Source organism: Dreissena polymorpha, chromosome 12 (genome assembly GCF_020536995.1).
Source record: "Dreissena polymorpha isolate Duluth1 chromosome 12, UMN_Dpol_1.0, whole genome shotgun sequence".
In the NCBI taxonomy this organism is placed as follows: Eukaryota; Metazoa; Mollusca; class Bivalvia; order Myida; family Dreissenidae; genus Dreissena; species Dreissena polymorpha.
In genome coordinates this window covers 16,370,137-16,442,225 of record NC_068366.1, presented here as the reverse complement: position 1 = coordinate 16,442,225, position 72,089 = coordinate 16,370,137, and the positions used below count along the sequence as shown (strand labels likewise).

Below are 72,089 nucleotides of genomic sequence, written 5' to 3'. Positions count from 1 at the left end.
TTACTCGTTTTTCGGGGCCAGGGAACAGAGAAAAGCCTGAACAGCCAGGACGAAAAAAACGGGAAGATGAAGTTCTAGAAGCGTTTATGAAGACAAAGTTTGGAAATGGCCTTGAAAAACAGCAGTGATGAATTTAGAGCGAAAGAATACGCATTTATAAATGTCTGCAAACAGCGATACCACAGAAGGGAAAGTGAACTTGGCAGTATCGCAGTCTTGGTGGTAAAAAAGCTGACATTTGCAACCTACAACAAAGGGTTGATGTGATGGTGAATACCTGCCCTGGCAGTCTCGACCTCACCATGTTGGCGACATCCAAGACTCTGCTAGCTCGAGGTTGTTTATGTGAGTATTATATTTAATGTCGTTGCTAGTGATTGCTGTAGTTGTAGACGAACCTCACGGAAAGCTAATCGTGAAAATCCTACAGAAAAGAAGTCGATGTTTATCAATAATGAAGTCAGATCGAATCACGAATCAAAGACGAACTTATGTGAACCATGTTTGTATAACACAAGGGAAAGGCCCATAACCGGCTCTCCACACTCAAATTTAACAAATTAACTGCGCAAGCAATGTGAGACATTTGTCGATGTGCACATTGAATCACAATTTAACAAATTAACAAAGGTCTTTAAGATACAGTTAGATACTTTGAGGAGGAATACATTGAGCAGGAGCCTCCATGTAGCTTCGGCACAATTCCAACACCGGAGAGGAACTCCAGTTGGGGCGAGTGTCTGGATTTCGTTGGTTATACAACTTGAAAAAGGAAACATTAGAAATAATTAATTGTTCTTAAATCGGTTATCCACACAATCCACGAAAATTAATGTCACACGAGTAATAATGATTTTGCAGCAAGAGCTTAGCTAGCTCATTAATGCGCCCGTTGCACTGAAGGAAAAGCCCATTTCTTTTGCTGGAAAAAAGCTGCAGTTTGTAGTTTTTTGCTCAGATGGCAGAAGGTTAGTGGAGGTCCTACACAAGGAAGAACAGAGGCTGTTCTGCGTTCTCTTCGTCCGACCATTGATTCAGTTTGGAATACCGCTCAAACTCAAGGCGCGGAAATAGCTCAGTCGGTTAAATAGCAGGGTTTGGAGACAGAGACTGTTTTTGTGCTCTGAACGTCAACCTTCGAAACAGGAAGATGTCAGTCTCCGTGGAATAAAGCCATATCATCTGTAATAAATATAAACAAAGAAGCTGTTTCGTTCTGAAACTAGAGGGCGAACTCTATGTCAACAACTTCTCCCGAAAAGGAAAAACCAAAGGCTGTAGTCCTTCTGAAACTAGAGGAAGAGTCCTATGTATTATATAATAACCTAACCTTTATTATCTAAATAGTTAATGATGAATACTTAATATATAATAGTTTTATTTATTATTTTTATTTTAACTGGGGTCACTAACATGTTTTGGCATACAGAATTACATTATTGTTTACATTATTTTTACATTACATTATTCTCAGCAATGACACTTTAACAGAGGCAGAGTTCTACAGTGAGGGTTGTTTTGTGACCAGTGTGTAAATCTGCACAGTCTGCTGTTTACAAAGCACATCACCTATAACAAAAAGGGATACGTTCAAGTGGCCGGTGTCGTAGGCAACGGAAGAATTTCTATTTATTTGTGATAGTCAACACTGCCGGGACAGGAGGGATACTTATGGCCGGAGGGTTATTAGTGGCTAAGGGGTTATTTGTGGCCTGACAAGACACAACAGGGGAATTGCTTGGAACCACGGGGTCCGGCTGCAACAACAGACACCCGGGGAACAAAGGCCCGGCAAACTGGGGAAGTAAATCGTTAATTTGGAGATAGCCTCAACAACTCCAACCTGGGAGGGACGATAGCCGGTCCCCAATGTGAGGAACATAAAGGAAAGATAATTAATCCATGTATTATTGACAGGAGGCGCATTATTACTTTTCCTGCCCAGAAAAATGACTAAATAACTTAGGTAAATAACAGGTATACATACATTATTAAATGATTATTTATTTATGGACTTTTGTTTTCCTCCATTTACTTTTTGATATACTATTAATATGTCGTGTTATATGTATAATTTTAAATTGTATGAGTCTCTATCTTTGTGTGAGTCTTTATATTTGTATGAATCTTAACATTTGTATGATTTGGCAGAAATGGGTATTTCCCAGAGGAATTAGATATATGTATATACTGTACGACAATATGAATGTTTACAATTGGTAAAATTGCGCAAATTCTGCAATAACAATACTCCCACCCTCACTGCCAAATATTTAGGCGGTACAGATTCTGGAAGTTAGACAATGTCTGTTAGCACATGTTTTGTGCATAATTTTTAATTGTATGAGTCTTTATATTACATTATTAAGAAAATGATCAAAATAACAGCGAATCCGATGCTTTAAGTGTGTTTTGTAACCCACAAACAAAGTGATTTATAGCCATTTCCAGAATGGCCGCCAAATGAAATGTGGAGTTGGGCTTTGTCGAAGAAAAAGAGATATTCCTTCTGAAAAGTAGATTCTGTCATTGAATCTACTTCCAAGCGCAAAGGAGCTGACATGTCGTGTTTGTTCGAAACCAACCGTGTTTCTTCTACAGTACAGGTCTACGCACCAGATTCTTCAAAAAGTTTCGCTTTCCATTGGTCAGTTTTCATATGTATTTGCTGCAATCATAACTGTTGCAAATTGAATTACGCAGACAATTTGATTGTGTTCAGGTCTCAGCTGCCAAAAGTAAACGATTTTTTTAGTTGCCAGCCTCCTGCAGAGTTTCCCATCGAAAATGAGATAGATGCCTCTAAATATGCCAAGCTGTACAGGGTAGATGCATCTGTTACGATGCAACTAAATTTTCACGACTAACAAGTGGACAGACTGTTGTAATTAGAGAATTTATCTGGAAAAAGGAAGATCAACCTTGCATAGTTGCTACAAGAAACACTAAAATATTCACTACATCTAGTTAGTTCTTTTTGAATGCTCTGAGCTGTTCTTGATTAGACCAAATTCAATGTCAAAATAATAAGTCTCAAGTTTGTCTATTAATTCGAATTCAATCAACCTAAAACAGCGTAACAAACACAATACCTGTTACCATCTATATAAATTTGCGTGTTGTTTGTTGATAAATGCTAAAAAGATTTTTTTTATAAAAACCGTTGTTAAACCGAAAGTCCAAGTTTTGAATTGACCATTATCTATCTTACGGAGGTTCCGTAGAAAGTCAGTGTATTACAATTGGTTGGTTAGACACAAGATCTGTCTAGCAGAGGATTCCGGTGATAATCAATAGCGTATTTTTGAATTCAGAATTTTCGGAGTACTCGGCTTTTTCAATTTCAAAAACGTAAACATTTTGATAAACTGTTGACATGTTTTAAACATTAGAGATTAATATAATTATTATTCGAACACACCACATCACGTAACAAGGCCCTCGTTTGGCCGTTTTTGGGGCCGAAATTTGGCCCCATTCCCCCCTTAAAATAGTATACTTTTTTCCCCTATTTCAACTAAAAATTCCCCCTCCAAAAAAAAAAAATTATTTTATTTTTTTTACTTTTATACCTATGTTGCCAGCTGGTATTGTGCTATGAACCTTTGATAACATGTATATTTATGTAAATTACATTAAAATATAGCAATTTTAAGTGTTGAATGGTTGGTGATAAGATCTTCTAAAAGTCCCCTTTTCGCCCAAAACGACGCAAAATTCCCCCCTTTAAGGGCCCGGCCCCAATCCCCCAATGTGTAGAAAGGGCCCTGCGTAAGTTGTTTTAATTTGTGCGTTTGTAATATATATATGATCTGTTTGTGTTTATTTATGCCAGAAAATAGATCATGTTGCTAATATTACAGAATAAAGTAGCGCCCAGATTTCGGGGAGGAGACTTGACATGGAATATTCAAACAACCAGTTGCAACTCCCAGCGACCCGGAGTTTAGTGTTTTCATTGATAAGTCAATTTTATAATAAAGTGAACGTGCATGCAACTGAAGCAGGCCAAAAACATCACTAATTCTTATGTGTTGACAAGCAACTTTGCTTTTCCATTGTTTGAGGGATTGTTTAATTTTAATATTTTTAAATTTTTGACTTGTAGAGTTTCCCTTAAGGTTGACCGCTATGGGGCTTTGGGACTTGATGGCTATGCCATACCTTCCAATGAACCAATACAATACTAACCTCCCATGCATGTTGACATTTTTTATTCCACATCACAATGTGTAAGTTATCAACAGCTTGTTTTATAAATGACCATGCTGTGCATGGTTATAAACCTTTATTGGAAGAAAAAATTACAAAAATACTGACTTCTTTAGAAATAGTTGCAGTTTTGGTAGTTTGAATGTATATACCAGTATGTAGATATGGTACATACATTTATTGAGCTGTGTTGTAGTAAATCACCTGATGAAATCAGTTTTCTGGCTTATAGCTGTTTAATTTAAATCAAATTCATTTAAAGAAAACTGCAGCAACAGCCCATAGATATTTAAATATGAACATATCTGCTTGTTGTTTAAGATCAAATAGTTGTTTCAGATTGTTAAGTCAAGCTGTTATCTTTCAGAAAATGATATGCCACAAGCGATTGAGCAGCCATCAATGGACAGTAGTGCTGAGCTGTCGACAGAAACTGTCAGTCATCATTTGCAGCCTCTTGACAGGCCTTTGGCTCAAAGAGACTCTGATATGGCATCAGACAATGGTATGTTTGTGTGTGTGTGTGTGTGTTAATTTAGCACACCAAATGTGCTACATATTAAGCAATCTTTTAGTTAATCACCTGATGGAATCCGTTTTCCGGCTTATAGTTGTTTAAGTTTAAATTGATGTAAAGAAGGCTGCAGCAACAGCCCATTGACATCTGCTTGTTGTGAAAGATCAAATAGATCTTTCAGATTGTAAAGTCGAGCTGTTATCTTTCAGAAAATGATTTGCCTCAAGCGATTGAGCAGCCATCAATGGACAGTAGTGCCAAGCTGTTGACAGAAACTGTCGGTCATCATTTTCAGCCTCCAGACAGGCCTTCAGGTCAAAGAGACTATGACATGAAATCAGCCAATGGTATGTTTGTGTGTGTGTGTGTTTATGTAGCACACCAAACATGCTACATATTAAGCTATCTTTTAGTTATTCATCTGATGGAATCAGTTTTCTGGCTGATAGCTGTTTAATTTTAAATTCATGTAAAGAATGCTGTAGCAAAAGCCCATTGATAATTATGTTGAACACATCTGCTTGTTGTAAAAGATCAAATAGATGTTTCAGATGGTAAAATCGAGCTGTTATCTTTCAGAAAATGATTTGCCTCCAGGGATAGATCAGCAATCAATGGACTAGTGCTGAGCTGTCGACAGAAACCATCAGTCATCATTTGCAGACTCCTGACCGGCTTTCGGCTAAAAGAGACTCTGATATGGAATCAGAAAATGGTATGTTTGTGTGTGTGTGTGTGTGTGTGTTTATGTAGCACACCAAAAGTGCTACATGTTAAGTAATCTTGAAGTTAATCACCTGATGGAATCAGTTTTCCGGCTTATAGCTGTTTAAGTTTAATCATACATGCCATAATTTTTTAGGTCCAAAGCGGGACATTCCATAAAAAATTGTCGGGACATTTGACCAAAAAGCAGGACACCTAAAACGATCTATCATTCCACGTTTACTATAGTCAGTATAGTACTAACAAAAACTCTTGATACTTTTATTCAAGACATAAAACATCTGATATGAAGCATGAAATCTTAAACATAACAATAACAGTTTTATTAAATTAGACAATAGCAAACAACGAAGATAATATTCATCTGTTTAAGAGTACAAAATCTAGAACATTACGACAACAATACTCATTATATTAATTTCAATGGCAAACATTAACGCAGGGGAGGCTATCCAGTTGACTGAAAGTACGGGTTACAGTACACTATCTACCGAACAGTTACATCAGTTACACACGGAATGCGCGGCCGTACACATTTCCGTATTTTGTTTTCTTCCTATATACACAGATTAAACTGAATTGTGAATTGTCAGGCGCTGTATTGGGGTAGTGTCAAACTGTCATGAATAACAACACGTTGTTTTTATTACAATAACACAAGACAAGATGGGTAACTCTTTTACTGTTTGTTGCGATGTTTTTTTAAGCATGTGTCCATGCGCAGTTTGTTACTTGTCAATTTCCGCGGCTTAATTGGAGTAGGGTCAAACTGTCATGCATAGCACCTCGTTGTTTTTAGCTTAATTGGAGTAGGGTCAAACTGTCATGCATACCACCTCGTTGTTTTTATTACAATTACACTAGACAGGATGGGTATCACTTATTGGACTGTTTGTTGCGATTTTGGTATATTGCACATTCGGAATATCCCGCTATATTGGAACTAAACATTGAATGTAAAAGACTCTATTATGACGTAGCGTTAATTTTACAAAACAATTGTTTTGTAAACCGTTTCAAACAAATACAAAATAAACACATTTTCAACATTTATTTCATTATAATAAAACTATCGATAGCAATAAGCGACCACTATCTTGAAGACCACCATGGTGTGAATGCCTGATGAAATCAATAATTAGCCGATAAATCGCTGATAAGGTGTCATAAACAACACTGGTACACACGATAAGTAGAATCGGATTGTTAATTGGAGGGCAATAAAGGGATTAGCGGTGTTAAGTGTTAGCGAAACAGAGCTTGAATAGCGAATTTTATTGGGAACCTATACACCTTACATCGTTTTTTACGAATGTCGGGACAAATCGTCTCATGGCGGGACGGCGGGACAAAGGGCCCAAAAGCGGGACTGTCCCGCCGAGATCGGGACGTATGGCATGTATGGTTTAATCAAATTCATTTGAAGAATGCTGCAGCAACAGCCCATTGATATTTATATTGAACATCTGCTTGTTGTGAAAGATCAAATAGATCTTTCAGATTGTAAAGTCGAGCTATTATCTTTCAGAAAATGATTTGCCTCAAGCGATTGAGCAGCCATCAATGGACAGTAGTGCCGAGCTGTTGACAGAAACTGTATGTCATCATTTTCAGCCTCCAGACAGGCCTTCAGGTCGAAGAGACTCTGACATGAAATCAGCCAATGGTATGTTTGTGTGTGTGTGTGTTTATGTAGCACACCAAACATGCTACATATTAAGCTATCTTGTAGTTAATCATCTGATGGAATCAGTTTTCTGGCTAATAGCTGTTTAATTTTAAATTCATGTAAAGAATGCTGTAGCAAAAGCCCATTGATGATTATGTTGAACACATCTGCTTGTTGTGAAAGATCAAATAGATGTTTCAGATGGTAAAAGTGAGCTGTTATCTTTCAGAAAATGATTTAACTCCAGGGATAGATCAGCAATCAATGGACTAGTGCTGAGCTGTCGACAGTAACCATCAGTCATCATTTGCAGACTCCTGACCGGCCTTCGGCTAAAAGAGACTCTGATATGGAATCAGAAAATGGTATTTTTGTGTGTGTGTGTGTGTGTGTTTATGTAGCACACCAAAAGTGCTACATATTAAGTAATCTTGAAGTTAATTAAGTTTAATCAAATTCATTTGAAGAATGCTGCAGCAACAGCCCATTGATATTTATATTGAACACATCTGCTTGTTGTGAATGATCCAATAGATGTTTCAGATGGTAAAGTCAAACTGTTATCTTTCAGAAAATGATTTGCCTCCAGCGATAGATCAGCCATTAATGGACAGTAGTGCCGAATGTCGACAGAAACCATCAGTCATCATTTGCAGCCTCCTGAAAGGTCTTCAGCTCAAAGAGACTCTGATATGGAATCAGGCAATGGTATGTTTGTGTGTGTGTGTGTGTGTGTGCTTTTGTAGCACACCAAATGTGCTACATATTAAAGTGATGTTATGTGCATTTTTCACTGTTGAATTGAGCTGAAAATAATTAACACGTCAAAAGAGTTAGTTAAAATGTGGTTACTGACCAATTATCTGCAACTCATCTTTCTACCAGTTGTTTATAAAAAGTATATATTTTGTTCGATATTTTACATGACTCACCCAGTCCTCTAAGCCGAAATAATTCGTAAAACAAAGTAGTGTCTTTGTGTCGTATGAATGAATCTGCACTAACACTAGATTGAGATTCACATCGTAAATCGAATCTTGTGTGTCATCAGTTGTCAAAACGAAAGTACTGTTGATGTTTAAATGCATTATTTTTCTCTTTCTGGGATATTGTTTTAGTATGTTGATGCTGCATTAACAAATATAAGTGTATATGAAGTGAAAACACCAAAAATAAACAACGGTTGCGATAGACACCTATAAACTGTATTATGCCTATAATATCACTAAGCAATGTTGTAGTTAATCACCTAATGGAATCCGTTTTGTGGCTTATAGTTGTTTTAGTTTAAATAAATGTAAAGAATGCTGCAGCAACAGCCCATTGATATTTATATTGAACACGTCACTAGTTGTGAAAGATCAAATAGTTGTTTCCGATTGTCAAGTCGAGCTGTTATCTTTCAGAAAATGATTTGCCTCCAGCGATTAAGAAGCCATCAATGGACAGTACTGCTGAGCTGTTGATAGAAACTGTCAGTCATCATTTGAAGCCTCCTGACAGGCCTTCGGCTCAAAAGGACTCTGACATGGAATCAGACAATGGTATGTTTGTGTGTGTGTGTGTTTATGTAGCACACCAAACGTGCTACATATTAAACAATCTTGTAGTTAATCACCTGATGGAATCAGATTTCTGGCTTATAGCTGTTTAAGTTTAAATTCATGTAAAGAATGCTGCAGCAACAGCCCATTGATATTTATATTGAACACATCTGCTAGTTGTGAAAGATCAAATACAGTCGAAACACGATGGCTCGAACTCTTTTGGCTCGAATTTCCGGTAGGCTCTAACTCTCATTAAAGCACTGAATTTTTGTTACTGTATATCCATATAAAATTTTGTCGAATGGCTCGAATTCGCAAGGCTCGAATTATCGGATGGCTCAAACTGTTGTAACAGTCCCGATCAGAATTTTCACACGTTCTTTTGTTCGTATGGCTCAAACTCGTTTCGGGTCGCATAAACTTTTAATGGAATAGGACTGCTTGATTAAAGGAACACAATATTTAGTATAACACCGGTTTCAAACATGCCATCGACTCAATCGTTGATTGATTTGAGTAAAAGATGACATTGAATAAAATAAAATATTGGTACATACAAGTTTTAAATATATATTTGTTTTTTATGCTCCCTAAAAATTTTCGGGGATCATATAGTTGCCAGTTTGAAGTTCCTTCCTTACTTCCGTACTTCCTTCCGTCACACTTTTGTTACCATTTCTCATAGCACTTTCAATACTTTACCGATCTCTTTCATAGTTGGCATGTAGGTACCTTGCATTGACCTCTACCTTTTGATGAGGTTTGAGGTCACTCGGTCATAGTCAAGGTCACAGAGGCTAATAATAAAATACTTTTTCTGTCACACTTTTGCTACCGTTTCTCATAGCACCTTCAATACTTTACTGATCTCTTTCATATTTGGCATGTAGGTACCTTGCATGGACCTCTACCTTTTGATGAGGTTTTAGGTCACTGGGGTCAAGGTCAAGGTCACCGAGGCTAATAATATACTTTTTCCATCACACTTTGTTTACAGTTTCTCATAGCACCTTCAATACTTTACCGATATCTTTCATATTTGGCATGTAGGTACCTTGAATGGAACTCTACCTTTTGATGAGGTTTGAGATCACTGGGTCAAGGTCACCGAGGCTAATAATAATATACTTTTTCCATCACACTTTTGTTACAGTTTATCATGTCACCTTCAATACTTTACTGATCTCTTTCATATGTCGCATGTAGGTACCTTGCATGGACCTTTACCTTTTGATGAGGTTTGAGGTCACTGGGGTCAAGGTCACTGAGGCTATTAATATACTTTTTCTGTCACACTTTTTTTTACAGTTTCTCATAGCACCTTCAATACTTTACCGATCTCTGTCATATTTGGCATGTAGGTACCTTGCATGGACCTCTACCTTTTGATGAGGTTTGAAGTCACTGGGGTCAAGGTCACCGAGGCTAATAATAGAATTTTCTGTCACACTTTTTTTTAATACAGTTTTTCATAGTACACGTACCTTCAATACTTTACCGATCTCTTTTATATTTGGCATGTATGTACCTTGCATGGACCTCTACCTTTTGATGAGGTTTGATGTCACTGGGGTCAAGGTCACAGAGGCTAATAATAGATTTTCCCGTCACACTTTTGTTACAGTTTCTCATATCACCTTCAATACTTTACCAATCTCTTCCATATTTGGCATGTAGGTACCTTGCATGGACCTCTACCTTTTGATGAGGTTTGAGGTCACTGGGGTCAAGGTCAAGGTCACAGAGGCTAATAGTAGATTTTTTTAGGTGGTTATTAACACATAGATTGACAAAGCGCATCATCTGGGAGCATCCATCAGTTTCACTGATATTCTTGTTATTAATTCAAAAGCAGAAAGTAGAACGAAGTGGTACAGAGTTTAAGCACTATGCTTACTCGTCAACTGAAGGTAAAAATGTTCGTAAACAACACTTTATTAGAAATTGGATGGGTCGAATTCTGGATGGCTCGAGTTTTTGTTGCTGGTCCTGACAAATTCGAGCCATTGAGTTTCGACTGCAGATATGTCAGATGGTAAAGTCCAGCTGTTATCTTTCAGCAAATGATATGCCTTCAGCGATTGAGCAGTCATCAATGGACAGCTATCGACAGAAACTGTCAGTCATCATTTGCAGCCTCCTGACAGGCCTTCGGCTCAAAAGGACTCTGACATGAAATCAGACAATGGTATGTTTGTGTGTGTGTGTGTGTTTATGTAGCACACCAAAAGTGCTACATATTAAGCAATCATGTAGTTAATCACCTGATGTTATCAGTTTTCTGGCCTATAGCTGTTTAAGTTTAAATTCATGTAAAGAACACTGCCGCAACAGCCCATTGATATTTATATTGAACACATCTGCCAGTTGTGAAAGATAAAATAGATGTTTCAGATTGTAAAATCCAGCTGTTATCTTTCAGAAAATGATTTGCCTCCAGCGATTGAGCAGCCATCAATGGACAGTAGTGCTGTGCTATCGACAGAAACTGTCAGTTATCATTTGCAGCCTCTTGACAGGCCTTCGGCTCAAAAGGACTCTGATATGGAATCAGACAATGGTATGTTTGTATGTGTGTGTTTATGTAGCACACCAATCTTGCTACATTTTAAACCGTTTTATAATAAAACACCTTATGAAATCAGTTTTCTTGCTTATAGCTGTTTAAGTTTAAATAAATTCAATTTAATAACACTGCAGCAACAGCCAATTGATATTTATATTGAACACATCTGCTAGTTGTGAAAGATAAAATAGATGTTTCAGCTGGTAAAGTCGAGCTGTTATCTTTCGAAAAATGATTTGCCTCCAGCTATTGATCAGCCATCAATGGACAGTAGTGCTGAGCTGTCGACAGAATCTGTCAGTCATCATTTGCAGCCTCCTGAAAGGTCTTCAGCTCAAAGAGACTCTGACATGAAATCAGACAATGGTATGTTTGTGTGTGTGTGTGTGTTTATGTAGCACATAAAACGTGCTACATTTTAAGCCGTCTTTTAATAAATCACCATATGAAATCAATTTTCCAGCTTATAGCTGTTTAAGTTTAATTAAATTCATTTGAAGAATACTGCAGCAACAGCCCATTGATATTTATATGGAACACAACTGCTTGTTGTGAAAGATCAAATAGATGTTTCAGATGGTAAAGTCAAACTGTTATCTTTCAAAAAATGATTTGCCTCCAGCGATTGATCAGCCATCAATGGACAGTAGTGCCGAGCTGTCGACAGAAACCATCAGTCATCATTTGCAGCCTCCTGAAAGGTCTTCAGCTCAAAGAGACTCTGATATGGAATCAGGCAATGGTATGTTTGTGTGTGTGTGTGTGTGCTTTTGTAGCACACCAAATGTGCTACATATTAAAGTGATATTATATGCATTTTTCACTGTTGAATTGAGCTGAAAATAATGAACAGGTCAAAAGAGTTAGTTAAAATGTGGTTACTGACCAATTATCTGCCATTCATCTTTCTACCAGTTGTTTATAAAAAGTTTATATTTTATTCGATATTTTACATGACTCACCCAGTCCTCTAAGCGGAAATAATCCGTAAAACAAAATAGTGTCTTTGTGTCGAATGAATGAATCTGCACTAACACTAGATTAAGATTCACATCGTAAATCGAATCTTGTGTGTCATCAGTTGTCAAAACGAAAGTACTGTTGATGTTTAAATGCATTATTTTTCTCTTTCTGGGATATTGTTTTAGTATGTTGATGCTGCATTAACAAATATAAGTGTATATGAAGTGAAAACACCAAAAATAAACAACGGTTGCGATAGCCACCTATAAACTGTAATATGCCTATAATACAGCTCCAGATAATTTTTTCAGCCAAGGGGTATTTCACTCATGAAATTTTTAATTGATGAGTAAAAATCAAAATCTGATAATTTTAAGAAGTAACTTTGTTCAAAGGATCAGAATTAATAATACACTGTACATGTTATGTTAACTCGCTATAACAAGCAGTTTGTACACAATAAAGCAATCACTTTTGTTTTATTTAACAGTTTTTCTGGTTTTTTTTTGCCCTTGGCTTATAAGCAGCCATTAATCCCTTTTTTCCGTCTTGATTTGGCAAGCCACTGTTTAGCACACACTGTACAGCCACGATCAAAATCTAAGCTTGGCCCACAAAACTTGTTCATTATATGTGTATTTTGGCGCCATTTAAAAAGGTGCTTGAAGGTAAAAGTTTTTTTCATAGTGCCACACAAGAGATCAACTGATAGCAAAAATTATATGCTTGAAGTTGGGCGATTCGGGTTTTATGGAATGTAATGTCAAATGTTTTCACCATGAGCGTATATCGATGCTCAACATTGCAGCGGGGAGCCCGTTGTATCAACATCGGCCTCTATCGTGGGCCAACATGAAATGATAATGTTCTGACTGAGGAGTAAATGAGGTCGGGAACCACATTCTATACATAGATGGTGATATCACTACATTTTTACTGGTGAGGACACAGTATCGGAAACCAATCATGTTTACATAAATTTAACTGCATGTATAAACGGTTAATACGCATTGAAATTGCACACGATGCGTAATCCGAATTTAGTCAGGAGTTTTTTTACTCAACAAAATTTTAAGTCGTGCGTATTTTCTTTTTTGTCATGCATACTTTACGCAAATACGCATCTTATCTGGCCCTCTGGCCTATAATATCACTTTAAGCAATCTTGTAGTTAATCACCTAATGAAATCCATTTCCTGGATTACAGTAGTTTAAGTTTAAATTAATGTAAAGAATGCTGCAGCAACAGCCCATTGATATTTATATTAAACACATCTGCTAGTTGTGAAAGATCAAAAAGATGTTTTCGATTGTAAAGTTGAGCTGTTTTCTTTTAGAAAAAGATTTGCCTCCAACGATTAAGAAGCCATCAATGGACAGTCGTGCAGAGCTGTCGACAGAAACTGTCAGTCATCATTTGCAGCCTCTTGACAGGCCTTCGGCTCAAAAGGACTCTGATATGGAATTAGACAATGGTATGATTGTGTGTGGGTGTTAATGTAGCACACCAAACGTGCTACATATTAAGACTTCATGTTTTTTGTTAGCTCTATTTTATAGCCGAATCACAAAAAGTATACTTTTTCCCAAAATTGGCTTTAAAAATTCCCCATTGGGAAAAAAGCGCTAATGACATAGTCTATTTAGATTTTTAGCAAAGCGTAGCCTGATCCAGTCTCGCACAGTTTTTAGCTCGACTATTATATATAAAATATACATAGTGGAGCTATCCTACTCACCCTGGCGTCGGTGTGAGTGTTAGCATGAGCGTAAGCGTGAGCGTGCAAATGTTAAAGTTTGCGTACCACCCCAAATATTTCCTATGTCCCTTGACACATTGCTTTAATATTTTGCAAATTTCTTTACCAACTTGACCCCAATTTATAAACAAGAGAAGACAACTGTATCAAGCATTTTTTAAGAATTATGGCCCTTTTTCCATTTAGATTATGCATATTATTGATAAATCTAAGTTAAATTTTGCGTACCACCTGCAATATTTTCAATGTCCCTTGACATTTTGCTTTCATATTTTGCAAACTTCTTAAACAACATGACCCCAATATATAAACAAGAGCAGACAAATGTATCAAGCATTTTGTAAGAATTATGGCCCTTTTTATGCCCCCTTTCAAAGAAAAGGGTTCATGTAGTGATCGGACTGTCCATCTGTCTGTCAGTCCTTCCGTCACACTTTGCGGTTAGGTTTTGAAAAATGCTAATAACTTTTATGTCCCTTGAGATATAACCTTCAAATTTGGTATGCATGTGTATATAGACAAGGCCTTTCCATATGCAAATGTTTTTTTACCCCTGGGACCTTGACCTGGAACTTAGGGTCCGCGTTTAGGTTTCGAAATCTGCGTTTAGGTTTAAAAAATTGCTCATAACTTCTATGTCCCTTCAGATATAACACCTGCAATATTTTCAATGTCCCTGGACATTTTGCTTTCATATTATGCAAACTTCTTAGCCAACATGACCCCAATATATAAACAAGAGCAGACAAATGTATCAAGCATTTTGTAAGAATTATGGCCCTTTTTATGCCCCCTTTCAAAGAAAAGGGTTCATGTAGTGATCGGACTGTCCATCCGTCTGTCAGTCCTTCCGTCACACTTTGCGGTTAGGTTTTGAAAAATGCTAATAACTTTTATGTCCCTTGAGATATAACCTTCAAATTTGGTATGCATGTGTATATAGACAAGGCCTTTCCATATGCAAATTTTTTTTTACCCCTGGGACCTTGACCTGGAACTTAGGGTCCGCGTTTAGGTTTCGAAATCTGCGTTTAGGTTTAAAAAATGGCTCATAACTTCTATGTCCCTTCAGATATAACACCTGCAATATTTTCAATGTCCCTGGACATTTTGCTTTCATATTATGCAAACTTCTTAACCAACATGACCCCAATATATAAACAAGAGCAGACAAATGTATCAAGCATTTTGTAAGAATTATGGCCCTTTTTATGCCCCCTTTCAAAGAAAAGGGTTCATGTAGTGATCGGACTGTCCATCCGTCTGTCAGTCCTTCCGTCACACTTTGCGGTTAGGTTTTGAAAAATGCTAATAACTTTTATGTCCCTTGAGATATAACCTTCAAATTTGGTATGCATGTGTATATAGACAAGGCCTTTCCATACGCAAACTTTTTTTTACCCCTGTTACCTTGACCTGGAACCTAGAGTCCGCGTTTAGGTTTCGAAATCTGCGTTTAGGTTTAAAAAAATTGCTCATAACTTCTATGTCCCTTCAGATATAACCTTCATATTTGGTATGCATGTGTATATGGACAAGGCCTTTCCATACGAACACACATTTTTAGCCCTGTGACCTTGACCTTTAACTTAGGGTCCACGTTTAGGTTTCAAAATCTGCGTTTCTGTTTCGAAAAATGCTCATAACTTCATCAAAGCGTTTATAAGGGGCATATGTCATCCTATGGTGACAGCTTTTGTTGTCTTTGTAACTGAATATTTTGTAAAATTTTGTGTTTAGATCCACTTAACTTCTAAAGTATCAAAGCTATTGCTTTCAAACTTCAAATATTTTCTTACTATCATTAGGGTACTGTATCTGGCAAGTTCAATTGGACCTTGACCTTTGAATGACCTATACTCTCAAGGTCAAAAGAATAAATTTTAGTTAAATTTCCATTTCTTCTTCATTTATGATCACCCCAAATAAAATTATTTTGAAAGATTGTCTAATAAATGACCACACTCCACATTATACCCCCTCACACCCCCCCTACCCTACCCAAAAAGATTTTTTTTCTATGAAACATGGTTAAAGAAAAATAATATTTATTTACTTTATTTTTGAACGACTGTCCAAACTTCCCACCCAAGCTATTGCTATCAAACTTAAAATTAAATCTTATTAGTTTGTTTTATGTCTTTACAAATGTTCAATAGATTGTGGAAAATATACCTGATCTATTATCTTGACCCTATTGAATAATTTGAACAATTTCCCTATGATGGCTTACGTTATGCTGTCAAGCACTGGAATAGTTGACCGCGCTGTCCTCTGACAGTAAGATTTTACCATGATTTGCATAACGTCTGCATTATTCCTGTGCCCGATATTATCTGTGTTGTTCAGGCTCTTATTATATTTCTGATAAAATTTAAGTGTTTTGTGATTCGGCTGAGTGGAAAACAAGTATGTTACACAATTTGAAATGTTACGTGAAAAAGATTCCAAAGCAAAAAAGTGGCCAAACAAAAACTGTTGATTTTTTTAAGCAAGCATCATTAAATAAAGTAACATTCCAACAATGCAAAGTGCTGACTGATATTCAACATGTTGAAACTAGGGAAATTAGTTTGTGACTGAAGACTTTGTGTGAGCTCTCTATGTGGAAAACTTTAGCATGATGGTGTTTGTGGTGTTTGGGATTAAAGATGTTGAAATCTTTCATGTAATTTTAAATCCCAATTTATTTTCCCAATTTCTTGAAACGCTAATAAAATTCCCAATTTCAAAGCCATGGGCTATCTTCCCAAAATGCTTAATAAAACCCTGGCCTTCTTGTAACAAATCACCTGGTGAAATCAGTTTTCTGGCCCATAGCTCACCAAACGTTCTATATTTTAAGTTGTCTTGTAGTTAATAACCTGATGAAATCAGTTTTCTGGCTTATAAGCTTTGCTGTTAAAGTTTAATGAAATTCATTTCAAGAATACTGCAGCCCATTGATAAAATATCAAAACAACTGCTTGGTGTTAAAGATCAAATAAATAGATTTATTAGATAGATAAGTTGATTTTAACATGAAATGCATAGATTTGCATGGCAGCATGTTATATACATGCAATAAATAATAAAAACAATCTGCATGTATAAACAAAGCCATGTCAATCAACAGCATATGTTAAGGATTGCACAAAAAGGGGTTAGCCATTAAACCCTTATTTACATAGATGTTCCAAATGGTATAGTAAAGCTGTTATTTTTCAGAAAATGATGTGTGTGTGTGTGTGTTTATGTAGCACATCAAACGTTCTACATTTGAAGCTGTCTTATAGTTAATCACCTGATGAAATCAGTGTCTGGTTTATAGCTGTTTAAGTTTAACTAAATTCATTTAAAGAATGCTGCAGCAACAGCCCATTGATATCTAATAGGGATGGCAAAACTATTTGAATATTCGAAAATTCAATTGAATCGTCTGTATTGGAATTGCAGAGTTGGCATTTGAATATTCGCAACCTATTATTTCAATCGATTTTGTGCTTTTTAATTAATTACCCACAAGCTGCTAATTAATGACCCACAAGTTGCTTACTGAATACATCAACAATAACAACTAATTGCGAACCAAAATTAAAAGGGATTAACATGTTTGATAAGACACTCTTCCTGTCAAACTGACAACATGCTGTTATCAGAAGAAGGGGTATATTGTTTTGCTGGATGTTGGTCGGTCTGTCTGTCGTTGGTTGGTCTGTCAGTCTGTCTGTTTGTTGGTAGACCATTGTGGAACACGTGTGTTTGTTTATGTAGCACACCAAACGTGCTACATATTGAGCCTCCTTGTAATCAATTGCCTGATGACATCTGTTTTCTGGCTTATAGATGTTAATTTGAATTAATTTTAAGAGTACTGCAGCTACAGCCCATTGATATCAAATATGACCCCATCTGTATGGGAAATGGCATTAGACTGTTGTATGTTTTAGCTCACATGGTTAGCTTTTGTTATACCAAGATGTCCATAGACTTAAAAACTTCAGGCTGAATTTAATTTTAATCTTCATATTCATACAAAGCCCATGTAATATTATCTCATTTCTGTATGTACCTCCATTAAAGTCTACATTGTAGGTATATTAGTTTGAATACTCTATAGTCGAGCATTATCTATTAAATGGACAGCTCTTCTATAACATTTGAATTAATTGTCTTCATGTGATAAAATCGTGAGTCATTCCATGCATAAAAAGCTGAGGAAATCAGTTGCCTAACCAAAAGCAGAAGATTGAGAGAACATTTATGAAGAATACTGAAAGGGCTTTTTTTTGTTAATTGATTTTGGCATTCTCTAGTGTCCTCTACTGTAGCAGATAACTTTATCTGCAAGTGACAGTAGGGTTGTGCCTCAGATAAATGTCCTATGGCCTTCTTGTTAAATAAGTGTGTGTCTGTATCTGTCTGTGGTTATGTAGCACATAAAAAGTGCTACGTGTTAAGCATCCTGTTATGAATTTATTTTTTTGGCTTAAAGCAGATAAAGTTTGTATATAGAATGTTCCTGTAGAATACTGAAGCTTCAGACAACAAATATTTGATACATGCAATACATCTGTTTGTTTGAAAGATAAAGACATTGCTTTCTCTTGATCAAGCTCATTCCATTATACATAACATCTGTTTTAGGCAATGAAGTTGTTGATGATTCAGAGTCTGATGTGGGATCAGAAATTTGGCCATTTCCATTTCTAAGGTAAGTCAGCTCTCCTATCATTTATTGGGAACATTGTGTGCTGATGGCTTAGTCTGTTGTAATTACTAAAATCTGAAAGGCTCTGTTTGAGCTATAGTGTGTTTTTTATGTCATCCAATTTGTCATTGATTGCTCTAAATGAAAACTCCTCTGCAACCGCTTTGCCAACTTTATAGTAACGACATGAATAATCCTTGTGTGGTCTGTCACCCAAATAGCACGGACCATTCCCCTCTATTGCAAAAAATGCATATAAGCTGCCAGATCTGAAAAAAAGAAACATTCACAACATTTCCTGAATTGCTTGGGCCAAATTAAAGCAAGAACTATCACAAGCAACGAATTGTGTTTATTAAATTGCCAATCCAGCATTGTAAAGTCTGGAAACTAAGCACATATTTGAATATAAGCATATCTGGAAAATAAGTACTGTGGTTACTGTACCAATGTTTAGTTTGCACTTGTTTGGTTAACAGGTCCAGGAATATCCAAATTCATGAACCAGATGAAAAGGATGAATTCGAAGATTGTAATGACAATGTTCTGGATCCTGATTATCACCCTGAAGAAGACTCGCAGGAAAGTGATAGTGACTGTGGCAACCTGAGAGATAACTTTGGTAAGTTCTCCTTGTAGTGTGAAGTGAAAAGTGGGCAAGGAATAAGATTTAATTTAAATGTTTTCTACAGTATGTGCAAATGAGGTGTAAGGTCAGTGTCACATTATTAAAGGTCATGTTCAGTTTAATTATGTATCTAGTGTACCTTTAACGGTTTTAAGATTCATATTCTTCTCAAAGATTTTTATGGGTCAAGAATTTCTAGTTGACCTTCTTGAAGCACCTTCATAGATAGACACTTGGACTGCTGCATGTGACTTGGAATGAAAACTTAACTTGGGATTCTATCAAAAAGGGCCATTATTTGGCTTAAATGCTTGTTCCAGTATGCCGCCAGAGCTTAAAACATTTATTGATTGAATTTTAAAATTGTTCATGTCAAGTGAAAACATGGCCACGGAAAGGGTGGTTTGTCATTTTCCATGTATATATGTAGTAAATAAAGCCAGTGAACACTCTAGAAAAACTGTTCTTATGGGTATTAAAAATATGGCCACCACAGTGGGTACGGTAATTTTCTAAATAAGCCTAGTGTAAATACTTTAAAACACCATCTTTTAAAGTCAGTCTTACCAATGTTTTGAAATATTTGCTGAAGAGTTTTAATCATTGCTTCTTTCCATCTCAGTCTCTCAGTTGAGCGACCCAGGGCCTATTGGCCCTTTTGTTAACTATATGTGTATTTGACATTTTTAGCTCCACTATTATATATGAAATATATATAGTGGAGCTATCCTACTCACGTCGGCGTTTCTGTTCCCGTTAGCGTTAGCGTGCAAATGTAAAAGTTTGCGTACCACCCCAAATATTAGCTATGTCCTTTGACATATTGCCTTGATATTTTGCATACTTCTTTACCAACATTACCCCCAATCTATAAACAAGAGCAGACAACTGTATCAAGCATTCTGACAGAATTATGGCCCCTTCTATACTTAGATAATTGAACATTTTGCTAAAATTGCCATAACTTCTTTATTTATAATCACATTTGATTCATACTTTGACACCCACATTATACCCCCCCCCCCACCCCCCCCCCCCCCCCCCCTCCATGATGGCTTACGTTATACTGTCAAGCACTCGAATAGTCGAGCACACTGTCCTCTGACAGCTCTTGTTTTTTTATGCATCACACCAAATGTGCTACATATAACTAATCCATCTACTTGTTCCCCACAGAACAGTGAAAGTAAGCAATAGGTTTGCAGTGTAATATTTTCAGCCATCATTTTAATAGATGGTCCTGGGCCATGGTTAAATTTTTCTGTACAATTAGCAAATGGTTACATGTACATCCAGTTATTAATTTGTTTTCTGCATTTAAAAAATTGGTATGTAGATATAAAACAAGATGATTCTTTGCATTTTGCAGTTCATCCTGTATATTTATCAAGTGGTTATGTGCAGATTACAAGACATGAAGTCGTTCTGTACACTTGTCAGGTTGTTATGTAGATGCATGAGATTGTTCTTTGCATTTGGCACTTAATGCTGTACATATGCTAAAAACTTTTTTGGTTGAAACTTTTGACATGCATTGATTAAAATAGACATTTTAAACTGCGGCCCTATATAATATGGCTCTGTATATATTACCTAGAAATGTCTTTTTATATGAAATCGAGAAAATAACAAATAATAAAATAAATGATGAGCTTTGGCACCCATTGGCGGCGCTCTTGCCTCTACTTTTTATGCCCCCAGTAGGGTGGCATATAGCAGTTGAACTGTCAGTCTGTCTGTCAGTCCTAAACTTTAACATTGGCCATAACTTTTGCAATATTAAAGATAGCAGCTTGATATTTGTCATGCATGTGTATCTCATAGAGCTTCACATTTTGAGTGCTGAAAGGTCAAGATTATTTTCACAAGGCAAGGAAAGTTATACAATCAAAAAATAAAAAAATTAATTCAAAGTGGCGCAGTAGGGGGCATTGTGTTTCTGACTTGTTATCTATTGTTATCCATGTTTTCATATCTATTTCTAAAACAGGGAAAACAGGGAAAAAGAAACAGGTGCATAGACCATGTTATTGTCAAGAGAATGCTGCATTGCTTGATGCATTTTCCTCCTACCTAGTCCCGAACTGCAGGCATCTACCTAGGGAAAACGGGAGATAATGAAAGTTCAGGACAACTACAAAGCACTTGGAAACAGAACATGGATGAACATCAAGTATCAGCTGAAATAATGCAGTGTAAAATTTGAGTGTGATTGACACTTGATAAAACTTAGGAGGGGCATTTCTGAAATTCTGAGAATGTGTGCATATATTGTTAACTTCTACAGCCTTCTCCCTCTTTAGACTTAGAAAATCAGAAAAATAGATAAGAAGTCTGCACCAGGAAGGTGATACTCTTGTTTTTGTGATTGGATGAATAACACATTTGGGAAAAAATTATGTTAAAGGAATATTCAATGGGACATCATCACATGGGTTTTGGGTCCTGATTCTATTATTGTTTCCTGTCTCATATTATTTGATTGAAATATTTACTGATTGTAAAGTATTGTGTAAGGCAAATTCAAGAGTTTATATGTACATGATGTATGTAAAAATATGTGTATGAGGGTCATTTAAAAAGTCTGCAGCATTGCCATATTTTTGTAATAACTTATTTAAAGGTATATATGTACGTTTGTCTGTCAGGTCAATCTTTTGAGTGCAACTACTACAGTTTTGCATGGATGGCTTTCAAATTTGGTAGAGCAACTAGACATGATGTAATTAATTATGTTTGATCAATAGTGTCGTATTTTAAGAACTGTTGCAGTCTTTTCCAATACCTCTTGTATAAGTGTATATATATGTTGTTTTTTTACATTAAAGTTGGAACACCCATTCATTTAATATAGGCTGATAAAGAAAGAAATTCAGCAATTTATCCATAACCCTAAGACTTAGGGCTTTGATACTTTGTGTGTGTTTTTCTAAGTTGGCTCACCGATTATTGTCTTCTACCGGTTTCACCGGAGGGGACTTGTGGTTTGTGCTCTGTGTGTCTGTCTGTCTGTCGGTCCATCACACTTTTCTGGATCCTGTGATATACTTTAAAAGTTCTTCATATTTTTCACGAAACTTGAAACATAGATAGATGGCAATATAGATATTATTCAAATCATTTCTTTTTGTTCCTACGTCAAAAATTCTGGTTGCTATGGCAACAAATAAAAAAATCAATAAAAATTCTGACAATTGTGGAGCTGGTATGGGACATATATTGCTTGGCAGTAGTCTTGTTTAACATAAAATGATAAAGAAAGAAATTCAGCAATTTATCCATAACCCTAAGACTTAGGGCTTTGATATTTTTTGTGATTTTTATGTCCCCCACCACTATATTGTTTTTGCCCTGTCGGTTGGTTGGTTTGTTGGTTGGTTTGTTTGTTTGCCCCAACTTTAACATTTGCAATAACTTTTGCAATATTGAAGATAGCAACTTGATATTTTGCATGCATGTGTATCTCATGGAGCTGCTTATTTTGAGTGGTGAAAGGTTAAGGTCATCTTTCAAGGTCAAAGGTCAAATATATAGCTTCAAAGCGGCGCAAAAGGGGACATAGTGTTTCTGACAAACACATATCTTGTTTTGTTTAAGTTGGCTCACCCATTTATTTAACAAAGTCTGATGTAGAAAGAATTACAGCAATTTACCCATAACCCTAAGACTTAGACACATGTTATCATACCTCACAGAAATATGCCAATGCACATTTCACTTAGGCCTATAATGCAGAACTCTGTATTATTTATATTATGGGGCTAAGTGACTGTTTGTAATAAAAATATGCCATGAAACTTCTGAAAAAGAACAAATGTTCAACCATTAAACAATGTTTTTCTAGTATATATCAATTTTTCAATAGTTACACTATATACATGCTGCTTGAAATTTGCTGTACTGATGATACATATAAACTGTACTTTAATTATTGTTCAAATGTTGTTCCCATTGTCCAGTCTTTTACAATGTAAGGTATTTTTGTATTGGTAAGAAACATTAAGAATTATTATGGACATGTGTTGCTAGTTTCAGTATAATGATAATTTTGAATTTTTTTTGACCAATGTAATAGGAACCTCATATGACGAATTTTATGTTATAAAAGAACAAAATGAAGATAAACCGCATGCTCAAATGTGAAAACCGCTATATCTTTCCTGACACCAAAATAATATGCTCTTGAAAAACCTTGAAGCAGAACTTTGTATAGATTTAAAGTAACGAGAATTGTGATGTTATTAACATTGTGTTCATATTCATATTCTGATGTTATTTTGAAAGGTCAAACATACTTAAAATGATATATTTGTATAGCTGATAGTTGAAAGTCCTTTAGTGTGTCAAAATATAAAAGAATTAACTCATGTTATTGTCATGGTTTAAAATGCTACGAATGATATTATTCTTTTATAAAGCGTACTGCCCAAAAATATACACTATGTCAATAGTCACTCTGAAGATTGACTCCATGTATATCTTTATATGTAACACGTTTTATATTGAACATTTGGTTAAATGTTTTAAGACATTTTTTTTATTAATCTTTCTAAAGGCAGTGAAAAGGTATTATATCTTAGCATTGGGCAGTGTAAAGCTTGAGCATTGGCTATAAATCAGTTACTGAAAGACAACAATCCTTTAAAATTAATCCCTTATGCTGGCTGTTACGATAGACTGCACAAATTTTCGACTTTGGCAATTTTGATATTGTTGGATAAGCATTTACCACAATTAAGGACGTGCTCCTGTTGTTTTTTTCAAAGTTGTAAGTCTAACATAGGTTTTAGTTTAACATAAGTTTATATTTTGTTATTATAATGCAAAGGCTTTTTATGCCCCCGAAGGAGGGCATTTAGTGATTAGACTGTCCATCTGTCTGTCCGTCCGTCTGTCTGTCCATCACACTTTTGCGTTAAGGTTTTAAAAAATGCTCATAACTTCTATGTCGCTTCAGATGTAACCTTCATATATGGTATGCATGTGTCTATGGACAAGATCTTTCCATACGCACAATAATTTTGACGCCTTTGACCTTGAACTTAGGGTCTGCGTTTAGGTTTCAAAATCTGTGTTTAGGTCTCAAAAAAACGTTTTTCGGGGGCATATGTCTTCCAATGGATACTGCTCTTGTTATTTATTGAACCTTCTTTTGTTTGTGTTAAAATGATAAGAAAATTCAAGCCTTAGTTTCTTTCTGTTTCTTTATGTATGGTATTATAAATTGCATTTAAGTATTTAATAGCTCGGCGTTTTCGGAGAAAACCTGAGGTATTGTCATAGCCAGCTCGTCGTATCGTCCGCCGTCCGCCATCCGCGTCGTGCAAAAACTTTAAACTTGGCTCTAAAATCAAAGTGCTTCCACGTACAACTTTGAAACTTCACATGTTGATGCACCTTCATGAGTTCTACATGCCACACCCATTTTGGGGTCACTAGCTTAAAGGTCAAGGTAACTGTGACCTCTAATATAAAACTTTAGCATAGGCTCTAAAATCAAATTGCTTCCACTTACAACTTTGAAACTTAATATGTAGATGCATCTTGATGAGTTCTACACGCCACACCAATTGTGGGGTAACTAGGTCAAAGGTCAATGTCATTGTGACCTCTAATATAAAACTTTAACATAGGCTCTAAAATCAAATTGTTTCCACCTACAACTTTGAAACTTTATATGAAGATGCACCTTGAGGAGTTCTACACGCTTCACCCATTTTGGGGTCACTAGGTCAAAGATCAAGGTCATTGTGACCTCTAAAAAAAAATCTGACAAGCACTCGTAGCCGAGCGTTGCACCCGTTATGCGGTGCTCTTGTTTATTTTTTCAAAGGACCATGACTGGAATAAAAGCTGATCTCTCATCTCGTCTTGTGATTATTTCATTTAGGCTCACAGAGAAAATAAATTATTCTTAAACAGTTCAGTTATCAAAGAATAACAATATCCCGCCTTGTGTACTTACTTAAACCAGAGCAATCGTATTGTGATCTTCACTGAATCTTCAAAATTGGCTCGCTGTCTTGAAGATAAAAATCTGCCTTTTTAGGCTTGGACTAGCTTTGTACTTTATATAACTAGAAATACTTATCAGAACCCAAAGTAAGTTAATACGCATGTAAGAAGAGATGACTCTATTAACATGAGGTGATACTAATAATTAGTTAGGGGTGATCAATTTCCCTTATATTGCCAGAGGCTACTATTAGAAGGGTGGTCTTGTAACATGACAGAAATATAATAGTGCGAAACCCCATCCCCTTATTTTGGACCAGTGTACTGCGTACTGCATTCTTTTGACTTAGAGTACTGCAAACCATTAAATTGAGAAAACAAGGGGTATAAAATGCATTCATAGAACAAATACTCTTCGGGAACGCTTGTTTATGGTTGTGTTGATTGAAGCTGTTTCAAAATAGAACTTGGGCAGACAATTGCGCTCTTGATCTCTGCGTTTGCAAAGACGAAATAGTTGCGTTCCGACCCATTGGGTACGGCGTATACCAACCTTGAATATTTCGTACCACTAAGGTACGTTTCACTCTCAAATACGTGTTTAAACTTACCTGAGGTGGGCAGTGGTCCATCTTGTAAGGTTGTTCGAATGCTAGATAGTGAAGAAATTATTTCAATTATTATTTAAACCCAGACAATAAAAGTTCCGAGCCGGATAATTTCATATTGTGTGTTGATTTCGGGTGTTGCGAATGCAAACAAGTCTTTTTTCTGAGTAGCTGTTTTACCCGGCTTTCACCTTATATCACCTTTTACATAACGCCAGCAGACCCGAATGAATACAATTAATATATGCCATTGACTGATTTGAGCATCATTTTGCCGAGACATTCCATTGGCTGATTTGAGCATAATCCACTAGAACATTGGCAACATCACCGCGTTTTTTAGTTTAGGATGTAAACTGTTCAGTGTAGGTAGATGCGTACTACTCTCTACATCACCCCACATTCACTTACTATATGCCTCTACAAAGCAAAGAAATTGCAAAAAAAATGGCTGGAAATAAGGTTTTTTGTCACCAAAAAGAATTATAAAGTCACTGCTCATATAAGATTTCCTGGTCTTCTCCAGATGGTATTCATGTTTTCCTAACATGGTCATTAAAAACGCAAATTTCTCCACAAGAAATAGTTTACTGGAGAAACCCTGCTAAGAGGTTATTGCAGACATGTGTAAGTTTGTATAAATCCTTAAATTATTGTAGTGGCTTGCAAATTAAAGCAGTTTTTCTCCCCTAAATGCCTGCATATGGCCCATTTTGCCCGATCTTCTACTTCAGGGAGCCACATTTCTCTCATTTTTAAGAAAATTTGTCAGGATTTTTTCTACATGTAAGCCAATACCTTTGTTATCAATGTTAATACACAGTTGTTTCAAATTGGACTTGGAAAATTTTAATTTTTCCAATTTACTTACCCTATGTAAGTTCATGGTGAAATACCGAACACTGCTCCAATGAATTTACACTGCTCACAAGGTTTCGGGTTTCCTAGGGTATACATGTTCATACAAAACATACACTCACATTTTGGCCCAGTTACAATTACGCATTGCCGGTCAATTCCTTCCCCAAGACTTTCAGGATCAGTGTTGGGTCAGTAAATCGTCAGGGTAAGACGGAATGTACTATCAATAAATGCCTTATGTTGATAACACAGTCTTGCTTTTAAGATATAAAACTACACGAATTTTAGGGAAAGAAATGAATGAAAACCTATCGGTAAATGCCATTTGTCTTGTGAAACAAAACTACCGAAATATTAGTGTCTGTGATATAAGGGAAATCTGCAAGCCAGAATATGCTACCGACATTTGCCAGTTTGCTATACATAACACAGTTTGACTTAATAAACCACGTGAGGACATATATGATGTGATCTCACTTAGTAAAATTTGTATCTACGAACACTACTATGTGGTTTAATATACGTGCACATCATAACAAACATTTCATGCGGTGGATATGCGACTATTAAGTGAAAAAAGAAAACAACAATACTTAAATCTTTGTTTTTAATTAAATAACTTAGGAACGTAAATTTTCTACATTTATTTCAAAACCAGCATATACGCCAAATATATATCGAACCGCGTTTGTAGCTTGTTTTAAACGGACACACACATTCAAATGTAGCTCTTTGTGTATCACAATAACAATAATACAAGTAAATGCCAAAACGATTATCATTTTTCCTATCTGTGTAAGTTTCCAGTACATCAATCAAACGAATAGCAACACAGTCAGTTATCTTACACTTTAAGAATCGCTACATAACACGCCATATACGTGTTTGTATGTGTTGAGACACACACGTTTTGTAGCACAGTAACACAATCATGAAGCTTCGATATTAAGTTCTATGTAGCACCTGCACACTGGTGCTACTTGCTGCAGTAAAATTCGAGGTTTTGTGTATTGGAAGGAAATGCTTTCAGCCTTCACATCTTGTCCTTTTTGTGTTTCATATATTTACATTGAACTTTTTCCACAAGTCTTACCGCGGTAGTACGTAGGGAAACCAGTGTGCTACTTAAGCCGGTCTGTTGAGTAGGTGCTACTATGCACAGTATACACGTATGTGTGTGTGTGTGTGTGTGTGTGTGTGTGTGTGTGTGTGTGTGTGTGTGTGTGTGTGTGTGTGTGTGTGTGTGTGTGTGTGTGTGTGTGTGTGTGTGTGTGTGTGTGTGTGTGTGTGTGTGTGTGTGTGTGTGTGTGTGTGTGTGTGTGAGGGTGCGTGCGTGCGTGCGTGTGTGCGTGCGTGCGTGCGTGCGTGCGTGTGTGCGTGCGTGCGTGCGTGTGTGTGTGCGTGTGTGTGTTGTCAAAGGCCGGTAATATATTAAGAAGACAAACTATAGTTTATTTTGCGTATTTGGTGTTCCGTTTGACTAAGCAAAGGCCGGTTATATACTAAGAAGACAAACTATAGTTTACTTTGCGTATTTGGTGTTCCGTTTGGCTAAGCAACGGCCGGTAATATATTAAGTATTTATATTATGTGTGTATTTGCAAATCGTAGTCAACATAACGCACAATATGAAACAATAAACATATCATCCAAAATGTACAGCAAGGGATCTCGTTCAATTTTCAGAAGATCGCTTTAGACCAATGCTGCTGCATTCTACTACAGGAGCAACTACGTCAACGCAGTCTATATCAATGTAAGTTGTCCCAGTTAATAACATAAACATTACAAATAACCATGTTTGATTTGTAAACACAAGTTTACATTGCCTTTGTAATTTTGGAATGATTGTGCGTGCCTTTATTATGTGAATACATTTGTCAAAATGTTGTACGTATTGCTATTGGCTATAACAGACTTTCCGAGAACGGATCAAACTGATCTAAACTCCTGGAGCAACAGATGGAAGCACAGACGTTGATTTCATGTGGTAACTGCACGACTATAAACTTAAAACAGTTGTGGTACTTAATGAAAAGGTTAAGTATGTTTTCATATCATTTTACACAATGTACATTTTTCCTGCAAATAAACACATCCGGACTGAATATATTTGGTAAATATATTATTTCAGATGGAATCCTATATTCCCGATCAAGGCAAAAATACTGTAGCAGGACCATTCAGTGGGAAACTGGTTTCAAAAAGCACACAAAGTCATTATACAGAGCTAGTTGTAAAATACCAATAGAACGCAGAGGTAGTAGGCCATTTACATAACTATCTCATTTTGTCTTGAACATAAACAACGTTATTTATATTTATTCATAAGTATACCTAAACAATTTACCACAAAATGCCTAAAACTATGCTGCAATATAAATATAAAGCATTGCTTACTACTATTACGTTGTAATTGACGTATGCAATCATGCGTGTTATCGTTTTCAGCACGAAAGTTTTGATGCCCGATTTATCCTCTTCTCGTCATGGCAAAAGAAGACAAAAGTGTGCAAGATATCAGATATCATGCATTTGTTGATTGGTGCCCAAGACCTTGCGACTGATTGTCCAATGGTTGTCCAGTGTCTGTAAGTGGTGTTTTACGCATTTTCATGTTGTTATTTTCGTCAAATTTGACGTCTTAGTGGTACACTTATTACGACCGTTTAAACGAGTTCAGTTCAGTTTTGAATACAAATCCTTTTTCAGTGACGGATACACCCGCAGTGGTCTGTTCACGGTTTTGTGGTGTATTGTGGAGAGGATAAAACGAGACGGGGAAGTTGCCGTGGCGGAAAGCGTTAGGATGGTCAAGCGTCGATGTCAACGAATTATTCCTAATCAGGTACATGTCTGCTTCACTTTAAATAAAACAAGTGTATGTTGAGATAGGCAATGTTTACTTATTTTTGAAGTTGACGGGATGCTTTGTGGATTCGTGTTCATGCAAAATGTTGTACACACTCTGTTATGTTTTCTAATTCCAGGAGCAATATCGGTTTTGCTACGAGCTTGCAAAGCAATATGCGGATGGCTGCAATACATACGAAAATACAGAGGACGGAATAAGAGGGGAAAAAATAAATAACAACCTGCCATTAATACACAAAATCTGTCTAGACATACATTTGTAAAGCCCCGAGCGGGCGATATAATCTATATAAATCATGAAAAAATGCAAATAGTGTATGTATACGAACTATCAAGATTGATTTACAACGAACACTGTTCGTACTAAAATGAAGTTGTTTCGAAACTGAGAGTTTATTCCATTGTGAAGAAGAGAATACAAGAATAAAGGGTGGAATAACACTCGGCAAAAGTTTGGCACCTTAATATAAATTATCAACAAAACATAACAGGCATACCTTTGAAAAGGATGAGAACTTACATATTAATACATGTTTGTAATATTAATGTGTATTAGAATAGTATACATGTTATAAGTAAATTAAAGGATTAATGCAACGACTGTTAATGCAAATCTTATGGAATAGTATTTCGTGTTCGCAAATATAGTATTTCGTGTTCGCAAATATATTACTACAAATTCATAAATTGTATTCCGTTTTATTCGATTTTATGGAAGTGATAGTTATTGTCAGCTTCGAATCTGTTGTCTCACTTAATCATTATTTGAACAAATCTGCATTATACCGGTGTTTTTCATACTTTGTGTTTTAATATAAAATTGTTGTTGTTTTTCAATGTGATCCTTCGCATTTTTGTAAAGGTTTTTTTTAATAGTCTATGCCATACTGTTTATTTACAATCAATGATTTGATATATATGTGTATACACATTCTCTTATTAAATGATTCCTAATAAAAAGTAGCATAGTATGAAAATCATTCAAATATGCATTTATATTGTTTATATTAATATTTATTTTTGTTTAATAAGTAAAGCATCGCTGACTTATACTTGATATGGAATCTGTAAATCAATCAATTTCAAATCTTTGTTTGTCCAATCAATTGCAAAACTAATCTTAAGACATACGCATGATTAAGCATATTGGGAGCATTCAGTTGTGCTCAATCGGCAGACACATTTGTTCAAAGCTTCCTGTTTGAAACCTTACTAATAGTAGAGTTGATAACCATATTGATTGTTGCGTTATGACACAAATTTGAAACATGGTCTGTACAGGTGGTTTTAAAATAGATATTTCCATATATCATGTTAATTACCCTCTCATATATTATGTGACTGAAGTTAAATGTGATAATGGTATGCAGCTGGTGAATAATATTAACCTTCATATCAGGAAGAAAAAGTTTCGTTGTTACATGTATGGCTGATCTAATGATCAACTTGGCAATCTACTTTTTGTAGAGTGATAGCCTAATTGTTTATAGTACTCATTTGCCAACGCTTAACATAACCCTTTGCATGTTTGTATATCCAGACTTAAGAGTATCGTCATTTTTGAAGGACACTGTCCATCTTATATATACGTATGCAATTCATGCATAATGCATAATTGATTCAATACTTAATGAACATAAATTGTAGTTGAACGAAGTAATTGTAAATCCATGCAAAAATGAATTTTCATTAAACGTGCAAATATTGTGTTTGTATAAAAGACTAACTTGGCATTATTTTTTAAAACCCAAATGAAGGCATGTCGAAGTCGTTTCGTTCGCTAGTGGGTGGGTTGAGGTTAAAATGGGTGCTCAATAGTCTGGCATTGTTTGCGATGTCTTCAATAATGTACTATTTACTCCTGTCGTGGATCTTAACTATAATTCCTATGACAATTCCATGTGTTCAGTACAAGTCACAAGTCACGCAACAATTAATTGTCAAGGGTCGTGGATGTCTGGTATTCACGTCTATGATTGGATTTTGATACAAACGTAGTTAATTGCCATTTCACATCGATCAGTCAGTTTATCGAGTACAACTGTAATGCCCACGCCAATGTTAATTATAAGAGGTGTTTTATCGTTAATGTGTTTAATTGCATTGTTAATGAATTGCGATATAACTACAGATATAACTACAGGTTATTATTCCACACGAACGTACCTGGGTGCCGTTTCATCAATAATTACGTATTTTTATACGATCGTAAATTATGTATCGAAATTAATGTAGTCGTTTACGATTTTACATAAACTCCGTTTCATCAACGAAATCGTAAATGCAACATACATAAAATACGACTACTAAAATATACGTATTTTGTAACCGAAAAAAATAGTGTCACAGTCTGAAAAATTGCATGACGTAATTTTCGCGCGTTCTGTCAGCTAAGGCAAACATCGCACAAAAAAACATATCCTACCGCAACCCAAATTCGACGACACCTAAATTCGACGATGTTCTATTTGTATTGATTAAATGGATGATTATTGTCTTGGAATCATTTCAAAGTAATACAGCCGAGTTTAAAATATTATTTTGTGCTATTAAACATTTCATTATTTCTTTCATTATTTGCTATATATTGCTTCATGTAACTGTTACATCGTCGAATTTGGGTCACACCGGGATACTCCTATAAATATGAGGTCGAATTACGTCTAATTATTTGGACTAACAAAAACAATGCTAGTTGTGAATCGAAACAAAAACAAACACTGGAAAACGACGTGTAGACCGGTGTGGAAGGCTACCGATTGCTGTTTGGCCGACACTCTCCTTCCGTTACTAAACGCAAAAAGAAGTTATTTTGGATGGAGACGGTTGAAATGTGAGTTGAGAACTTGTTGGTTATGAATGAAGACAGCTGAAATAATTCGCGTTCAGGATAAATCTGAACACGAATTATTTCAGCCAAGTGTCTGCCAAAGCAAAAATCATCAAAAGACTCTAAGGCGGCAATTGATATTGACAAGAATGAAGATTTTTTGCTTATTTTCTTTATCCATGAATAAAAATGTATTGGTAAGATTAATTGTTTTGTTATTTCTATGCAGAAATGTGACTGTGGTGTAGATCAATTAACAGTTTAATAATATAATTTAATAGAGACCAATCGGAATTCAGGCTGACAATAACAAGACATCATGGATTGAAAGTTTGTCATGTCAGCATTTTTGTGTTCAATTATCAAATATTTTATTTCAATAAGGTATTAGATTCACATGACACAACATGTTTAGTAATCACAAATGTCATATCATTGAGAATGCTATTTGTTTGTCTATTATATAGGGAATATTTGTTGGATTCGGTGGATCATCGTTTTTAATTCACAAGTGATCATAGACAATGATATTTTCACAAGTGGCGCAGCCACGAACGAAAATATATATTTTCTATGATCACGAGTGAATTAAAATCAATATTTCACCGAATCCAACAAATTTTCTTTTTATTTTATGCTTTTTTCGCAGTTTATATACATTGTTAAAGAGTTTTACTTAAGAGTGCCGTTGGGATTATGTCGTCATTTTGTCAAATAAATGACGTCATTTCACATTAAGCAATGAAAATTATCGATAATTCTCACTGATAATTTTCATTGTTTGAAATAGTGAAATTATCCGTTTTAATCCACCGATATTTCTCTATAAACCACCAGAAAGCATTAAATAAATATCATTTTCCACAATAATTTATTATAGTGTTGATTCACAAGATGTAAATAATCATCATTGATTTATATTGCTTTCTCTGCAAAACTGTGTTACATGTAAAGATCACAAATGCAGTTTTCATTTCTTTGTTTTTCCAGAAAAGAAAATGTTATTACTGGCTGAAGGACCAAAATTGAATGGACAGAGAACACGGTTGACAAAACTCAAACAGAAGTTGTGTCACTCAGCTACATTAAAACATAAAACTGAAGGCAGAAGCAACAACTAGTAATTATTTATTTTTTCTATAGATTATAGTAAAGCTGACTGCTAATTATTTCCTACAATGAAAATGTAACAATTTATGTTTTCAATTTAAAGCTGGGCTGTTTTCGGAGAAAAACCAAGGTATTGTCATAGCCAGCGTGTCGTGTCGTCCGTGTCATGCTCAGTCCTTAACATTTTGTCAATGTATTGAACTTTGGCCATAAAATCAAAGTGCTTCCACCTATAACTTTGAAACTTCATATGCAGCTCCACCTTGACGAGTTCTACACGCCTCACCCATATTTGGGTCACTAGGTCAAAGGTGAAGGACCTTAAAATAATTCTGACAAGCTTTTATTCGTTAAAAAATGCACCCGTAGCCGAGCGTTCACACCTGTTATGCGGTGCTCTTGTTTTTCATTGTACTCTGTTTTATGGGGATAAAGTATTGCTGCATTTTTCATTTAACTTTATTACCGGTAACCTATTTACCAGGGTATAAACTTGTGTGTCAAGGTATTTTTTATTTAATTCTTTCGACATCCATGTACTTAAAAAAGAAATTGGAATGTAGAGCATTAGTGTCACACACAAATGTTGAGTTTAAGTTCAGAAAGCTAGGTTAATTTTGCAATACAAAAACCAACTTTCAGAAACAAAACCAGGTCATGTAGGCATGCTTACTTATTATGAACATAGTGTCATATGTTGTGTATTTAATATTTAGTTCTGTTAAATGTATAAACTAGTTTTTATTATAATTATTTATCACTCATAATGGGCTTCTCCGCTTGTTTTCATGATTATTGTGTTGTCCATGCACGTTTTATGTATGTTTAGTTCACTTGTGAGTGTGGGCATGTGTGTATGGGAGTGGGTGTATTCGTGTGCGCGTGTGTGAGTGTGGGTGTATGCGTATGGGCGTGCGTGTGTATTATTATCTTTATTATTTATTTATTTTTGCATTTTGCTTTGCCTACGTTGTTGTTAATTTTATTGTGAATTTATGTTGTCCTCATGTGCCTACTATGGCGTATTGGATAGAAATAAACACCTATACCTATCTGCTTGCAGCAACATGTGAAGAATGAAGCAACAGCGTAATAAAACTCGGGAGGAGATGTTGATGGCGTCAAGGGGAAGATATGCCATTCAGAGGGACATAAGCAATAATCATGAGGAACTGGTTTCTCTTTAAAAATCTTCTAAATTGCTCAATTGTTTCTGGAACTTTTAATTGATTTTACATGTGATGGTGTTCAGTGAGTCCATGAAACTTATTATTACACATACTATCATGTAAGATATAAATTGTCATATGAATTATAATACCATGCCCAGTAAATATATTTTACTTCCCGATAAATAATAAATATTTGTGAATGTTCTTTGTGTTTTATTCATTGAAAACTAGTGTAATAGCAACTGTTATCAAATACTATAAACATTATTATCATAAACATTTCAATAAAAATACAAAAAAAATGCACAGGTAAACAACATTTTAACGGTAGATGACTAAATAATTGAACAGAGACTCATGAAGGGGTAAAGTTTAGTAAATACATTCGGAAACAATCTAATATATTGGAAAACTTCTATTTTTTTATGACAATAATATCCATATTTATAGACAGCACACTTATTATTATAAAGTACCGTTACATTAACAAGCCCACTTTTTATGCCCCCCTTCAAAGAAGAGGGGGTATATTGTTTTGCTTGGTCGGTCTGTCCACCAGATGGTTTCCGGATGATAGATAACTCAAGAAATCTTAGGACATAGGATCATGAAACTTCATAGGTAGATTAATCATGACTGGCAGATGATCCCTATTGATTGTCAGGTCACTAAGTCAAAGGTCAAGGTCACAGTGAGTTGAAACAGTAAAATGATTTCCAGATGATGAATTAAGAATGCTTACGCCTAGGATCATGAAACTTCATAAGTACATTGATCATGACTTGCAGATGACCCCTATTGATTTTCAGGTCACTAGGTCAAATGTCGAGGTCACGGTGACTCAAAATAGTAAAATGGTTTCCGGATGGTAACTCAAGAATGCCAACAGCTTGGATTATGAAACTTCGTAGGTACATTGATCATGTCTGGCAGATGACTCCTATTGATTCTCAAGTCACTAAGTCAAAGGTCAAGTTCACAGTGACAAAAAACGTATTCACACAATGACTGCCACTACAACTGACAGCCCAAATGGGGGGCATGCATGTTTTACTAACAGCCCTTGTTTTAATGTGGCTTTGAGAATGTTCATTACAGAGAACACCTTTTAGAGCGAAAGTCAGTGGGTAAAATATCACTTGAATAATTGTTAATGGGGAAAAGTACCTTGAGTATATGATCTTTTCTGGAGCTCAGATAACTGTTCAATATTCAAGGGACCTTTTCCAGTTTTGGTAAATTTACTAAATTAAAAAAAATAAGTTTAAGATTCGCAAACATTTGTTGTAGTTATGATATTTGTGAGGAAACAGTAATACTGAACATTTACCATGCTCTAAAATATCCATTATATGCAACTTTTGACGATTTAAAAATTTGAAAATTTTAAAGCGTTGCAACTATCTGCTGCAACACTCGACGATTGAATAATTTGTAGAGTTCACTTGTTGTCGTAATATTTTGTGACGAGATGAGGATTGCTTATATAAAGTGTAAAATACATCACTCATTGTATCAACATGGACGGACAAGTGGTCTTAGTGTGAGGCTTTTACTTCAGGGGTCAGTGGTTTGAGCCCTGTAGGAGTTACTTTTTATCTTTCTTTAATTGTATTCTTTTTTTACTGGAGCTTTTTAGATCCAGTGTTTACATGTATCAATATAAAAGCGTTTAATGAAAAACTTGAATATCTGCCAAAATTTAGGAAAAGTTCCCTTTAAAATAAATATTAAATCAAGCACTTGGTAATACCTAACACATAACTTTTGTTATTGGTCCTCAGAACATTGACATTTTTTTCTTTCACAAACCTATAACCTTGAAGTAAATATTAGACAAATTATGCATACACAATTATAAAACATGCAAACATCAGCTGTTGTAACTATTGTGTCTAGACGACCAGGAATACCAATCCTTCCAAATCAGCTATGACACAACTTTACGCCATTTGGCTGAGTAGTGTAGCTCTGCCTATTCAGAGAAGACTCGAGCCATCTATCACTTTATAACATTTATAACTATAAATTTTTAACACATTTTATGAAACAGTTTGATCAGCTGCTGCCTCTTATCACATGCTGCTCGATGTACTGGTGTGTTGTTCATAACTTCCGGTTCCATCTCATTTCCAACCAATTCCTCTATCAGTGGAACGTTTGAATCCAGACACAGGTTATGCAGGGGCATGTACACAGTTGATATTTCACAGCACTTATTGGACTTGAAAGGCCAACATCCACCAGTGGCATGCAGATATCTAAACAAATATCAAATGTATTTCTTTAACATAGACATTTGTCTAAGTGACTAAATTGTCCTGATACCATTGACATTAATTTAATTTCAATATAAATTATATATAATATATAGCCTACAAAACACTTTATTTGTGCCTGTATTCACTATTAATGCATAATATCATTTAAATGCACTAGTAAACAATATTTCATACATAGAGTCTGATGATAAGCAAAATGAATTTTTAAGATTTAAAATAAAATGAATAAATCATCAGTTTATTTAAACGGACATTTTTTTATGAAACATCATATTTACACATGCAAACAACCCTCAGTTATTATAAAAGTTACTTTACATATAAATTCTAAAATTTGATTATTAAAGTTGTACGTTATCAAGCTTTAGACGTTACGTTTGATTTAAGACACTGTGAGAAAGAGATTGGCACTAATACTTCATTTAAATACTGTGTGGTAAGTTGATCTCGCACTAATAAGACTTATATTTCACAACCTATATAATATGTTACCAATCTCGTGATTTCAACACTCCAAATGCCCTTTCTACTACCCACCCTCTACATAGATGGTCATTGTAGGCCTGTTCCGCAGCATGGGAGGGATGAGGTTAAGGGGTCATCAGGTTAGTCCTTATTATGATTATTATGATCATTATTAATGATTATTAGATGTCAAAGATGATAAGCATTACGCTTATTTCAACCTTTTATGGTATTTATCTGCTTTAATACCAAATTTAATGATAAGGTAATGAATCATAACACTGTATTTACATTTACCTCATGCTGGCATCAGCAACAGCCTGCATATTAATGGCATGGAATCCTCAGTAAACATCTCCCTTGGCAATATGCAATATGCCAAAATCTATAAAAAAAATAAAAGTTATTCATTAACATGAAAGTGCTCATCATTTCATGTTCACATTACCAACACAAAAGGGAGGAATGCAGAAAAGGAGTAAATAAATAAAAAAGCCCCATCAATATGCACGAAATAAATTTTTGGGATGGGGGGTGCATATTTATAGCACTGCAGAATTGAATTTGACAACTAAATAAATTGTAATCAAATGGAAACAATATAGAAATAAATAAGGTAATTGTTCTGCAATTATTAAAGACATAAGGTACAATCTACTTTACTCACGCTCGATTGGTTATTCACAGCTTGGGTACTACTTACATGTACCCCTGGTATCATTAAGCATACTTGCATGTACCTCGGGTAAGGTTAATATACTTAAACGTACCCGGTCCTTATTAGACTGTACCCGAGTTGTATTATTGCCCAAAATTCGATGTGGTACAGTGCACTACAGATAAATGTAAAGCCATATTGTTTATCTAAATTAAACTTACCTTTTGAAAAAACTGCATCAATATGCTTTTTGAGTATAAATTTCGATGTTATAAAGACTATTTGAGAAAAAAAATGACATTAATGTGAACATAATTAAAAAAATTAAGCCTACAACAACCCATTTAGCATTAAATTGCCGGCTATATTAAAGAAAATTAAGTTAATAATTAACTGTAACAGGGTTAGCTCTACATGTAAGTATACTTAAAGAGTACCCGGGGTACAGGTAAGTAGTATCCGAGCTGACAATGACCGATCGAACAACATTGTAATCAAATGAGAACAATATAGAAACAATTAAGCTGATTTTTCTACAATTATTAAATACATAAGGTACCATTACTCAGCATCTACATAACTAACCAATACAATAACTTGTTTAAAAATAGCAAACACAAACAACATCATGATGTCATATTCATTTTCATGATCACGATGTTATAATCAACAATTTCGAGGTAAAGTATTGTTCAATCATAACAATTGGAAGTAGAACAACTACAAGTTCAACATTAGCGGGTGGGGTAAATCAGTCTGCACTTAAAGTCATCGATAAGTACACGTCGACACAAAATAGAATGAGTTTAACATAAAGTCATTTGTAAAGAAACACAACAATAAATGCTTAAACTAATAACGGTAATCATCGAATGCTTTTATTAAGAAAAGATACAACAATAACTTATTTTTCAACCATTTTGCAAAATCCGAGTTGTCAAATGCTAAGTAAACAAAGGGCAACTACTCTCAAGTTTTTGGGTTAAATGCTACTTATTTGCTATTTGAAAATAAATACAATTTTATCATTATACTTGTTTAAATCAATGATTTCTTCGCCTTATTTACATACCTAAGCGACGGAATGAAAGGGATGAGCTCGCCGGCAAGTTGGTGCTATGTCTTCCCCGATCAAAACCAACAATCGCTCTATTCCGCCCTTACTTAGACGATATATCGAAGCAATGTTCTCATCTCTAAGGTTTTCGAGAACAATCTCTCCCTTAAAAGCCTTGGCATTGGTAATTGTTCGTCTCCTGCCATCTTGGATGACAAAAACGACCGCCATTACGTTAATTTACGGGTGCCCTTACCCAGTCGTATATTTATGTATGAAATTTATGTAATTTTAATTTACGATTTGCTTGATGAAACGCGATTTCATTGAAACATCGTAATTTATGTAAATCGTAATTTACAACTAGTCGTAAATCGTTGATGAAACGTATCCCTGAGTCGCAAATATGGCCGATTTATCGAAAGTAAAGATCCATGTCAACACGAGTGGTCGTGAACGTTTATGAAATCTAGTTTCTTGTTAAGATCTTATAAAGGATTGATTATTTTAGACTATAATGTCCAATTACAACGTAATGAATTGTGTATAAATCACAAGGCCGTCGGTCAAATGTCAAGGCCATAGTTAAATGTCAAATGACTTTTATTTATGATTTTTAATAATATTTTTGGGGAATGATCATTTTTATGAGTCAATGTACCACAGATAAGAAATGTGTATATGCCTCGTTTTCATACTTTCGTGTCTTCTAATTGGATTCGTGCTCAATTTAATACGTCGTTTTCGCTCTCGCCAAATACTTCGCGTGTCAGGATTCTATTCAAGTAAATCGAGCGTTTACAACTGCTGACTATTTTGCCGAGAAAATGAGTTTTAAACAAGAAATGTTCCACACAAACATAGATATTGCTTAAATGGTGGTAAACAATACCATTGCAGAGTATTACTGCATTATAAATCGCCAGCACTTAAAACAAAGAAGTTTAGAAATTCTGTGCAAGTGGCAAAAGCATTTCTAAGGAATGCCACGCTCTATTTAATTCGGAGCACTGAGAGGTACCCGACAGGGTATTGTAACTCAATATGCAAGACGCGTGAGACAATTATATTTCAATAAACACGTTTGCATTGTTTTGTTGAAAGTAACCATGGTTAAAAATATTTACATCCCTGCTCTTATTTGGAATTTTATATTCGAAAATAAATCGATTTCATCATTAAATACACATTCAATTGTGTCTTAGAAAAAGGACATTGCAATCCGTTACGTAAAAAATAACTTCCCCACCGGAGCCCCATTTAGAACGCGGTCAAGCGAGGAGCACGAATCCAATGAGAATAATCTTCTGGATGATGCAGATCATTGGCCTTCACCTTCACGAGTTGAAAAAATAGTAAATATGTTAACAAAGACGATTTTCAGATGGTTTAAAACTGATATAGTATTTTATTGAGGATATAAAAGTTATACAATGCTAAAAATACTTGTCATTGTATGCGCATGCGCGAAATACATAGTTAAGGGGCACGAATATACGAGAACATAACATACTGCTGAAATGTGATAATTTGTATTAATGGCATATATTTTAGTTGTGTTATTTTATTTCTATGCTTCTCTCAAACATGATATGCTTTGTGGGAAAAAGTCACAAACTGTAGAAAGACTTTTTTACTTTATATAAATTATCGTTTATTTTTAACATAATTTGCATTCAATGTGGTTACATACCTTTATACTTATTTTTTTGTTGTTGCTTCAAACGCTTACATTTGTTTATTATATACCGGTAGTTGTATTAAATGAAGTATCTAGCTTTCCTAAAATGTAAGTGTTGTTGTGTAGTATCCCAGTTATTGATCAAATTCCTTGTGTGAAAAATAACAAACCAGTGTTTACGTTTGGTCAGAAAAAGAAAATGTTGGAGTTAACATAACATGTTAACATAAAATGCCGTTCTGATTGTACTTAATCAATATATCGCGTCTCAAAAAGTGTTAATGCTGTTGTTCTTGTGTATCTCAACCACTGAGCAATTAAATGAAAATTAAATCCTGTTATTTTTATCTTGCTTGTTAATTTAAAAAAAGATAAATATTCAAATGTTTATGTAAATGAACTAGTTCCGGGTAAGTTTCAGGTTTGGGTTTCCTTCAACCTGTTAACAACATTAAGTCTTTTCGTTGACCGTTCCTAGTCAGGGACCGCAGATTTAATTATGAGTATATATTAAATGCAGTATTGAACATATTCACGTGAATTGTAAGGGCAATCAATCATTTGCCTTAAATAACAGACTACCAGATGTCGCCTGATGATGAAAGGTGTGCAGCCAGTCCGGGACTCGAACCCGGGAAATCCCGCTTTCAGGACGATTGCTTAACCGAGTTAGCTAACCGGGTCGCTTAGACAGCTGGTCACCAATCCCAGTAAAGGTCAAGAATAACAATCTGATAATTTTTCTGGTTTTTCGCATATCTATACATTTAAGATAACACACAGTACTTATACCCGATTTCAGCAAAATGCAAACAGTATGAACTGTTCAAAGCGCATTCATGTGAACATTATCAGCTGTCATGACAAAGTGTGACTGAGCTGTCACTTCAGTTGAGTCAACCATTGTGTTTGCCTTGCAGGTGATAGGGCATGCGCGCACCAATCTTGTTATAACAGACCATAGAACAAAGGCAGGTGATTTTGGTAAACATTGATCTGTGTAATGGCAACTGAAATATTGGCTGAGTAAGCAATATAGCACAGTGATCACTTGGTTATCCAGGATGCTCGTCCTTATCTATTGATCAGCTTTATAATTGCACAGACATGCAAACCACACAAGTATGCGATCAATTTAGCCTCTTTCATATCTGATGATAACTGACTTCCACCTGCTTTACGGATTGTTTCTTGTAGCTTTAAGACATTTCAATAGGCCTTATCCTATGCCAATCATTACTCGAAAAACTAATTACAATGCGTAAACCAGTAAGAGTAACGACTCTTAAGCCAAAGTATTAAGAACGTGTCAGTCTATTGCCTTAGTGGCAGCTTTACCGTTTGCGGGTTTGACGAAAATGTAATTTGTTTACAAAAATGTGTTACTGACGACGGTTTATCGAACCTGTTTGCTGTTTGCAGTAATGTGATACATGAGCAATCTACAAGATTTAAAGTGTTTTGGATGACGCAATTAATGTATGCAAACATGCCATTTCGTACTTTTTTTAATGTATTTATTCTTATAAATCGACTTGAAATTGTTATTTAATGGACTTGTGATTGTGCTATCATGAATGCAAGTGGTTTTGATGCATTAAACTAAATCGGCGATATCTTAGTCTGGCAAATATATTACCGGCCTTCCATGAAAAAACACCTAAAATATTAACCTGAAGATTAACTAAATATTTGCACAGATCGCACCTAATGACACTGAATGCATAGCGTGCTAAAGGCGGAAGAGATATTTAAATCTGTATTGGCTGTTGAACCAACTCGGGTATTGAAAAGGTTTCATTTAAAACTAATAATAGCTGCACTATTCCACGCTAATGACCGCATTCATTGCGGTAGTTGCATATAAATAGGATCAATTACCGATTGCAACCCAGGACTTCCTTTACAAACTGTGCAAACTGCGCAATTCAGCTACTTAAAACACTACACCATAAGTTGTCGATATGAACAGCTCATTATTTGCTTATCGAGACATTGTCCTTGACCTAGTACAATTTTGAGTGCACATGTTTTAGTCAAGTAATGGTTAAGTTAATCAAAGTGTAGATAACCGCGATATTTGTTTTAAAAAAGATTGATTGTATTCGATATTCATGTATACCCACAGAATGGTAGACAATTTACGAAATCATGTATATTTAAGTACTATAAAAGATCTTTGTTTATATATTTAGAGTTTAACAATAAAATGATAATTTCAAAAGAGGATGCATATAAGGGGAAATAACAAGACTATACAGTACTTAATTAAATTCTACGTTTAGGTCTTCCTGGTCACAGTAAGGAGTTGAAACGGGAGATGTTAACAAAGTGGCATAATTTGACTGGACATTTATTTTTCAAGATTATATACATATTGAGTGACATATCACTGCCGTAAATTATTATACATGTATGCATTCATTTCTAAATGAGAAATCAAAAATAGAACCCGTATGAAATATATAGTAATAAGCGTTTCGTGTATACATCGGACTTTTAAGGCTTCATCCTTTTAATCCAGAACTACTCGTTAAAAGCGATGTTATTTTAAAAACGTTCAAGTTTTTTATCGAATTAATGTTAATTGCTTTTAAAGTATCGATGATTTCACATCGTTTGAATTAAAGTAATGTATTTAAGAAGCAGAGCAATAGCCGAGAAAGAAATTATCCGACTTGTGCAAACACGGGTAAAATGCGACAAGCGACATTCGCACAGTCTGGTCTGGAGCTACCCTGTTATCTTTTACGTCTGGCATCGGGTTCGTGGTCTGATTTGTAAATAACAAATACAAATAAACATTTACTTACTTCAGGGCTCTTGTTTAGCGTTGCATGTTTTTTTTCTGTTCAGCACAGAATTAAATCATCACTACACATGAATTTTTTTTCCTCGGGGGAACCATCGAATATTTTCTTCTCACCATGATTATTATCAACTTCTATCAATAAAATATTATATAATACCATGTCATTTTTATAGCTTAGTATGAAAAATATAAGTCAACAATTAAAAACATAACATAGATGTATTGACATATATCATATCATAGAAATATATATGATATATAGTACCTTAAATTTCTAATACACTATATTTTATAAATTGTATATTTTTAAGGTTAAAATTTATCTCCATTCATCAACAACACACGAGGAGTTTGTAATTGTAAGATGACATTACCAATGGAAGTGAACTAATTCCAATTTAGTTCATAATTAACTTCTCAAAATGATCTCCCCGCATCATGACTTTCAATTATCGCGACAAGTCGCTCTGTTCGTGGAACGTTACAAACTATGCTCTAACCTGTGTGCTTTTTTATTTCTATACGTGCGGATCTTGAACGCATATATCAATTAAAAAATACAATTATTGGATGTTTGTGTCCACTTCAATAGTGCAGTACGGCACCATGAAGACACTTGAATGTGAACGTGGAAAAAATATGGAATACTACACGATATTGTTAAATTATGAATCTCCAACCATTTGAAAAAACGTTTATCTATAACTTTTCCTTCCTATCAAAACACGATAGTTTTCTAATAAATACGTTGATAAGATTCATGAATTAATACCTGGCTTATAATCTTGAGCTATAAGCAATACATGGTAATAAAGGCGGTGAATAGTGCATACATCTGATATTACACAAATTCCAAATCGACAAAAGAGTAGCATAAAGTATATTGTTATACGCAAATATGAGCACACTCATGCCGTTTAATAAATGTACACTTATACTCAAAAATGTATGTTTTGATTGCCGAGCATGCGTGTTGTTTCAAAAGTATATCGTTAATATATTACTAACAGTTGTAATCCTTAAAATATGTTGCGACTTTAAAGCATGTGCGTATCGGATCTGTTAATCATAGACGACTTCCTTAAGATGGTGTTTGTTATTTTGTTGAAAACCATTTAGATGGTGCTATTAGTGTTATACTTCAATTGATGTGGCCTTGCAAAAAAGACATCTATGTTATATACAGCAAAATAAATATATCAACCAGATAATGTGTTTTATATCCACGAGTAAAAACAATAACAAGAAAAATCATAGAAATAATACATGTATTTCCTGTCTCTGTACATAACAATCAAACAATATTTAACAACGCAACAAATCAAACATTGTGTTATTAAGTTTCTTTCATTCGGGCTGTTCACCAAAGACAAAGGCATACAGTGATTACGCGATGAAAAGGAATCTATTGTTTTCTCAGTAATTTAATGTGATGTACATTTTCTAAGTATTTCGGTCTTGTAAATTCGAAGACATCTTGTATTTCACATTTGCAATTCATAAAAAAACTCAATAGAATTTGTCCCTTTTTTCCTGCTTGGCGTTTTGGATTGTGGAACTCAAATTGGATGCATAGTCATCGCTAGAAATTGCGTTACCATTTAATAATTGAATAAGCGATAAGAAACTTTAATGTGTGAGAAAACATCATGATGTCAAGTATACAGCCACTTTATTATACGTGTAATAAGCACTCGCAAAACGGTTTGTTCCCGTATGCATAATATTCATATTCATAAGAAAAGAGATTATTGCATTTTGTATTTAACTCAACGTTTACTATTTTCATGTTTCCACTGTTTAGAATGGAATGAACGTTTTTCCTTGTTACACTGATTTCTATAAACATATATAATTTATTATGATAGTAATGTAATTTGTTTTTACCTGTCACCACTGATTTACGTATATACAATGGTTTATATACTCACTTCATTGTTTATATGAACACACAACACTCCAACGCATACTGTATTAATTTCTTAATTATCAATTATTTCACGCCTGCATGAATGTCTAATAATATGAATCACTATGACTTGGTATATGCGTAAGTAAACACAATAATTGTTCCGTTGTGTTCTGTTCATACTAAAATGTATTTCATATATCACTGACATTTCAGCTGCACACTTGACCCATACTAAGACCATCAAGGCAGTTGCTGAGACTGTGCCCACTTCTTCGATGTATATGCATAATGTGCCAGATATGGTTTGTAGGTTTTAGCAGCCTGTGCAAATCTATGAGTGGAAAAAATCCTTGCTCAGTTTTTTATGCCCCCGGTAGGGGGGGGGGGGAGGCAGTTGAACTGTCAGTCAGTCTGTCTGTCTGTCTGTCTGTCTGTCTGTCTGTCTGTCTGTCTGTCTGTCTGTCTGTCTGTCTGTCTGTCTGTCTGTCTGTCTGTCTGTCTGTCTGTCTGTCTGTCTGTCTGTCCGTGATTCCGTCCTAAAACGTTAACATTGGCCATAACTTTTGCAATTTTGAAGATAGCAACTTGATATGTGGCATGCATGTGTATCTCATGGAGCTGCACATTTTGAGTGGTTAAAGGTCAAGGTCAATGTCATCCTTCAAGGTCAAAGGCAAAAAAAACAAATCCAAAGGAAGTAATAAGCTTTAAAGGGAAATAATTATCTGTACACACCAAATGATGAAAAAATAATAATTAAAGCGGCGCAGTAGGGGGCATTGTGTTTCTGACAAATACATCTCTGTTTCTAGTTAACCAACATATGTGTTGTGTAAATGAAAGCTCTGAAGGCACTGAAGTTGTTCGCTATTGCATAATTGTAGACGCAAAGTTCTCATTTTTCAAAATTACGTTTAAGCTTTTCACATCGCAAGATTAAAATGAACGCAACCCATTCAAATGAAAGGTGTGTCTTAACGCAAAGGTCGAGATGTGTGTGCTTTTTTTGTCATCCTATTTATGATATAGAGATAACTTAGACACAATAACAACAACATGTCCCTTTTTTACGTTCTAAAAGCATAGAAAATATGATAAAAATGGTATAACGAGAATCAGTTAATATAAAATAAAATGTCCAATCACCATCATATTAAATGAATATTGTTGGAATGTCGAATACATATCACAATAAGAATATAATTTCTTGATGGAAATTCCTTTATAAAACTTGTGTTGTTGTTTTTTGACACCATATACGAATTAAAAATATACAATGAGATAACTGATGAAAATAAATAAAAACTAAATCTGCGAGCAATACTTTTTTACTCAAGAATTAGGTAGTCATAAAGACAACGCTGTTAACCCGTACTGTGTTGTTGGTGTATTACTTCTTTCCAAAGCAGTTCACACGGTGTCAACCAGTCTCCGACATTAACATCGGTATAAAACACTAATGCGCTTTTATGGCTTAGCTGTTTTACCCAGCTTTTCACCTTAAATGACCTTTACACGACCCGAATGAATACATTCCAATATTTTATAGTCTGATTCGAGTGAAATCCCTTAAACTTTAATTACATCACTGTCTCTGTGCATAGCGTACATGACATAACATTGTTCAGTGTAAGGAATCACGGACTACTCTCTGCATGTTCAAATGAAAAAAAGAAACAAAGTGTGGCCCAGTTACAATAACGCGTTAAAAAAAATATCGCAGACTTTCAGGGTCTGTACTCGGTTCCTAAATCGTCAGAGGAAGATTTAATTGACTATCAATACAACAGTTTTGAAATCGGCGCCGAACGCCGGAATAGCCTTAACTTATTTGCCAGTTTGCTTTATTTGCTATTTTGAATTCAATTTTATATCGAAAAGCATTGCGCTAAAATGTGCCATCTACAATTCGCAATGAGATTTGATAAGACCCGCGACATGCGAAAATAGGTCGTATGTCTTATTATTTAGAATGTTTGTCATTGTTTTTAGTATGCCTTATGTCAAATTTATAAAACGAGCTTTCAATTGAAACAGATTACAGCTTGACCGTAGCGTCATCAAACATCATATTTTAAAAAAAGTACTACCAAATGTTAACTACGTAGTGGTGGTGGTTTGTGTGTAAGACCGATATCAATAACTCAAACATAAGTACATGTACATTCTTGATATATGGTACGAAGTTCACTGATCAAGAAAGCCATGTTCCATTGTATATCATGCGTCCTTAGTTCATAGTTCACAAGTTGAAAGCTTATATGAGTAGGTCATTGCTTAATAGTGTAGAGATATAATTCGTGCACATTTAATTTATCATTCAAACGACTGAATGAATTTTACGGAGTTGGCATATATATTTAGCATTCCTTTGTCGGTAAATGCACGAGATTTAATTAGGTTCCTTATAGTGGCCATTGTCCTAGGTGCCCCTTTTACCTATTTAGTTACTGTATGATAGAAAGGCTCAATTCACTGTTTGATTTGTTTCCTTAGGAGTTTACACCGCAAAATGCTCTCTAATGGAGTTTCGATTGTTACCGCCACACTGAACCCGTTAGTAGGCAACTGAGTTTACAAGGTGGTTTTCTGTTACCTTTCATTTGACAATACTTTTTTCAAAAACTTGTAAAACAATGTGAGAAGTTTCAAAAACTCAAACTTTGAAATAAACCAGTTCTCGGTTTGTTTATTTACATTTAAAATCCCCTCTTTGACGATTATCTACGGATTTATTACGTAGACGTACATGCGCGTAAACGGAAAGTTCCGAATAGCTCAATCTGCAGCAATCGGGTAACCATCGAAATATAAGTATATTGCTGTTTTGGCAGACAAGAACAAGATTAATTGGCAATTTAAAACTCCTTATTTTAAGATGACTTCATATCTTTTAGGAATAGTAATTCTTAAGGTATATCTCTCGAGAAGTTTGCGTTTTTTAGCAAAAGAAGGCTATTATTTTACAGATTCAGCATCTTTAACATACTATCATTCTTGCACAATAAATAATAAATACAAATGTATGTGCGTGTATTTTTTTCTTTTTAAGCAGTTAAGAAACATACAGTGTGCACATCATAATATTAGTATATAACAAACGCATGCTTTAACAATAAAGGCCCAACGGCAAGTGTGTTTCGAAACAAACAAACAATTCTATATACAAAACTGTTTATGATGTGTTCATTTATTTCAATCATGATCAATTATTAAATAAATACTAAAATATCCACCTTATCATGCTTAAAGGTGAATCAGTGGAGTCAATGGTAACCTGATCACGCTCTGCCGCTTTTGAAACGATGTTTTATATGACCAATCATAAAACGATAAAATGAATGCACACTTAAATTATCAACTCGCCTTTATGTTATGAGAATATATTTTCAAATAATTACATACCGGGTAACTATTCCAATGTGCTAGACACATTGTGTTTAAGAATGGAAACACAATCGGTAGCAAATAAACGTGCAATTTAATTTAAAAAGAACCTTTAGTTGTTAACGTGTGTACTGGTTTGCGGACAAATAAGATAAGACACGAGTTAATGGTCACGTCATATAATATTTTATAAAAGTAGCCTTTCTTAGGTATTTGAGTTTTTTTATCACGTGTTGTGTTATGCAATGACTGTAAACGTCAGATATTTTTAAAACTTGCTTTTAACGTAAGAATAAAAACATTTTTATTTTACAAAATGTACATTGCTTTTAAATTTGAAACATGCCTTACTGAAATGATGTTATGGGCGTTGACCACATATTCACCTCAATAGCGCAATTCGATTGTCTACTCCAAGAAAATGGTTGCAAAATACACCGCCCAAAAGTCAAATGAGCCGCGTCGTTTGAAAATGGAAGTAATGACAATTATGGCCATCTATTCGCATTTCCGGCGCCGTCTGGTACAATGCTTCGTGGTCTCATTAGCGGACAGTGAAGCTCTTGAACTGCCTTGCTCGACTTGCTCAAGAAAGCCGAGATATTTTACTCTTGCAAACATTGTTTCACTTCGTATTGGAACGAATGAAAAAAGATTTGATTAAGCTTCATGACACCAATAAATGATGGCTAAATCCGAAACAAATTGGAGTTCAATATATATGTTTAGATTGTGTTGCTCTCAGAAAACTGTATAACCGACAGCATGGACACACATTTTCGCACTTAAACAGTTTTAAGTTTGACACTCCGGCGTAATAACAATAATGCACAGGCGGGTGAACCCCCGTATCTGTCAATTTGATAGATTTCTTTGCCGTGTTAGGCTCTCCATATTGCATCCAGAACCTAAAAATAGAGCGCAACATTTTATGTTTTGTAGCTATTCATATATATATGTAAAGACAACTGGTCTCGTTAATCACTTATTTAAAAGGCGTGATATTAACTCCAAAGGTAATACCTGTTGCTTCTTTAAAGTTTAATCAAAGACTGATTGCCAGTGGTCAGCTATCTACTACTATCTAGCAATAGACTGATAAATCAATAACAAGACACATGCAGGGAATCAAGTTATGTGACACAATATTCTGGTTCAACCTGTTTTCTCAAAAAAAAATGTATGAGCTATGTCTTTAAATACATTATGAATGTTATATGTATGTATCTTAGAATATCCCAAGCGTTGAAAACATAAATACTTTCATAACACAGGTGGTTAGCGTGTGGCTATGATATTAATTAGTGAAAACATCATTTTGAATGATAAATAATCATATTATAACGAAAAATTAACTTTTCTGAAAAAAAATATTTCACTATCAAATATATATATAACAAGGTATGCAACTCAAAATCAGCCCAAAACGGGGTGCATCGCTTTGAACAGCCATATCTTTATCAATTTTGCAGCGATTTTCACGATTTTGGTCTTATTCAACGCAGAAATGAATTTCCTTTCTGGAAATGTATATGTCTTGCAATATTTTTACAAATGCTGGGTCAACTTTTAAGAAATAACACGATACACAACACGCATGACCCAGTTGACAGTGATCATGCTGTCTTTAAGACTGAAATCTTCACGGAGTAAAGGGCAACTTCCCTATAAAGTTCATGTAGTTCGATACCATAATTCAATAAAACGTATGAAAAAACATTATTACCGTTCTTGTCGTAACATTCTGCATCAAGACTAACTGTCCAGCGCCGTTTGAAACCTTTGTTTACATACATTTCAACTAACTGACATTTTAAACATACGAGTGATTTCATTGGTCCAATGCGTAGGTGTGTCTTTACAACTGGAGATTTCATTCATAAAGAATACATGATCACTGTCAACTGGGTCATGCGTGTTGTGTATCGTGTTATTTCTTAAAAGTTGACCCAGCATTTGTAAAAATATTGCAAGACATATACATTTCCAGAAAGGAAATTCATTTCTGCGTTGAATAAGACCGAGATCGTGAAAATCGCTGCAAAATTGATGAAGATATGGCTGTTCAAAGCGATGCACCCCGTTTTGGGCTGATTTTGAGTTGCATACCTTGTTATATATATATTTGATAGTGAAAATTTTTTTTTTAGAAAAGTTAATTTTTTGTTATAATATGATTATTTATCATTCAAAATGATGTTTTCACTAATTAATAGCATAGCCACACGCTAACCACCTGTGTTTCATAATACCCCAGTCTCAATCAGTACATCATACTGGGACATTTTCGTGTGTCGCTAATAATGTAATGATCAGAACTTATGGTGAAAAAGTCAATGGAGAAACATTATCTTCTTTCAAACTTGATGTGTTAGGTAAGGAACTATTTATAAATTAACACATGATTAAAAATATGTATAAGAAATTAAGAATATGCGCTTCGCTGCATGCGTTTGCGGATTAAATACTTATCTGTTCCCTGCACAATGTTTACATTATTTGCAATTATTCATATATGAAATTACACTTCTTGACGGATATACAAGCCATAATTTGATGCGGCGTTTCATCTGAGTCTGTGCTGTTTGCTTAAAGGAATTTCTGTAAGAAAAATTCTAAATATAGAAATAAATATACTAGACATCCCTGATTTTGGAAATAAATTGATCCAATTTAGAAGGCGGGAGAGTTCACTAGGCATAAATGGGTTAAATAAAACAAAATATACTTGCTACGGATGTGACCGTTATAATCACACGACAGTTTTAAGTATGTGTCCGGGCAAAAAATAACTAACTAAAATGTTTCCAGAGGGCAATGGACTTTTATTGGTGTATTTTCTATATGAGAGTTGCTTCTCTAGGTCCTATCACATTTTAAGTTCAAAAAGCTTGAAATACGATTATGATACAAATTAAAATTGAATACCGATTATCCCAAATACATGATTATGTTAACATATTACCCCTCCGCTTATTTAAACCCCCAGTTTGTTAATTGATTAATCTACTTTGATAGTTAAATCGGCGATCATAAGCATTTAAGATGAACAAAATAAGTTCGTGCATACGTTTATAAAAATTTACAAGAACACTATTGCAATCAGATTTATAGCTTTTGTAAAAATAAATACAATCAATGACCGAGACTAAACTCGTAATAATCAATGGCCACGGACCGATTGAACCGTTTACCTGTACTTACTTATTGCCACGAAGATGTATTGCGTGATACTTGTTGTTGTAAAATTTCGAAAGAAATGTAAATTAGAAATAATGGTTTACGAGCGTTAAGTTGTTTATAAAAAAATACAAGTCATAAAACAACAATTTCATCTTGGCTTTTATTTAATAAACATTGTATGAGTTATTTAATTTCCGTGCGTCTAAACTACGTTTAATTGTAGATCTCATCGTTTTTATCATAAACACGGAAATATAATAAATAAAATGAATAAATGCAGACCAGTTTCCTTTTGATACATGAATCGTAGATAAAAACTTGGATTTTGCTTACAAAATCTTAGATGAAGTCACTTTACAAGCTTTTACAGTTTCGAGTGTCGAAATAAATCTATTTAAAACTGAAACATAAAAACACTACATATTTAAACGGCATACAGGCATGGAAGGGAATTTGAGTAAATAATAGATTAATTTAATTAACTATTTCTTGCGAATTTATGACTAATACTTGCGTGCAGATAACATTTGTTTTCCACATTACAAATCCATTATTTTTTTTATTTAATGCAAAACATACCTCAGATTGATAGGGACTCATTACTTCTATAATGCAAATAAGACCGTGTAAGTACATATGCATGTTGCATGGACGCAGATTAACAGGGAGTCCATTAATTGCTTATTTAATCCAGTTTACCGTAAAATCCCGATTTAAAGCTTGCCTGTGTGCAGATTTGTAGGGGCTCCTAACTTCTCAAGTGCAATAAACACAGTCTACAGGTATGCACCTGCGATGGTTTTCTCGGGCTCAGATTAAAATTAAATTGAAAGGAGCTCATTACATTTATAACGCACTTAAGACCATACATATTGGCCTTTGACGTTTCCGAACTCAACATGGGATATAGCGACATGTTAACCCATTTATGCATAGCGTCCTGAAAAAAGGCATTGACAAACAGCGTAGACCCAGATGAGACGCCGCATGATGCGGCGTCTGATCAGGGTCTGCGCTGATTGCTTAAAGGAAATTTTGTAAGAAATACTCTAAATATAGGAATAAATAATACTAGACATCCGTAACTTTGGAAATAAATTGATACAATTTAGAAGGATGGGAGAGTCCATTAGGCATACATGGGTTAAGCTCACTAAGCAGCGCACTCGCCCTGATAGAGGGAAATCAGTGGTTAGAATCCCGAACTGGGACCGCCCTACGACAATGGTGCCAACGGGATACCGTGGCACGTTCAATTTACCCGATGGGTCTTCGGGATAATGCTTACACTTTTCAATGTGACTCGAATTCGAAGGTGAATTGCGACTTAATAGTTGAAAATGTAAGTGCACAGAACTTAAGCTGGATTGGTGATTCGCTTGTAAGCGGTCGGGTTAGCAAACTCTATAGAGCACTAGCCTTGATAGTAAGAGGTCCCGGTTTCGTTCCCCGGACTTTAACCATTAAAACTGCAGTTATAAAAGTGTTGACTTTAAATTAAATAGTTGCAACCATCTATATTGTCATTAACAGTGTATACATACACATGTCGGTGTTGCGAATTGTTATGTATAATGATCACGTCAGTCATGATAAACCCCGCCTACCATGTTGTATTGCTGCATGCCTATCGCTGTATCTGTGTAGCATTAAACTAGCCATCAAACAGACTGGTGTTCTCGCGTTTTCTTAAACCCACATACACAACAATTGGCGACGAGGATTGAGCTGAGTTTTTATTTTGGGAATTTTATCCTTTCTTTCAAAATGAAGTATTGTGCATAATTCTGAATATTTCATCTGTGATATTCATGGCAATAGCGTAAATAGAAAGCATTAATCCGTTTGAGAGTAACACGGAAACGTGGACTTCTTATCAAGAACGCCTGGAGCAATATTTTATTGTGAACGATATTGCAGCTGAAAAGAGAGTGGCTGGATTACTGACCCTCCTAGGGGAAAGGACATATTGTCTCCTCAGGATTTTAACGTCGCCGGCAAAGCCGTCGGAGAAGACGTACAAGGAACTGTGTGATTTGCTTAGCACTCACCTTAGTCCAAAACCACTGATCATGGCCGAACGTTTTCGATTTCATAAACGAAATCAGGCGACAGGTAAATGTATCAAGGACTATGTGGCAACATTAGGGAAGTTGGCGGAATTTTGTAACTTTGGCAACAACCTTAACGACACATTAAGGGACAGATTCGTTTGCGGTCTTCGTGAGGAAACACAACAAATGAAGTTGCTTTTAACAGTTGACCTAACATTCGCTAAAGCAACAGAAATTGCGACTGCTATGGAAACAGCGACCAAAGACGCCGCAGAACTTCAGTCGTCGGCAGCTACCGGAAGTGTACAACGGATTGCTTACCGTAAACACACAAAGACAAGACCACCGCCTAAAATGGAAACGGTGCAAGTTACTTCCAAACCGAACAGTATTCACTGTGGGAAGAACAACCATATGTCACAATAATGTCGGTTAAAAACGCCGTATGTCACTTTTGCAAGACAAAAGGACACATTCAGAAAATATGTCTTAAAGGGATCTTTGCGTGGTTTAGTAAATTGACAAAATTGAAAAAAAAATTGTTTCAGATTCGTAAATTTTCGTTTTAGTTATAATATTTGTGAGGAAACAGTATTACTAAATATTTACCATAGTCCAATATAGCCATTATATGTATCTTTTGACGATTTGAAAACCTAAAAATTATAAAGCGTTGCAACGCGAAACGATTGAATAATTTGGAGAGTTCTGTTGTTGTCGTTTAAATTTACGCAACTACGAAGATTGCTTATATAAGGTATAAAATACTTATTCAGTGTATACTCGGCGGAATAGCCGAGAGAGCCAATGCGTTTTTACTTCAGACTAACTCCAGGACTCCGGGGGTCACTGGTTCGAGCCCTGGTACCGGTTACTTTTTTCTCCTTGTTTTATTTTTTTCTTGATTTTTTACTGGAGCTTTTAAGATCTGTGAAAAGGCCCCTTTAAAATAAAACACAAAAATGCATTGAACACCACAGATAATGACAATGTTTTGATTATTAATTCTGTGAACCGTGAGGCAACAAAATAACAGTGTCACCTGAAATTGACGGACATATATTATGAATGGAAGTTGACACAGGATCGGCAGTGACATTTATGTCGGAAATTGATTTCCGAAAACGGTTCGAAAATGTACCACTAGATCCCGCGAAATCAGTACTTAAGACATACTCCGGGGAATCATTAAACAAGTAGGTACCAAGGTTGTAACAGTAAAGTACAATGGACAATCAACACAATTACGGCTTTGTGTGGTTCAAGGCACTGATCCTATATTGTTTGGGAGAGACTGGCTAACGGCTAACAAGTTAGACTGGCAACGCATTGTTCCCGTAAACATGATCGAAAGAGATATTGTAAAAGACAGACTAAACACAATTTTGAAAAACAATGCAATTGTTTTCGATGAAGGTATCGGAAAAGTGAAGGACATAAAAGCCAGGTTTACATTAAAAGAAGACGCGTAACCCAGATTCTTGAAAGCAAGGACAGTTCCGTACTCTATGAAACCGAAAATAGAGCGTGAACTCGACAGCCTTGAAAGGCAATGTATTATTTCGAAGGTAAATACCAGCAGATGGGCAAAGCCAATCGTTCCAGTATTGAAAAGTAACGGACAGGATGTTCGAATTTGTGGACTTTAAAGTTACAGTCAACCAAGCACTTTAAGTTGACAAATACCCCCTACCAAGGATCAAGGACATCTTCGCGAATCTGTCACACGGACAGAAATACTCGAAACTGGATCTTCGCCAGGCGTATCTCCAACTTGAGGTCGACGACGACAGCAAGGAATTGTTGACCATTAACGCTCATCAAGGGCTGTATTGGTACAACAGATGTGTGTACGGAATATCGTCACTTCCCGCAATCTGGCAACGCACAATTGACCAGATACTTCAAGGAATACCTGGAGTGCAATGCATTCTTGATGACATGATCGTGACAGAGGACAGTGATCAGTCTCATTTGGATAACCTCGAGAAAAATCTTTGTCGTTTGAACGAGTTTGGTTTAAAACTAAACAAAGACAAATGTGTGTTCTTTGAGGATAGAGTTACGTATTGTGGACACGAGATCGACAAATATGGATTATGGAAGTGTAATGACAAGGTGCAGGCTGTGATTGACACACCCACACCTAAAGATGTTACTTCTTAAAGGGCGTATCTCGGTGTTCTCAATTACTACCACAGGTTTCTGCCAAATCTCGCGACTGTCATTAAACCACTCAACGCGATGCTTGAAAGAAATTGCAAGTTTATTTGGTCAAAAGAATGTGAGATCCCGTTCCAAAATTCAAAAAAGCTGATCACTTCTGAGCCCGTGCTTACGCATTATAACCCAGATCTACCTGTTAGACTGGCAACGGATGCCTGTCCGGTAGGAATATTGGGAATACTGTCTCATGTCATGACAGACGGTTCTGAAAACCCTATTGCTTTCGCGTCAACGGCATTAAGCAATACCGAGCAAAGATACGCGCAGATTGATAGAGAAGCGTTGGCTATATTCTGGGCAGTAAAGAAATTCTACCCATACCTGTACGGTCGGAAATTTTGTCTAGTAACGGTCGCTGTTATCAATTTTCAGTCCAAGCAAAAGCATACCCGCAACAACTGCTGCGCGCGTACAAAGATATGCTTTGTACCCATCCGGTTTTGATTACGACATAGAGTACAAATGCACAAAACAACATACAAATGTTGATGGGTTGTCCAGACTACCCGCATCATAACTCTGATGATGTAGAAGAAATACACTTCACAATTCGAGCAACTCCCTGTATCAAGTTCGCAAATTAGCCGCGAAACGCAGCGCGAGCCAGTTATGTCACTCGTCTTAGAATACGTATGGGCTGGGCTTTAAACGCTAATGACCCAGTACTCAAAGGCTATTATTTCCGCCGATAAAACTTTTTTTTTCGTTCTATATATTTTACTGTCCTCGTCAATAGGTATGTGGGGGTCGAGGGCATCCCCCTCCACACCGTACATCATCAATATATATAATATATAATAATGCAAGTGCTAATAACTGCATAATGAAAAGTACTGTCATAATTGCATAAATTATAGTGCATGTGTACGAATTAAAATAATGGTTATACAGCTAAATTATACAAGTCTAAATGCACAATATACAGTAATGCAACGTAGACCAGTGCTCACGGTTGCGTAAATATATTATTATAATAAATGCATATCTAGCGATATACTTCTCGATAAATATATTGAAATTATGAATATAGGGCTAAAGTACGCCAGTCATTATTTTCTAACGATACAGACTTAACAAAATGTCCCATTCTTTATTTGAGGTTATTTGATTAGAATATAGATTGCAGAAAACATTCATATCCTTTAAAATATTATACTGGATTGAGAAATATGATTTTGCTGCGACAACAGTAGGTATTTTTTTATTCATTTTACAAATGTATATAAATTTTCTAGTGAGAAGGAATGTTAGATTTAGAGGAACACTTGTGTTTTTATGTCCTAATATAAACGAGGGTGCATTTATAAAGTCAGCAAATACCTCAAAGCCTTTGAATAGCTCTGCAATAAACATTTTAACATATGTGCATTCCCAAAAAACGTGCTCAATTGTTTCCGTTACACTATGACAGAACGAGCATTCTGCTGATGATTTATAGTTGATTTGATACAAAAGTTTGCACCAAAAATTCGGTGCATAATTCGAAACTGAAACCATTGTAATGTAGAGTCTTTGGTTATAGAAAATGGCATGCCAAAAATATGGTTCCAGTCTTTTAGCTGAATAATTTCAAAAATGCTCATCCATTTTGACATACATGTAGGTAAAGTGTCATTTGTTTTCACAATATTATACATGGGCTGAGTACCTTTTTAATATTTTAAAATAGATAGCACTTGAAGGGGAATGAACGGCTTAACAAAGTCGAGATTGTTTAAGTCTGCAATCGTATTTAGAGCGGGTGTTTTATCGAGCAAACCGTATTTCTTTAAGTATTTAGTTATAACATCAGCAATACCTATATAATGCAAGTGGTTTGGATAGAAATTATATTTGTTACACATATCTTCATACAATTCAAACCACTCGTGATTTTTGATCAAATCACCTATAAAATGTACACCATTTTCAAACCATGTTTTGAAGAAAAACCTTTTATTGCCGATCGTTATATCTGGATTATAAAATATTGGAGTTTGTAATAAGTACTTTATATTAAATGATTCTGCTTTGCGGAGATCCACAACAGATTGTAAAGTGTCCTTCCAAAAAGAATTGTCTGTCTTATGTATTAGATTTTCCGGATAGTGAACAACACAGTTGTAAAGTTTTTGGGGATCTATTGTCATTTTAACAATATTTCTCCATTTACCATTTCCAGTGATAAACTTTCGTATCCAAGAACATTTGAGAGCAATTATAAAAGAAAAGATGTCGATCATGTTAAGGCCCCCTTCAGAATATTCTTTAATAAATATATTTTTGTTTATTTTCGAACTCCCATCCCACACGAAGTTTAAGAAAAGATTATTCAGCTCTACCAACATTATATGTGGTGGATTGGGAAGTGAAGCAAACAAATGTATAAAGACTGGCAAAGCGATTGTTTTTATTACTTGTATCCTTCCAATGGGCGTTAATATTCTTCTGGACCAGCTTTTAAGCAGTTTTCTAACTCTAGACAATTTTTCTGTGTAATTAAGATCGATCATCTTGTCAAGATCTACATTGAAAGTTAAACCAAGCATATCGAAAGTCTGCTGGTTCCATTTTAACTCCAACTAGTTTTGATACTTTCAGAACTGAATTTATTTTTTCCTATCCAAACCACATTAGTTTTGTCGAAATTTATCTTTAAACCAGAGCACAATGCAAACAATGACAATTCATCTAGGGTTTCAATTAGAGATTCTGCAGAGCCATCCAGGAGAAAAGATGTATCATCAGCAAATTGCGATAACTTATATTCGGTATTATTAATTTGAATTCCTTTTATTTTGGGATTTGCCCTGAGTTTAAGAGACAGGATTTCGGCGCATAAAATAAAAATATAACAACTGAGGGGATCACCCTGACGACAGCCCCGTTGTATATGGAAAAAAACAGATAACGACCCGCTGATAAAACTTCATCGTGGGTGTCTGATGTGTGGAAATAGGGTTATTATTCCCATTAAACTTAGAACGCGTGTGCTCGATCTGCTACATGCTAGCCATCCGGGAATTGTAAAGATGAAAGGACTAGCTCGGAACTATGTCTGGTGGCCGGGGATTGATGCCGACATTGAAAGTCTGGTCAAACGTTGTAATTGTTGCGCAATGCAACAGAAGTTTCCAGCGTATGCCCAATTACATCCGTGGGAATGGCCAAGCTCTAGCTGGGAGCGGATACACGTAGATTTCCCCGGCCCGTTTCTAGGACGAATGTTCTTAGTCATGGTTGATGCACACTCTAAGTGGCTTGAGGTCATTGAAATGAATACAACGAACACAGAAAGAACAAATCAAGTCATGCGAACCGTATTTGCAAGATATGGGTTACCGAAACAAATTGTTTCTTACAGTGGAAGTACGTTTACATCTGAAAGCTTCCAACTGTTTATGAAAAGAAACGAAATTCTCCATATAAGGACTGCGGTCGCTAAGCTATCCACAAATGGTCTTGTGGAGCGCTTCAACGCTTCTTTCAAATCTAGCATTCGTGCAATGAACAGCGAAACTGATGACCTTAACCAGAAACTGAATTGCTTTTTGCATACATATCGTAACACACCGCATTCTACAACCGGCGAAACACCAACACAATTGTTCTTAGGTCGGGATTTGCGAAGTAGGTTGGATTTGCTTAAACCTGATACTAAGCAGCACGTGAATGACCGACAAATGAAAATGTCAGTTCCGGACAGAAATAAATTTCGCGAACTAGATTTAGGTCTGAGTGTCCTTGCCCGAGATTTTAGGCCTAACTCTAAGGAAAAATAAATAAAGGGCACTATTGTTTCACGCGACGGACCACTTATGTATAAAGTTGACATCGGAAATACACTGTGAAAAAGGCACATTGATCAGCTTCGCGCTACGGACGTGCAAAACGCTTCAAATGAAAATGACACAATCCAATTAACGTGCGAACCGCTATCATTTACCGAGACTCCGTGTCATAGCCAATTAATGTCAGACCACCCGGTACTAATTGAGAACAAAGATAAAAATGATAATGATTCTCAAAATGATCCTCTGGTTTCAAATGATCAATTAACAAAGGAGCGTCGGTATTCATTTAGAAACAGGCGACAGCCTGAACGACTGTCTTATCAGTAGTAAATTGTAACTACACTGTAATCAGATTTATTGCTGCAGTACTTTTCCTCGGACATTTTGGTACTTGTGAATGCTAATGAGCTGTGAGGAATTTATATCATTGTGTAGTAACGATATATAATTATGGACAATTTATGCGTAATTTCACAGTTATTATATAAGAACACTGACTGGGATGATATTTGAACAAGAAATGTTATGTTTGAAAATGATTATTCATATTATTTTTTAAATGTATTATGAATTGATTTTTTATAAATAATTATATGATCAACACATTTAAAAGGGGATAATTTTTATGTATAATGAGCTCGTCAGACATGATAAACCCCGCCTACCATGTTGTATTGCTGCATGCCTATCGCTGTATCTGTGTAGTATTAAACTAGCCATCAAACAGACTGGTGTTCTCGCGTTGTCTTAAAGGAACTGGCAACCACGACGATAAAGAAAAGAAAAGTTGTAAAATACCGTATTTTTTTACAATGATTAGTTTATATTGATTAAAATATCACGACTGGTATATCAAGTCAATTATCAATATACTGATTGTGGGCATTTCTTGACCGATTTTGACCAAATCTTTTGCACATCTGACATAAATACGTTCACATTTTGAATCACAATCACTATTTGCGACACATAACAAAAATAGGAAAATATACTAACATCAACTCGGCCGGCTGTGTTTTAAATACAGTACACGTTTCTTAGGCAACATTTTGTTTGAAAATATGTTCAATCTAATAATAGAGATACATGTATATTAAATAGTTATCTTACGAACAACTTTACTAAACGCGTCTGTTTCAAATCGTTTATATTTAACAGGGTCGGGGTGGTAAAGGAGCGATATTCACGTGGGCAGGCGGAAACGGCGGCATATACGACGACTGCGGTTGCGACGGGCACGCCGGAAGAAGGTACACGATCAGCGTGACGGCGGTGGGGCGTGACCAAGGGCCATCATGGTATTCCGAGGTGTGCTCCAGCGTCTTCGTAGGAGCCTACAGCGGGAACAGCCCCGACCTGAGAATCGGCTAATTTTAATAGGATTAAAATGTTTAATTTTCATGACAAAAAGTCATGCTGTGCGAGATTCTATTTTTAGAATGGTGATATGAACTCATCCTTTATCTGATTGGTCAATTTTGTATCTCAGGTGTGCACGAGAAGAATGTTTCATACTTGTTTTGTAATAGACGAACACACAGCGTTGTTTAAAATTAACCAGACAATAATTTTATTAGTGTTCTAAGTCATTGTTATCGTTTGTGACTTCGATTTATTTGAAAGGAATATTGTGGACAGGATTCTTTTGTCAAGTAGAGATTTCTGTCGGCTGTCAATCATTTACTCTATATTGAACATTTATGACAGTAAAAATGTAGTAAAAACAAAGTACAACTCAACGTCATCTCAATATTTAAACAGTATTCCGCCTAGTGTTTTGTTTGCTTGTGTAAAGCAATTATTTTGTAAACAGTGAAAAGAACGATGTTACGAAATTCTAAGGTAGTGTAACCATATAATTTAAAAAGTTGCTTCCCCTAGCAAACATTGTCTCTATGAAAATGTTATTATTGTGATTAAAAAAAAATAATGAGCAATCGATCAAAAAGGGACATAAAAAGGATAGACTACAAGACCTTACACACGTCTGGAAAAGCAGAAGAAAGGGCTTTCGAAGGGATTACAACGAACCAAACTAGGAGTTTAGAGATAATGGCGGAAGCGGAAGTGAACCAATATGGCGTCCTCCAGTTGCCAAAGGACGAAGAAGAAGACGTAGATGAAAAGCAACTTTTGGAGATGAAGGAGGAATTAGAAAGGTTAAAGCACGAAGAAGAAAAGTTTACCAGGAGAAGGGTCTTCCAGGAGACGAAAAAGTAACTGGACCGGCAAAGGGCAAAAGTGGAATCACTGAAGGGTAAAGTAAACTCTTGAAGTTTAAAGAATGACATTGTTGATGTTAACAATAAACATAAAGATAAGGAAGAAAAACTTTCAATCAAAGACTTAAGAAAGAATACCACTTTGAAAAAGCCTGCTAAAAACAAATCTCTGCATTAGGGTTGTTACCAGATTCGGATAATAGTGACTCTAGTGGAGAAGTTAACAGCTCATCTTCCTCTTCTGCACAGTATTCAACAAATTCTGATGAAGAATCTCAATCTAAATCTGACAGGGAAAGTGTGCACAGAATTAGAAAAGATAACCGCAAAAAATCAGGTATAGCAATAAAATCACAGGATAAAGTTAAATGTGCACAAAGGTACCCTCATACATATCCACGATATAAATATGTCAGTAAAAATTAATCGTTTGAAGATCTTGAGCTCAATATATTTATCGCTGGAGAGTTGGAAATAATATCTGATTCACAAACAAATAAAACTGAAAGAAACGATTTCTTTATCTAAGTTCATCGTATGAATTTGAAGGTCTAAAATGTATACGCTGCAGAATTGAGAGAAATTGAGTTGGGAAAAAAGAAATGGGGTGACGAATTTCAATATCTGGAAATATCCATTTTGAACAGATTTTTAATTAAAGATCATAGCAGCATAAAACGAACCACTAATGTTAATTTCAAGACGAAACAATCTGAAAATCCACTCAAAGAAGATGCCACAGTGTGGTTTTGTGCTTCATATTAAGTGCCAGCATAAAACGGACCATACCGCCGTAGTAAAACACAAAATGAGATATGCTCTACACATCTGTGTGACATGCTGGCAGAGGGATCAAACCAAATTACCCTATCCAGAATGCTCCTCGGAATGCCCTAGTCGAGTGATATTACTTACTCAAATATCGCAGAAGTTCGAAGATGAAAATGAGATATTGGACGCTTTCTTGCCAAAATTCTGTTATAAATCAAACTAATTTACAAAAACCGTAAGATATTATTTATGTTCACACTCTAAAAATTGTAAATTGTGTATAAGGACAAAAAGCACAGTAAAGAAAACATTAGACAAAGTGGCAATCCATGAGAAAGTAAAACTTTCTGGTAAACATTATTTTATCGGATGCAAAATCCCAGTTAATTTCAAAATTAACACAGCTTATATGCAGACCATGTTACAAGATTATAATGACATAACTGTGTGTGAATTGTTGAAATATGGGTTTCCAATTGGTGCAGCAAGATGTGATAGCATACTAAAAACACACTTATATGGAAATATTATAATCATAAAGGCTGCAATGAATTTCCAGAACAAAGGTTACACCGTTGGTTGTTGGCATGAACTCTGTGCTATGTCCTGTGGCAGCCTTTTAAAATATGGTTAGTAAGATTCCCGCTGGACCTGGATCGCCTCTGTTTATATTAAAGTCAGGAAGACCCGTCACCTACAGTCTTTATCTAAAAAAACTGCCAGAAGTACTAGCTAAATGTGACGTCGATCCTCGCGCATACTCTACTCATTCTATTAGGAGAGGCATTGCCTCTTTTGCATTCAAATTAAATATATCAGCGGACAAAATTCAACTGTTAGGTGACTTGTCCTTGGACGCATATAAAAGATATTTACACATGTCTTTAGAAGATAAGATTGATATTGCTAACTTTATTTCGAAAATTATGAAGTATGTTTTAACATCACATGTACACATTTATTCATATTACTATTTCCAGAATGTTGGCGAAGTGGTTTATTAATACACTTCTTACAAGATAACTGGTAAGCACTGTTTAAGTGTCAGTTACGCATTGTGCTTTTGCAGAGCATCGTTTCGCTTTTTGCTTCTCTTAATTAGATAATTTGGTTTTAATAATCTATATATATGTTTTAGCATGCAATGTTTGTTTAGTTGATGTGTTGTCTTTATATTTGTGTTTATTTCTTATTGGCTATTGGTTGGCTTAATATGACTAATCTTTGAATTATAACATTTGAACTATTATTGTAATTAAACATGTGTTCTTCATAGTTTAAATGATTGACTTTATGTCTTGATTGATTGGACGCTCTTTAATATGATAGTTGATTGATATTATTGATTCGCTGTGTAAAAAAGGACAAATAAAATTTGATTATCATTTAAATATTTTATTTGTGTTTCAATATGAACTCACTCTAAGGATCAAACAGTTAAAGTTTTTTTCGTTGAAAGGTGACTTTGCCTTAAAGAATTATTAACTTGTTGTATATATATGAATGATATTAGAGTAAGAAAACTATACTTTACTTAAGGAATTCAAACATAGAATGAGTTCGTTTTTATAAAAACTTGCAGAATAAAATTGTAAGTGTACGCGTATTCGAAAATATTTCAATCCGGACATGTAACTTGTATTAGTCATATTCAAACTGAACGATTAAAGAGATGCGTTGTCTTTGCATTTAGGCATTTGATGAAGAAGATTATTTGACGGAAACGTCAAACAGTAACTACCAAACTTCAACTAATATAAGAGAAAAGCAAGACAGGCATTGTTTTAAACCTGTATATTTTGAATAGTGCGTGATTCGCTAAGCGTTGGCTCATTTCAACCCCAAGTAGATGAAGACATACCCACACAGAGATTAGAATTAACAAGAAATATCTGAAATAAAGTTTACGACGTTGATTTTGGTTTGTGTAGGTGAAAGAGAATCAGTTATATCAATGAGATCAAAGATCGCGGATATATTTTTTCTGAGCAGTTCTTACCTGCATTACACCCACACTAATTACGAGATGTTGCGCCAGTTTTTGCGACTTATTTATCATTATAATATACTTCCGATTATGTATCTATTGATCAAACACATACAATCTATGTGAACATGAAATAAAAACATATATGGTAACCGGGAAAACGCGAATCATCCATACATATTTTAAATATTTATATGCGCGTTCTTCGAACAGATGTGTTTAATGGTTTGCCGTACACATCTATTTGACTCGATTATTTATAGTATCGTGCATCATCGCGATCATGCTAAATATTTTGGTCAAGTTGAGGGAATTATTATTCTTAAATCAATCATTTATTCATTTTTATGTTTTATGTCGTGTTGTGTATTGTCCTGTATTGTATAGTTAATATGCCATTTGCCTTAAATAAAGGACTAGCGGGTGTTAATAAGAGTTCCTCTCTTTATAATTTTTCTGAAGTTTCATTTTTCCTATTTATTCAATCAATCAAAAATGGTATCTATCATGTTATTGTTTAAAACGCATTGATAATTTATTATTTACCCGTCATGTGTGCATGATACTTGCTGCATACGCCGAATATCTTCTTTAAAGATAATTCACGTCTAAAGATAATTCTTGTTTCGCCTTAGTAAACGCTATAGCGCGGAATTGGCGATTCCCGGGCAGGGTGATCGCGCACTGACATTGATACTATATGGAATGGAGATATATATATAGTTATGCAGTTTGCGTTTTGTAAACACACTTTTCTAGAAGTTGTAAATGATTTAATAAAAGAGTTTGTGATCTGAGTGAAATGTTCGCGGGATGGATATATGAAAGTGTATAAAGTCTGGACGGAAAAAAGTATGTTACACTTTAAGTAAATTTAAGATCCGTTTTATTTAAAATAATTATTTTGCCGCGTTGCTATACAAGCGGGTGGGGTACCCAGCCAATAAGACAGTATACATAGGTTTACATAGATACAGTTAACGGTAAATCACACGAAAGTGTCAACCAGTATATCCGATTAACTCGTCACGCTTGAGCAAAGCGCGTAATTGTAGATATTAGTGGACGCTTGTGGACGCTTTAAATCAGTGGTGTATTAATACTCACAATTATCGGCTTAAACCGACAAACATGAATAAAAGGCCCCACTCTTCATCGGCAAGTGAATGCAACACCGCCGAAACCAGCTATGTAGACTCGTCGGTGTTTGTAACGCCAAACAACCAGCAACAAAAATCAGCGAGCAAAAAAAAGATAGAGCAGGAAAATCCTAACCAGAAGTATATGGCCAAATATCTTTAAGGCAAACAAACAGAGGATAAACCCGACTCTTTCAGTATAGAAAAACATCTAGAGGACATTAACGCAAAACTGTCAAATGTTCTTACCAAAAGTGAAATGTCGATCCTAAAAAATCTGATAAAAGATACACTTGAAGAGGTCAAAGATAAGTTTCTTGGGTCTCTAGTAAAACGTTTAGAAATTCTTGAAGGCAACTTATTTGACCAAACATACGAAATCGAAACGCTGCAGTAACTAGTTCAAACTAAAATAAATGAAACAGACATGCTTAAGCAGAAACTAGATGATGCAAATCTAAAGCACGCCGAACAACTCAATGATCTAGAACAATATGGCCGCAGAAATTCAATTCGTATAGCGGGATTACCTAGCGACTCGGAAAACCAGCCATCGGCTGTCGTTGCAAATGAAATGGCATCGTTACTTACCAAAAAGCTAGGAATGCCGATTGCAACAACAGACATTGCTGTAGCTCATCGTCTGGGAACATTTGTGCAAAATAAAAGCAGGCCAGTAATTGTCAAGTTCTTAAGGCGACAAACAAATATTGAGATAATGAAAAGAGCTAACGTGCTCAAAGGGTCTCGTCTTTTCATTAATGAGACCTAACTAAGCTCAACGCAGAAGTTCTGGCGTCGCTAAGACTCAAAGAACCAGATCTCATTGAAAGGGCATGGTCCTTTGAAGGCAAACTCTTCGTGCGATACCGTCGCAGCGATCGACGAGAGACTGTGTCGTATGAGAAATATAGAGAATGGCTTGATAAACCGTGGCCTCAGAAAAATACAACTGCAAGTCAGACATACGCGCGAAAGGTGTCGGCCGGTAGCAGTAACACAAAATAAACTACCTGAACACATTCATCGTCATCTGATACTGTCTTCATACGTTTTACCCTGTTGCATGTATTCTGGATTATGCCTCCAGATAGCTAACCAGGGCTGGGCCGATCAAAGAACAAGAAGTTTTCTAATTAAAGATTTTCTTCTGTTTACGCTCCAACTTGATGGTAAAATACTAGAAATAAATCAATTAATAAATGTATAATACTGTACGTGACTAGACAGATACTTAATATAACAAAATTGAACTCTTAGTGAACACTTCATGACTAGACATATTAACATATTAATGCTTAACCTGTCGGAAAAATATTAAATATACAGGCTTACGAAGACAGTATTTAATGAGTAATTGATACTATTACAAAGAAAAAGTATACACAATTCTATAGTAAATCTGACTTTAAGCAATCTTCATGAACAAGAAAATCTAATAAAGCTAGGTACGAGATATTGCAGGGTGCGAATGATTCGCCCAAACTAAATGATGGGATTGTACACAGTAAGAGTGATACTACAGCAAAATATACTATTGTAAACATGTAGGGAATTATACAAAATAGTAAAAACGACCAAAAACGTACACCATAATAGACCAAGACAACACGATAAACGAAATACAACATTGAAAATTGTCGACTAATCGCCATGCCATGTAACGAAACGAAAACGAGGCTCAAGCGCGCAAAGCAGTGTAGCGGCAAGTTACTAACGGAAAGTGAAGAGGCGAAAACCAAACATCACAGTATGTTATCTTACCTTTCTGTTAGCGTCTACACTCGAAATAGAAGAACACGATTATAAAAACATTATAGTGGCCCGAAAAGACGCGTGTGAAGTTAGCCAATTTAGCCTATTAAGCCTATTTAGACTATTTAGCCGGTTAAGTACATAGGTTGGTACATCCTTTTTATCATATTTATCCTATTGAGATGAAATATTAGGCTTATTTAGCCTATTTAGCAAGTTTGGAACATAGTTGAAGAATATATTATCCGATTGTGCATTTTTCCGAGGGCGAATGTGTTTGCACATTTAAGGGCCCCTTTCGGACAAACAAGAATTATCCCCCGAAAGCAACCTAGTGCAAACTCAACTCCCGTTGGCTGCCTGTCGGGCTGATCTAGTTTAGGTCCGGGTTTTTAATTAGGGTCGGCGTCACCTACAGGCTATTTAGTGTATGTATTATGCTCTATTTACATGGCGAGTGGGTATGCACATTTAAGGGCCCTTTTCGGAAAAACAAGAGTTATCCCCCGGAAGCAACCTAGTGAAAGCTGAAGTCCCGTTGGCTGCCTGTCGGGCTCATATAATTTCGGCCCGTGTTTTTATTAGGGTCGGCGTCACCTACAGCCTTTTAGCGAATGTATTATGCTCTATTTACATGGCGAGTGTGTATGAACATTTAAGGGCCCCTATCGGACAAACAAGATTTATCACCCGGAAGCGACCTAGTGCAAGCTGAACTCCCGTCACTGCCTGTCGGGCTGATCTAGTTTCGGCCCTGGGTTTTAATTAGGGTCGGCGTCACCTACAACCTATATAGTGTATGTATTATGCTCTATTAACATGGCTAGTGGGTATACCCCTTTAAGGGCCCTTTCGGACAAACAAGAGTTATTCCCCGGAAGCGACCTAGTGCAAGCTGAACTCCCGTCTTTGGAGCCTTTCAATATACGAAGATTAACAATCCTTTCAATTTCAGTTAAAAATACCCAACACTTTATAATTATGTGACATGTTTAGCTTACTTTATCTGAATAATGCTGATGTTGTATTCATTTGTATTGGTAATTTACAGGACAGAACAAAGGGTTATCAACCTTATATGTTTATGCAAAACAAGTGATCCCCAGCGATAGGCAAGTTTTGACATCAGGGGCATAATGTAAAATAACTCGGTAGAGTTTTTTTTTAATTCAATATACTAAATGTGGAAGTCATGTTCATTGCGGTTTAAGCTTATCAGTTTAAGAAAAACTAGTAAGCCCTCTGGCCCAGGGGTCACTATTTAAACCAGTTTAATTCAGTAAGGGAGAAACCCTGTTTTAATATGTCCTTTATGGCAAAAAAACATTGAACATATTTCCAAACATTATAACAAAGTAAAAAAGCACGAGTATAAAGCGAGAGCTAAGAATAACTAATATATATGACATTCTCTCCAAATGATGGTCATACACAGCATGTGCTCGAGTAGTGTATTAACAGATATTGTTTTGCAATTTAATGTTAAAGTTGTTTAAAAAGCGACGAGTGTTTCATTTCATTAAAATTGAATGATTAAATGTACCAAAGTATTGCTATTTGACCTATTATGTGCTTTTTAGCAACCACTCAATATTGACACTGAATGAAGAATACTACAAATGGAATTGCACTCAGAATCAAAACCAAATAAAGCTTTTTATCGTTCTAATTGGCAAACGTACCGCCGAGGTTCAATGATGTACCCCTTCAAACTAATTAGCTCTACGCATACATCATTAACTTACGACTTCAATAGTTTTGTAAAAAATATTTTGAGATGAATCGCCTCTTCAAATAAAGACCAAAACGTTTGTCATGATTGCACGCAGTCTTTAGAATTACGAATAATTGAAACGGTGTTGAATTATATCTTTTGCATTCATAACCCTGAACAAACATGTCATATCTAGACGCACTATGTATGCGATCTAATCTTTTCATCTCCGTTGCTTTTAATTGCTTTTAATTGCTTGCAATACTCAAGATTCAATCCCTGAAGGTATTATACATACAACATACAATCCAAACATGGTGCATGCCTCAACTAAAAATACAAAAATAAAAAAATAATTCACACGATATCACGCAAAAAAACGTCATGTACTCCGGGTACAAAATGACACTAACACATACCCGGCCTATTTAGACTGTAACCGAGTTTTATTCCCGCCCAAAATAAACGCGCTACGTAAAACAAAACAAAATTATCTTTGAACAAATCCTGCCTCATCATGCTTTTTTAAGTAGGAGTTGCGATAATATAGAGGCAATTTTACAGAATATTGACATAAATATAAACATACTTAATTTGAAAATAATTCGCCGACAACGGCCCATTTCGCGTAAAAAATTCCGGGTTAGTTTCAGTATATTTTTCGTACCCGAGATACATTTAGGTATATTTAAGAGTACCCGGAGAACATTTAAGTAGTACCCGAGCCGACAATGAACAATCGAGCATCAGTAAATTACCCTAAACATAGGTAACCAAATACCACATGTGGCATCAATTATAATGATAAAAGTCAATTCATTTTTTTAAAGTCTAACATGAATAAGGTGTTGTCATGATTAATAAGAACAATCCTTACCACATTTATCTGTGACTTATTTTCGAAAGTTTTGTATCCTCTGTTTTATTTACACTGTCGGGTTTTTTTTTCATTCCATTCAAATGTGTGACACGCGTTCGGACTATTTCCAAAATGTCAATATGTAAACCAGTCCCGCACTCTGGATCAGCAGACGAGTAATTGCTTAAATATCACGGTGGATTCCGGAGATATTGATGTATCATGATTGCTAGTCCCTTTAGATAAAAAAAACCTTGTTAGTCCCAAAGCGGCCCTTTAAGCTGCATACCCACTCGCCATGAAAATAGAGCATAATACGCTAAATAGGCTGTAGGTGACGCGGACCATAATTAAAACCCCGGGTCGAAACAAGATAAGCTCAACAGGCCGCCGACGGGATAACAGCGTGCACTTGGTCGCTTCCGCGGGATAACTCTTCTTTGTCCGAAGGCGCCCCTTAAAAGTGCATACCCATTCGAGATGTAAATTGAGCATAATACTCTAAAGAGGCTTATGTGAAAAAGAAACAACTTAAAACCGAGGGCTGAAACTAGATCAACCGATAGGCAGCCGACGGGAGTTAAGCGTGCACTAGGTCGCTTCCGGGTGATAACTCTTGTTAGTCCGAAAGCGGCCCTAAATGGTGCATACAACCTTGCAATGTAAATAGCGACTATTACGCTAAATAGGCTGTATGTTACGCGCACCCTAATTAAAACATCGTGTCGAAACTAGATTAGTCCAACAAGCAGCCGGCGTGAGTTCATCGTGCACTATGTCGCTTCCGAGGGATAACTTGTTTGTCCGAAAACTGACCTTAAAGCTGTATACCCACTCGCCATGTAAATAGCGCATAATACGCTAAATAGGCTGTAGGTGACGCCGGACCTAATGAAACCCCCGGCCGAAACTACATCATCCGATATGCAGCCGTCGAGAGTTCAGCGTGCACTGGGTCGCTTCCGGTGAATAACTTTTTTTTGTCCGGAAGCGGCCCTTAAAGGTGCATATTCACTCGCCATGTAAATAGCTCCTTATACGCAAAATATGCTGTATGTGTCGCCGACCCTTATTAAAATTCTTGGCCAAAACTTGGTTAGCCCGACAGGCAGCCGACGCCATTTCAGCGCGCACTATGTCGCTTCCGGGGCATTACTCTTGTTTGTCCGAAAGCGGCTCATACACACTCGCCATCTACATAGCGCCTAACACGCAAAATAGGCTGTATGTCACGTCGACCTTAATTGAAACCCGGGCCGAAATGATTTCAGCGTTCACTAGGTACCTTCCGGTGGCATATTTCTTGTTTGTCCGAAAGCAGCTCTTAAAGGTGCCTACCAACTCGCCATGTAAATAGCGCCTTATATGATAAATACAACGTAGTATACGTTGTAGGTTGTATACGACGCCAACCCTTATTAAAACCCCATGTCGAAACTGGATCAGCCCGACAGGAAGCCGACG

The 72,089-nt window shown here is 35.6% G+C and overlaps 2 protein-coding genes and 3 long non-coding RNA genes across 5 annotated transcripts; 4 read left to right on the top strand and 1 right to left on the bottom strand.

Annotated features, from left to right (window-relative positions):
- The first annotated feature begins 2,534 nt into the window (after positions 1-2,534).
- On the top strand, positions 2,535-24,520 carry LOC127853425 (cytadherence high molecular weight protein 1-like). The gene is made up of 12 exons (XM_052387957.1): positions 2,535-2,647; positions 4,580-4,717; positions 4,939-5,076; positions 6,984-7,121; positions 8,531-8,668; positions 11,094-11,231; positions 11,484-11,603; positions 11,860-11,979; positions 13,538-13,675; positions 18,587-18,653; positions 19,130-19,272; positions 21,269-24,520. Exons 2-12 carry the CDS (start codon positions 4,588-4,590, stop codon positions 21,394-21,396), a joined length of 1,398 nt encoding a protein of 465 aa, XP_052243917.1. The 5' UTR covers positions 2,535-2,647; positions 4,580-4,587; the 3' UTR covers positions 21,397-24,520.
- A 3,841-nt stretch (positions 24,521-28,361) lies between these two features.
- LOC127853427 (uncharacterized) lies at positions 28,362-30,448 on the top strand. Its single transcript, XR_008036601.1, has 6 exons — positions 28,362-28,458; positions 28,619-28,741; positions 28,837-28,962; positions 29,154-29,293; positions 29,415-29,550; positions 29,693-30,448. It is a non-coding gene; the product is annotated as an uncharacterized LOC127853427 (long non-coding RNA).
- Positions 30,449-32,214: 1,766 nt separating this feature from the next.
- LOC127853547 (uncharacterized) lies at positions 32,215-34,840 on the top strand. The gene is made up of 3 exons (XR_008036660.1): positions 32,215-32,409; positions 33,397-33,526; positions 34,580-34,840. It is a non-coding gene; the product is annotated as an uncharacterized LOC127853547 (long non-coding RNA).
- A 1,850-nt stretch (positions 34,841-36,690) lies between these two features.
- Positions 36,691-37,587, bottom strand: LOC127853603 (uncharacterized). The gene is made up of 2 exons (XR_008036691.1): positions 37,508-37,587; positions 36,691-36,949 (listed from the first exon to the last, which is right to left on the bottom strand). It is a non-coding gene; the product is annotated as an uncharacterized LOC127853603 (long non-coding RNA).
- A 3,829-nt stretch (positions 37,588-41,416) lies between these two features.
- Positions 41,417-61,549, top strand: LOC127852394 (uncharacterized protein K02A2.6-like). The gene is made up of 4 exons (XM_052386351.1): positions 41,417-41,436; positions 54,107-54,277; positions 55,877-56,333; positions 61,337-61,549. Exons 1-4 carry the CDS (start codon positions 41,417-41,419, stop codon positions 61,547-61,549), a joined length of 861 nt encoding a protein of 286 aa, XP_052242311.1.
- The last annotated feature ends 10,540 nt before the right edge of the window (positions 61,550-72,089 follow it).

What these genes read in the sequence shown, in the direction of transcription:
- LOC127853425 (XM_052387957.1), top strand. Translation starts at nt 4,588, where the DNA reads ATGCCACAAGCGATTGAGCAGCCATCAATGGACAGTAGTGCTGAGCTG. An exon ending in TGACATGGAATCAGACAATG is followed by an intron (nt 8,669 to 11,093) that starts GTATGTTTGTGT and finishes GTTATCTTTCAG; the next exon opens with AAAATGATTTGCCTCCAGCG. An exon ending in TGACATGAAATCAGACAATG is followed by an intron (nt 11,604 to 11,859) that starts GTATGTTTGTGT and finishes ATTTGCCTCCAG; the next exon opens with CGATTGATCAGCCATCAATG.
- LOC127852394 (XM_052386351.1), top strand. Translation starts at nt 41,417, where the DNA reads ATGTCGCCTGATGATGAAAG. An exon ending in ATGTCGCCTGATGATGAAAG is followed by an intron (nt 41,437 to 54,106) that starts GTGTGCAGCCAG and finishes TTGTCTCCTCAG; the next exon opens with GATTTTAACGTCGCCGGCAA. An exon ending in TATGTGGCAACATTAGGGAA is followed by an intron (nt 54,278 to 55,876) that starts GTTGGCGGAATT and finishes CCCCCTACCAAG; the next exon opens with GATCAAGGACATCTTCGCGA.